The 72,089-nt window shown below is 38.3% G+C and overlaps 2 protein-coding genes across 2 annotated transcripts; one reads left to right on the top strand and one right to left on the bottom strand.

The window, feature by feature from the left end:
* Positions 1-30,170: 30,170 nt before the first annotated feature.
* Positions 30,171-44,732, top strand: CDKN3 (cyclin dependent kinase inhibitor 3). The gene is made up of 8 exons (XM_037832676.1): positions 30,171-30,228; positions 32,508-32,590; positions 33,889-33,944; positions 34,462-34,506; positions 36,181-36,403; positions 39,429-39,460; positions 41,034-41,137; positions 42,918-44,732. The coding sequence occupies exons 1-8, from the start codon at positions 30,220-30,222 to the stop codon at positions 43,002-43,004; spliced, it is 639 nt and encodes a 212-aa protein (XP_037688604.1). The 5' UTR covers positions 30,171-30,219; the 3' UTR covers positions 43,005-44,732.
* On the bottom strand, positions 44,389-61,030 carry CNIH1 (cornichon family AMPA receptor auxiliary protein 1). The gene is made up of 5 exons (XM_037832677.1): positions 60,874-61,030; positions 56,143-56,211; positions 52,046-52,158; positions 50,787-50,930; positions 44,389-48,685 (listed from the first exon to the last, which is right to left on the bottom strand). The coding sequence occupies exons 1-5, from the start codon at positions 60,952-60,954 to the stop codon at positions 48,658-48,660; spliced, it is 435 nt and encodes a 144-aa protein (XP_037688605.1). The 5' UTR covers positions 60,955-61,030; the 3' UTR covers positions 44,389-48,657.
* Positions 61,031-72,089: the final 11,059 nt, after the last annotated feature.

Below are 72,089 nucleotides of genomic sequence, written 5' to 3'. Positions count from 1 at the left end.
TCGTTGTTCCCCAGTTGCCAGGCAAAGCACTGCAGGGAGAGTCACGTTGCTTCCAGCTTACGGACTCTCCGGTCTCCATATGACGTGAGCATTCTGGTTGGTGCTAGAGGCTCCGCCGCTGGATGGCTGAGGCCTAGTCCAGACTCCCCAAAGCACCAAAGAGGTTGTGAACCATTTGGGTTCACGGGAGCACGCTCATCACTGGAGACACTGGGTCAAAAATAAATAAGAAAGGGGGAGATGTGGAAAGCCGCCTCCCGAATCGGGCCTAGCGTATGCGCTGCAGCCTGCTCTAGAGTTACCCCCGCCCATCGAGTGAGCCAAGATGGCGCCTGCATCCTGTTTCCGCATAGTGACGCATGTATCCGCCACCCGCTCCTACCAATCGAAATCCTGTATACGCGATACTAGCCTAGAAGCTTATTGGTTGTTAATTGTGTATAAAAGGTCTTACCCGGACGGGGTAGGGTGAGACAGCCCACAAGGAGCCATGCCTGACGGCCACATCGAGGCTGCTCTCCCACGAGGCGCCGTGCCCCGTGTGGGAACCAGTAACACAGAATGTTCATCTAGCTGTAGTAAAGGGCTTGCTTTCACAACTGCCGTGTGGTTCGAGTCGTGATTCATGACCAGGTTAGTTCGCGCAGTCTGCATCTCTCTCTCTCCTTCCCTGTTTCCCCTCGCCGGCCGGGAACCGGGGACCGAGCGGGGCAGCGCCGGACATTATATGTTGGTTTTTCTTTTCCTCTTTAATAATGAACCACCATGCAATGTTTTTTTTATTTTTTTAACTAGTTGCCAACATTTAAAACCTCAGAAAATTTCATATAAAAATCCAGGTTCTTATGAAAAAAAAAGGGGGAAATTTAGCTGTCTCTGGCCCAAATGTCCACATGGCCCCAATTGACTGCTCCCTTTAGATGGGGTTATAAATTCAGTCCCCACTGTAGACTTTTGAATCTGAGACCCCTAAGAAAAGTTAAAATGCATAGTTTAGGCAAGAGGGTCAATTAACAAACAATCTTTTATATATGATGAAGACTTGAGCTTTATCCTCTGGGCAGTGAAAGCTAGCAAAGGGTTTTCAATAGGAAAGTGACATGATCATATTTGTGTCTTAAAGGATCCTTCTGGATCACCAAAAGATTCACACAGAGAATAAATTGGAGAAGTGTATCACCAGACAAAATCAGGCAGGTGGAAAACTCTTTCAATAATCCAAGGGAGAAGCTGTGAGTTGGGGAAATGGGAGTGGGAGTGGAGAGAAGGGGCCCAAACGATTTATTAAGGAGCTCAAGGGCAATTCTTAGTCATCAATCAAATGTGAATGGTGAAGGGGAGGGAGAAACTAGGATGATTGTCAGGTTTGGAGCTACAGTGATATGGGAAATTTAGGAGGAAAAGCAAATTTGAGGAAGAGATAATAATCCCAGTCTTGAACATGTTGTGCTTTACTGCCTGAGGAACACCAAGGTGGAAGCAATTGTATACAAGGGTCTGGAACTCAGAAGAGAAGCAAGAGCCAGAGGAGAGATTGGGGATTCGTGGCTGATTGGAGATGGGAGAGTATGAAGAGATAGAAAAGAACCAGGAACCACCAACTTTAGGGCACAGTCAGAGGAAGAAAAATCTGATGAGAAAAGGAGCTAGGACAGACTGTTTCTTGTGAACTGAGGGAAGAAGGAATTTCAGGAAGGGATCAGTCATCAGAATCAAATACCACAGAAAGGTCAAGTGAGGTGTCCACTGGATTTGATATCTTCACCAGGGTATGTCAGAGGATGCCAGGGGTAGAGGTGTGGTTGCTGGGGAAGACACCAGCCAAACAAAAGGAATCACAGTTTTTAGGATTCAGGAAAAAAATATATCAGAAATTATTTTATAAAGGATTCTGCCACAGGAGGAAAAGAGGATTTAGAATTGTTCCCTTTAACCAGGAGTTTACATGGCAGTATTCATAGCTTTTTCAACAATGTACCTTAAGAAAGAAGATTAGCAACCTTTCTGCAGATTCATTTACATCAACTGGCTTAATTTAGAAACTATTGTTTATTTTCACCTAGTGGGTCCGTCAACCTTGAAACAAATTTCAGTGCAAAAGGAATATAAAGAGTCTGAAAGTGAATTTCCTCTTGCATTATAAACAAGTTTTACAAAAAAATAAGATTGTTCTTGTGTATTTCTCCTTTGTTGAGGAGAGATTTCCCCAATAGAAACTTCCATGGTAACAGAATGCAATGTGGTTTGAGATTTATATACTTAACTGAAGAACTCTTGCTAGCAAGGAAAAAAATCTGGTTCTGTTCTTAAAGGAGAGACCAACATTTCTGGTTTCCTTGAGAAAGAAGTTTGCTTTTTTCTTCTTGTTGTTTAATTTTACATAAAGGGCAAACAAGAAGTGACAAAGTAGAGTCTTTGACTGCAGACATTTCTGTTGAAAACTTAGGCTGTGAGGAGTGATAATGGGCTAATTTTTTGGTTTGGGGGGATGTTTTGTTGTTGCTGTTTTGCTTTTGTGTTTCTTTGTTTTAACATTGGAAAGTGGTGAGCAATTCTATGAGTTCTGAAGGAGCCAATCATGAGGAAAAGACAGAAGAGGGAGGAAAGAAGGAATAACCGATGCTGAAGAATTCTACAGAAGGGAAGGAGTTCACCTGGTACAGAAGACGGGACACCTCCCTCAGACTAGAAGAAAGGAGGAGAGCGTTGTCATGGCCCCATAATTTTACAGGTGCAGATGAATTATCCTCTGTGAAGAAGGCTAGGTCATGGGCAAAGAAAACGGGAGAGGAGTATTTCTTGAGATGAGCAGTGAAGGTTGGGGGGTGGGTGGAGTGTATCTTAGTTTGCCAGAGCTGCTATGATAAATACTACACAATGGGTTTGTTTAAACAATGGGAATTTATTGGCCCACGATTTTGACCCTAAAAGAAATCTAAAATTCAGGTATCAGCAAGGCCTGCTTTCTCCCCCAAATCTGTAGTGTTCTGGAGCTGGCTGTTAGCAATCCTTGGAGTTCCTTGGCTTGTATCATTGTCTCCTGCAACATGGCAAAGTCTTTTCCTTTTGTCTGCTCTTCTGGTTTCTGCTGACTTCCAGCTTCTCCTGTGTGGCCTTCTCTGACCACTGGATTCCGGTTTCTTCTCTTTATAAGGTATTCTGAACTATGGCTTAAAACCCTTCCTGATTCAGCTGGCCACATATTAACTAAAAATAATATCTTCAAAAGGTCCTATTTACAATGGGTTCACATCCACAGGAACACAGATTAGATTTGCAACATATTCTTTGAGGGGATACATAATTCAGTACAGTGCAGTGCAGGAAGGAGGAGCATCAGGGAGAAGTGAAACGATTAGCAAGCATACCCAAGGACCCAGCCAAGGTGGCCTATTTGCTTTCAATCTGTCCTATTTAGTAGAAAAATGCTTTCAACTACATTCTATCAAAATTGAACAAAAAGAAAGTGAGAAAAATAAAACAGACTAATGACTAGACAGGATGATAATTACTGTGCAATTCAGAAGAAGTCAGGCTTGTAATTATTCATTCACTTATTTATTCATTCAACAAATATTTATTGAGTGGCTATTACGAGCTAAATACTGGTCTAGATGCTGTTAATAGCAGTTAACAAAACATACAAAAATTCCTGCCTTATAGGCGCATATTCTAGTCCTTTCCACATATACTAAGATAACTCTTGTTGCAGTGCCTAAAAAGCATCCTTTTTTTTTACCAGCATTCACAGCTACACAGAATGTATGATCTCTCTTCCTACTAAAGGTCTGAAGCTCAAAGCAAGCAGTGTGAATCAGCTATAATTTAAGACAGGTTGGTTAATGCTTGCTCAAATAAAACTGGAAGGACATTTCATGGGGGGAAAAATGCTATTATTCAGTTTAGGATTGGGCTCAGCCTCCAGACTTAACAGTCTCTGAAAGAATTAGTGTTTTCTAATAGTCCATCTGACAAGTTATGTTCAAAATGTGATTTTTCTGATTAAGGCACTAGGTACAAAAATCCTTCTGGACTAAGTGGCAGACAGATGCAATAAAACCGATGCAAGGTCCTCCCAGGTGCCTGCTGTGAAAGCTAAAGAGGCAAAGGGATGCGGCCATATCCTTTCCAAGTTTCAGGATAAATAGATTTAAGGGACAGAACTGTAACCAGTGTTTGGCCACCTTGGGAAGGAACGTGGTGTTTGAACAACATCCTTCCCAGACAGAGAGCAGCTCAGACCTGGATCATCCCTCCAGGCATTTGGCACGCTGGTTTATACAAGCAGCCAAGGGCATAATTGCCAGGAACCAGTCAAATCCATGGAGACACCAGTCACTTCTGAATGCTGAAAAATGTTTGTAATATACCGTAATAAATGTAAGCCTGACTCATTTAATCAGCTCTGAGTCCCAGACTGGGGATTTCTTCATGGGAGGAAGATGTTTACTGAAATCCTACTTTGCTCGGCTGCCATCTCCCGCTCCAGGAAAAACAGAACTATTAGCTGGAAGGACTTACCAATTTCTGTTTTGTTTTAAGGGTATTAGTATGGATGCTTACAACATACATGTTTTCAACTTGCTCTGAATTCACTTCAGAACAAAGTGACGAAAACAATGCTCTTTCTCCTTATTTTTAGATTATATTTTAAATGAACTGAGTATTAGTGAAAGACAGGTTTAAGAGTATCAGATTCTTCCCCATTCCTGTCAGATTTCTCTACTGCTTTCCCTGAAACCAATGAGATGAGATTGGGGAAAGGCACTTATAACAATATCCTGTGAGAACCTGTCTGGTGCCAGTCCTCTCTGGGCTTGGAGGAAGTGGGGTAGGTGAAAAGGCCAGCCTCAGGAACTGGCAGAACTTTCTCCTAAATCAAAGATGGGAAATCAAGTCAGCTGTTCCAGGCTGGCTATTACAGCTTCTTTTACATACAGCCTCGGTTCCTCAAGTTCAGAAAGCTGATTTTAACAAAGATTGACCAGCCCCAGATAGCTGATTAAGATTTAACAAATTCACTTGGAAATTCTCTGAGCTCAGAAGTCAATAATCTTATGGAATAGTACAGGAATTATTATCCACATTACAGATGAAGGGCTTGTAATTCGGTTAGACTATCCAAGGCCACGTAGCCAATTGCAGAACTAGACTTGAATCCAGGTCTTTTGATTTCAAAGCACTTGCCCTTTCTGCTAGAGCATCCCACCTTCCTGGTAAAAATCCGGCAGGCAAATGCAACAAGAGGTTAAAAAATGGTTTCCAAAGAGCAAAGTGCACTGACCGGATAGGACAGGGCAGGCCGTGTAGAGAAAGCTGGCAGTGGATAGCAGAACCCATGTCACTTAGGGTCAAGAGCCAGAATCCAGGGAAAAGAGAGAGTTGTGGCCCCGTTCAGAATTAGGGCACAAAGTAAATGTTAACTGTCTCAGGAACAGGCAAACTGGGGACACAGGCACGCTGGGTGGGCCCTCCACCTCAAGTCACCTCTGCCTGAGTTTCTGGGGCGCTCTACTCTCCAGCTCTTCCAACCTCCCTGTGAAGGGAAGAAACGGCCTAGGACCAGAGCTCAGCTGAACCTGTAGGTGGAGCCAAGGGGCTGCCAGCTGTGGGGCTGAGAGGAAACGCACGCAGGGGCAGCAAATAAGGCAGGTGACTGCCAAGGCCACCATCCCTCTGAGTTCAAAACTCTCTCCCACAAATTATATTTCTTGAATGTTGTAAAATGTTTTGTTGTTTCTGATTTACCTCTGGAAAACTTTCCTAAAGATGGCTTGAGAGAAGGTAACCATGCCATTTACCATCCAAACAAGAAAGAACACTTCTGAGAATGAAAGGGAGAGCTGCTAATAATTATGCTGGTACAATGGGCATAAACCGATCAGGCCATCCTGGACACGTGGTCATCCTGGCTTCAGAACAACACTGATCACCCCCAGGGCTCAGACATGCCTGGGCAGGCCTTGCAAAGGGTGAGGTAATCTTGCTAGGATTGTTTACAGGAGGGGCCGGGGACTCCTGGGAAGTACCTCACCCTCAGGGAAGAAAAAGTCAAAGTACACACATTGGGTTCAGTGACACCCAGCCAGATGGGGGTGGGGATATGATTCTCTGTACCGCCCAATGTTGGCTTCACCCAGTGTCCTCTGGCCCAGCTGCCATGGCCTTAGGAAGCCAGTAAAACTAAAAAGAACTGTTTCATTAAGATCTCCATGGACTATCGAAGATGCAATAATATTAGCAATAATCCCGTGTCAGCAATTTCAGCAGCAACAGAGAAGGTGCAGTTGGCACCACAGTTTGGTGGGATGTCAGTGGGTAATTGCAGCCCCTTGGGTGGGGGTCTGCATGGCTGGTGCTTCGGGCTTAGGCAGCCGCCCAAGACAGCTCCCCAGCGAGCAAGAACAGGAAGACAATGGATACCTTGCTCTTGTATCTCAGAGCATATGGGAGGCCACTCTTGAGAACCCGCTAAACTGTAATGAGGAATTGGAGAAGGGCTGCAGTTCTCCCATAGTGGTTAAGAGGCAGGCTAGAACAGGGAGAGGGGAGAGAAGACTATGTGAAGGAGCCTTGAGCAAGGATGGTTACTCAAGGTCAGGAGGGCCTGTCCTGGACAGACAACCTGCCTGGGACTACTCACCTAGGCAAAACACCCAGAGGCAGCCAACCCACCCAAATGCACTGTCTACCACCAGGCGCCACCCTGGAGAGAATGGAGGGTAGGAGAAAGAGCCCCAAACAAGGAAGGGTGGTGGGGGGGTGGGGGGGGGTAAGTAAAGCTAAGCAATAAAAGCAGATGGCCCCAATGATGGGGGCCTGTCACCTCTTTCACTGTTTTTGTGAGAGTGCCCACATGTCCTCTCACATGTGTTCTCAATAAATCAATACATTTTCTGCCTGTTTACTCTATGGGCTGTGCCTTTGAATTCTTGTGGCATGGCCAAGAACCTAGGAAGTTGAATCCGGCAACAGTTAGAAGAGGAAACAGAGAAATATTATTTCTCAAAGGACGGTTATTGTGGACTTCATTTTCCACCACACTGGTGACACCTGGAAAACTTAAGTAACATACCTTCCATCACAGTGTGAGGCTGTCAATCTTATGCATAAATTTGAGAACCCTCTTAACCTGGAGCCACTCAGTTCATATCAGCATTCTTATGGTTTAAAGTAAGCATGTGCCCCCAAAATATATACTTTCAGTGATACTTGAACTTAAAAAATAATTTAGAAACATATTTACACATGAGGATTAACACATAATATAGGAACATGTCCCCCAAATTCCTAAAAATTATGCACTTTTACCATGTCTTCAAAAATGGCATCTACCGATTCTCTCTGATATCTAACAGATTAGTTGGTCTTTCAACAATTTGAAATTACATGCTGCTTTGAAATAAAATGATTCACTCTCCGAATGTCTAAAATGAAAAAGACAGACAACACCAAGTTCAGGCAAAGATGTTGAGCTAGAACTCACACACTGCCAATGAGAGTTTGAATTAGAACAAACTCTTGGAAAACTGTTTGGCAGTATCTACTAAAGATGAACATAAGCACTTCTGCTCCTAATATATAGCCAATAGCAATCTATACAAATATTTACTAAAAGAAATGGACGAGAATGTTCAGAGCAGCTCTATGCATAATAGCCAAAAACTGGAACTACCCAATGTCTACCAATAGCAAATTGGATAAATTATGGCATAGTCATACAATGGAATACTACAGTGAGAATGAACAAGTACAACTATGCATAATAACACAGATGGATCTCACAGACATAAAGTTGAGCAAAAGAAGACAAACAGAAAAGAATCCACTTACATACCATTCACAAACAAGCAAAATTAAGCTGTACTGTCAGAAGTCAAAATAGAGGTACCCGGGGTGGGAATGGGGGGGCCACAGTACCAACCGAGAAGGACAGATACAAATAAGGTTTAAGGGTGCTAGTTACATGGGTATGAACATTTTAATCAAGCTTATTAATCATTATTTCTGATGTGTTCTACCAGTCAGGCAAGTCACTAAGGCCTGCCCAGATTTAAAAGAACTAAGACTCCACCTCTTAATTGGGAGTGGCAGAATCACATTGCAGAAGAGCATGGGGGATGAATGATACTGTTGTAAAATATAATCTATTCTGATTGAAAATATAATAGCATTTTAAATTTTAAATAGTATTTTAAATAAATTTTACAATCTACTCTAGTTATCCAGTGCAAATTAGAATTTAGGAACAGGTAAAGCAAAAACCTTAGGAAAATGAAGAAAATGAGAGCAACTGCAAAGCACACAAGGAAAGGAAGGATGCTCCAGTTTGGGTCAAATGCCATCCCTGGACCAATTACTGTGACCAGAGGAATAGGGTATATTGATGGGTATGGTCTCTGCCGTGTGCCCAACAGGACCACATGAAACGGGAGAGGGGCGATTCACCAAAGGAAGAAGCAATGGGAAAGTACATGCCTATTCTGGATGTCATTCACTGTACCTGATGATTATCCCAAGAGCAATTCTTAAACTTGACATGTCAAGAATGAGGAAGTATGTTCTCTACAGTGTTCCAGTGCTCTCTTCTTAATGCACACGTCAAATCCATTAGCATCAATATTAACATATTTTTAAAATATGGATCTAGTCATAAAACACATATCCAAGTGCAACTGCTGACGCCAATCATGTTTAATTCCTCTTTGAGCACTTCCCAAAATACTCATCTGTCTATGAACATGTGTTAACACTTTTCCCTCTGATAGTCTGAAAAATCTTCCACAGTGGTTTGACTATGTAAAGCCATGAGTCAACACAAAAAAATGAACCGAAGGCTACAGGTGTGAACTTAAGCTCCCGCTCCTCTCAGGGGAGAATCTTGGGGATTAGAAGGAAAGCAGGTGGTCCTGATGCCATTTAACCAGATGGCTCAGCCAGAGGCCTTGTCAGTTCACCTGGGACCCTCCATAATGAAGGGGCCAAGCTGGGCAGAGCGGAATGACTTAGCATAATAAGGCCAAATTATTACTTTGCAAGAAGTATACTTAAAATCATGTTATTAGAAAAAATGTATAGTTCTCTCATAAACTAGACCAGGGGTAGCAAACCCTTTCAGTAATGGGCCATATAGTAAATACATTAGGCTTTGTGGGCCATACAATCTCTGCTGCAACTACTGCACTCTACCATTATAGCATGAAAGCAGCCATAGACAATACTTTAAAAATGAGTGTGGCTGTATTTCAACAAAATGTATAAAAACAGGCATCTGGATTTGGTCTGTAGGCCATAGTTTGCCAACCCCTGCAAATAGACCAAAAGACTAGATCACAAAGATGAATTATGCTTGTTGTTGGGAAAAGAGAAAACCTAGACACAGCCTTGCAGGTGGAGGGAAGAAGTGGATGTTGAAACATCCCCAGTTTACCCTAGCCCTCCACTCCCTTCTTATCATGGGACCAGAGCTCATTCTCTCCACTCTCAAGAGTTGGCAGGAGCTAAAATAGATTGAGACTATGTTCACATCCAGCTGAGGCCAGAGGTGGCAGAATTTGCACAACACTCAAAGGGATTGGGACATCCCATGGGTGGGGCTGGTATATTCTGTGGATATGGGTAGGACACTTGATGCTAAAGTTTAAAAAGGAGACCAGTTGAGGCAACCCTGGGAGAAGAGGGGAGAAGGCCAGAGTTAGGGAATGAGGGAGTATGAATCATCCTGAAGCCCACCTATCACACCATCATATGGTGATATCCCCTCCTTTCTCTTCCGGGTTCCCACTGACTTTCGGCTTCCACTTCCTCCCTGTGACTGTCTAATTATGTCTGAATTTCTTCTGCTTACAAAGGATTCCAATAATCCTGTTTAAGATCCAACCTTAAAAATAACATCTTCAAGAGATCCTATTTACAATGGGTTCATACCCATGAACATGAGGATTAAGATTAAGAACAAGTCTAAATTGAGGAACGTAATTCAGTCTACCACAGGACGCTTTCTTGATTTCTTCAGTAAAAGAAGCTCTTGAGCTTCCTATGAAGCCCTACTTCATTTCTCCCACTCTCTGCCTCACCCAACCAGCTCCTCCCACACTGGCCTCCTTGATGGTCTTTGAACACACCCAGCACATTCCCAACTTGGGTTCTTTGTACTTCCTTACCCATCAGACTGTAAATTCTTCCCCTAAATATGCAAATGATTCATTTCCTCTCTTCATTCAGATATTTCTTAAATGACATTTCCTCAAAGATGCTTCCCTGACTTTTCTACCTAGAATAGCTTTCTAATCAGGCTCCATCTTGCTTTAAATTTTTTCTTCACAGCACTTATTACTACCTGACTTACTAAATACTTATTTATTTGTCAGTCTTTTTCAATAGCATGGTATGCCAGTGTGAATGTAGTATGTCCCCCAAAGCACCATTATCTTTGATGCAATGTTGTTTGGGCAGACATATTAGTGTTGAGTAGATTGTAATTCTTTGATTGAGTGTTTCCATGGAGATGTAACTCACCCAACTGAAGGCAATAATTCTGATTGGATAATTTCCATGGAGGTGTGGCCCTGCCCATTCAGCTTGGGCCTTGATTAGTTTACTAGAGCACTATGTAAGCTCAGACAGAAGGAGCAAGCTTGCTACAGCCAAGAGGGACACTTCGAAGAATGCACAGGAGCTGAGAGAGGAGCTGCAGCTTACAGAGCAACATTTTGGAGATGGCCTTTGAAAGCAGACTTTTGCTCCGGAGAAGCTAAGAGGACAAACTTCCCAAGAGCAACTAAGGGTGACATTTTTGAGGAGCTGCAGTCCAGAGAGGAACATCCTGGGAGAAAACCATTTTGAAACCAGAACCCTGGAGCAGATGCCAGCCACGTACCTTCCCAGCTAACAGAGGTTTTCAGGACACCATTGGCCATCCTCCAGTGAAGATACCCGATTGTTGATGACTTACCTTGGACACTTCATGGCCTTAAGACTGTAACTTTGTAACCAAATAAACCCCCTTTATAAAAGGCTATTCATTTCTGGTGTTTTGCAAAAAGGCAGCATTAGCAAACTAGAACACACGGTGAGCTCCCTAAAGGCAGGATTTTATCTGTTTAGTTCTTCCAGCATTCTTGAAGAGTTCCTGGGACAGAGATGGTACTCAATAAATATTTACTGAATGAATGACTGAGGAAGATGTCTAAGGAGGTACTCAGAAAGTGGGGAACTCTCTGCTCTATAGCAATCCCATGGGCACTGGCCTCCCACGATGGTGTATTAAGAGGACCAAACAGTCCATAACCTATAAGACAAATCCCTGCCTCTTTCCCTCTCCACCCTTCCCCCAAGAATAATTAGAAATGTGACTACGGAACATAAAAGGAGGGTGCTGATTGCTAAGCTGTGGCATTACATTAATTTTTTTTCTTTCTTATGTTAGTTGTTTTTTGGAGGATGGTGGATTTTAGAGAGAAGAAATTTGCCTTATTTTTAGTTAAAAAATAAAGTTCATATGATTTTATTTCAAAAATCTCAAACTTCAATGGTTATGGGGTCTTGAAGAGACCATACGAACTACATGACATATGGTGGTATTCATCAACAGGAAGGGAGTGGTAAGCGTTGTAGACAAATACTGGCCCAAAAGAGACCTAATTGCCTTTAAAGGAATAAATAAAAGAAGAGAAGAGGAAAAGCACTGTCAGCTCTAGTTTATGATTTCCATGTGGGAATACAGACCCTTTGTTGCCACATCTGATTTTTTAAGAGATGCCAGAAACACCCTTTTTTTTTTTAAATTCAAATTATCCAATGATTAAAACACTGTACAGACTAAATGCAGTATCTCTGCAGACCAGATTCAGCCTGTTGGCCTTCAATTTGCCACCCCTACTTTGGTCTTTGATTTATTTCAATTCCATATTTGGAACAATTAAGCAGAGGAGGAAAGGTAAAAAGAAAGGGAGAGTGATAGAAAGAGAAAGAGTAAAAGAACAAGAAACTAGAAAAGGGAAAAGAGAGAAAGAGGAAGGGAGACAGAGTGAGACTGGTAAAAAAGCAAATGAGCAAATGTGTGTGTTCTTAAGTTATTAGATTTTGGAGTAATTTGTTACTCAGTAATAGATAACTAATACAGCATCTGTCTCAAGATATTAGTTAAAGAATAAGAAGTTAAAACCAAGCAAAGTAGAAGAAATGAAATAATAAAGATAGTAACGGAAATTAATGAAGTAATAAACACACAATAGAAAAGGTCAACAAATTCAAAAAGTTGGTTCTTTGAGAAGAATAATAAAATCAATTTATAAGTAATAATAAAATGTAGAATACTCTATTATGAATTCCACATAGCCAACTGACTCTCATAAAATGCTTTTGTTGATTTTTGCCAAACTCTTGTATAGTTGCTAGTGAGGAACGAGTCTAATTGCAACATGAATGTTGAATGATATATTCATTTACATTAATGAAGAAGACAAAGTGAAACAAAAAGATGTATGTCACAACTGAGACACACATAAACATATATATGTATATATACATAAATATGTATATTTACCAATGATGTGACATAGTCTTTGTTGAACTGGACAAAACAATGGTTTCCAAATACCAAAAGAATATTTCTTCCACTTTTTGTACTATTTGCAATTAACAGCTATAGATATTACATACTATTAAACTGAATCTGCATTTTGCTCTCTGCCCCCCACCACCACCCCGGGGCAATTTTTTATTGTTGTGACTGAGGGAGTACTACTGGGATCTAGTAGGTAGAGACCAGGGATGCTACTAAACATCCTACTATGCACAGGTCAGCCCCCAATAACAAAGAATTGTCTGGTCCAAGGTTCAGAAAGCCTGGTCTAGACTACCAACAAAAAAAATTAAATCAAGAACCTAGTTGTCATGTTTCTGATTTCCATGCTGTAAATACTCCCACCAGGCCATCACGAAAGCAGACATGAGAAGAGATATGCAAAACACACCATCATAGAGTATTACCATATTTCTACTATTCACATACAACAAATATAAATAACCTCAAGAACATAGATAATAGTAAAATGCAATACGATAATTAGGAAGTGATGGCACTATTACCTTCTTACTATAAAATTTAGTTATGTTTATATAATTTAATTTTTAATAATGGCTGTGTTTAACAACAAACAGGCTAAAAAATTTCCTGCAATCATAACGATTGGTTTTGTGAGCCAGTACAAGCTAGCTCCAGTGCACCATAATCTAAAAGATGATGATGAGGGAAAATTCTCCCAGTGAGCAAAGCTTTCAGTAGTACATCTATTATCCTTGGTGGAGAGAGAAGCAGCCTGAGGAGAGGATATACATGGACTCATGGGAAATGATGAATGAATAGTTGAACTCAATGGTTGGGGTCTAGGAGTAACATTGGAAGATCAGTATCAAGAAGGTCTGAAGGAAAAGCATATAGATGGTCCTATGGGAGTGGATACAAGGTTTGAGGATCTCTGCATCACACATTAATAACCACTAAGAGTATCTGTGACAGAGGAGGCACTAGACAATCAGGTGACAGAATGATTATCCAGTAAATGTCAATCAGACCTCACCTAGTCTCATGAATGGTCTCATTAACGGACTAGCCATGGTAACAGAGATAGAGGCTATGTATGAGCCTAAACTTTGGATTTTCTCTATGCCAAGCTGATCTAACTATGGCCACTGCTGAGCGTCCACCCTATCAATAGCAGAAACCTATAATAGGCCTTAATATGCTTCTGTTCCATAAAGAGATCAACCATCCCCTTGGTGGCAAGTTGATTACGTTGGACCATTCTACCCTGGAAAGGCAGCAATTCATCCAGAATGGAACTGACACATGTTCTAAGTATGGTTTTGCCTTTCCTGCCACACTGCCTCAGCCTGCACCCTCCAAGTACTCATGGGTATCTGACTTACCAACATGGGATCCTGGCTAACACTGACTCAGATAAACAGTCCCACTATCATCAAGGGGTGCAACAATGTACCCATTGGTCATACAACATACTACATGATCCAGAAGTTTCACACACACACCCATTGTGCCCCCTTCACAAGTGCTTAGCAGTGTTTATCACTCAGTAGATGCTCAGTTTATATTAGCTATTATTAGTATTCCATCATCATCATCATTAACATTCTCTGAACATGATTCTGAGGGGTTGTTTTCCATTTTCTCCTGAAATCTCAAAGCTTACCTTCACAACATTACTTCCAAAACAAAGGTAAAAGAGGAATGTTTTTAACATCACTCTCCATGATTGTCCAGCACGCTTCTTTCTCTTCTATCTTGCTGCTTTGCTGTACTTCAAGGTCCAGCTAAAATCCCAGTATAAAGTAATGGTTAAGCATGCATTTTATGGCCAGAATTCCTAATTTCAATTCCTGATTCTTCCACTTAGAATCCACAGGACTTTGGACAAATGGAATCTTAATGCCTCTCTCTGTTTCTCTCAGTTTCCTCATCTCCAAAATGAGGTTAATAATATTTACTTCAGAGTATTATTGTATTAAATTAGTGTGTCACTTAGCTACTGCCACAAAAATGCTATGCTACAAACCACATATTCTAGTTTCCTAGGCTGCTTAAAGCAAATACCATGAAATAGGTCAGGTTAAACTTTGGAACTTATTCACTCACAATTTTGAGGCTGGGAAAATGTTCATATCAAGGTGTCATCAAGGCAATGCTTTCTTCCCAAAGATCAGCTGCCAGCGACCTTTGACTCCTCTTCACACATCAATACACATGGTGCCATCTGCTGGTCTCTCCCTTTTCTTCTGGTTCTGATGATTTCAGCTTCTGGTTTCCATGACTTTCTCTCTCATGTCTTAATTCATTCCATTTGTAAGGGACTCCAGTAATAGGATTAAAACCCATCATGATTGAGGTAGGTCTCACCTTAACTGGTGGACTCCAGATATAGAACAACATCATTCCGTAGAGAAATATAATGTGAGTCACATATGTAATTTTAAATTTTCGGGCAGCCACATTTTTTCATTCAATTTTATTGAGCTATATTCACATACCATACAATCATCCATGGTGTACAATCAGTTGTTCACAGTACCATTATATAGTTGTGCATTCATCACCACAATCAATTTTTGAACATTTTCATTACCACACACACAAAAGAATAAGAATTAAAGTAAAAAAGAACACCCAAAACATCCCATACTCCCCATCCCTTCCTATTATTCATTTACTTTTTGTCCTCATCTTTCTATTCATCTGTCCATACTGTGTATAAAGGGAGTGGGAGCCACAAAATTTTCACAATCACACAGTCACACAGAATAAGCTATATAGTTATACAATTGTCTTCAAGAATAAAGGCTACTGGGTTGCAGTTCAACAGTTTCAAGTATTTCCCTCCAGCTATTCCAATACACTAAAACTAAAAAGGGATAGCTATCTAATGCATAAAAATAAACTCCAGAATGACCTCTTGACTCTCAGCCACTGAAACTTTATTTTGTTTCATTTGTCTTCCCTCTTTTGGTCCAAGAAGGCTTTCTCAATCCCACAGTGCAGGGCCAAGCTTATCCCTGCAAGTCATATCCCATGTTGCCAGGCAGATTTATACACCTGAGAGTCATGTCCCACATAATGGGGAGGTCAGTGAGTCTACCTGCAGAGTTGGCTTATAGAGCAAGGCCATATCTGAGCAACAAAAGAGGTTCTCTGGGGGTGACTCTTTTAAGGTGCTATTTTAAGTAGGCTTAGCCTCTCCTTTGCAGCAACAAACTTCATAAGGGCAAGCCCCAAGATCAAAGCCTCGGCCTTCCAAATTGGCAGTCCCCAATGCTTGTGAGAATATCATCAATTCCCCAGGTGGGGAAATTTATATTTCCACACTTTCCCCCAGTACCTTAAGGAGGCTTTGCAAATACATTTTTATTCTCTGCCCAAATTACTCTGGGATGTATTGGGGCTTCACACTAACCTGTACAGACCAACCAGATTTTACTCCCTATTCAACGGTCCATGTAATTACATTGTTTGAATAAATTGACCACACAAGTTAAATAATATAGTGTGTTACAAACAATGTTGATTTTGCACCTAATAAATGTCTCTTCCTTTGGTCTCACAGAGAAGTTGAAGTTTTAAAAACACTGTCAATATCATCCTTTAACCTTCAGTCTGATTTACCTTTAGTCCTAACCAAGTCCATTTTGCTCATAGCTCTAATTGAAGTCCGATCTCTTTTTTCAGACTCCTTCTCATTTGCTGTACAGGGTAATGCTGACATTCATAGTTGTCAGACTCTGGCTCTGAGTCTTAGGTGTCACACAGATGCCCACTGTTCCAGGGACTGACCAGGTTATACACAAAGAGCTCAGCATCTCTGAATGTAGAAATAACCATTACAACCCTTGGAATAGATGTAACTGCTGTAAGAGCTTACAATCTAGGTACCTTTACAATAAGCCTTCCCCTGATACCTATGCTTTCAGGCTCAGGTCTCAGAGTTTAAACATTATAGTTAGTCCATATTAGTGAGACATTATAATGTTTTTCTTTTCAGTTCTGGTTTATTTCATCCAATATACTGCCCTAAATGTCCTTTCACCTCACAATTTCATTCCTTCTTGTAGCAGCTTAATACTCCATTGTATACATACAGCACAGTTCACCACTCCTTCACCAGTGTACCCTTAGGCCACCTCTATCCACCGCAAATCATGAATACTGACACCATAAACCCCACTGTGCAAATGTCCATTTGTGTCCCTCTTTTCAATTCTTCCAAGTAAATACCCAATAATCAGTTTGTTGGACCATATGGCAACCCCATGCTTAGCTTCTTGTGGAACCACAACACTGCCCTCCAGATGGGCTGCACCATTCTATTTCCCCAACAACAGTGGTTAGGTACATCCATTTCTCCACATTTTTTCCAGCACTTGTATCCTTCTGTTTATTTTTTAGATGGTTTTATTCATGCACCATACATTCCATCCTAAGTAAACAATCAATTGTTCCCTACATAAGCACGTAGTCATGCATTCACTACCACTATCTATATAAGGACATTTCCATTTCTTCCACAAAGAAAGAGGAAGAGGCAAAAAAAAAAAAAAAAAAAAAGTAGAAAGACAAAAGAAAAAGAAAAAGAAAGAAAAAATGACAACTACAAAGCAACCAAAAAAAAAGGTAAAATTAAAATAAAATACAATAAGAGGGTGGGGCAAGATGGCAGAGTGGTGAGGTGTGGAATTTAGTCTCTCCTCTAGGGCATCTGGTAATTAGCCAGGAACTGTATGAAACAGTGTTTTGGGGGTCTCAAATGACCAGTCACACATCACACACAAGTCTGAAATGGGTGGAAAAGCTGAGATCACAGTGAAATTTGTAAGTTCCCCGATCATGGGTCTGGCACCACTCCCCACCCAGATCCCATGGGCAGTCTTGCAGCTGGTTCCATGAAAGGGGAAAAAAACACACACACAATCTGCTGAGAGCAAGAAGGTGGGCTGAACCCAGCCTCAACTGCAGAATTAATTAGCAAATTAATTAATTAACTTTTGGAGCTTAGGGTGCTAGAGAAAGGCTGTGTTCTGGGAAGGGGGGGCACATAAAAGTGGGCACCCATTCCCTAGCTCCAAATAGGCTAGGTTTTTTTGTTGTTTTTTTTTTTTTCTACATTTTATCCCTTCTCCTTTCTGGCTTTCTGACTCCTTATCTTTTTACACTTCAATAGCCCCCTGGCAAGGGAGGAATTAAAGCTGCTGGAGAGTAATTATCCAGATAATAGCCCAAAGCCCATTTTTAAATACTCTATTCTGACACTGACAAAACTTCCAGGCTGGAGAAAGGATATAAAAAGGGACTTTTTTTCTTTTTTTCTTTTCTTTTCTTCCCTTTTTTTTTTTTTAAAGGTAACATGTGTGGCTCAAAATTTAAAGTAACATATGTGGTTATTTTCTATCAGACAGCCCAAGTTCAAGGTCTAGATTAGTCCTAGGGGGAGACAGAGTACCCAGAAAATGTTTGAATTCCAGACTCACTACTGAAGAAAATCTCCACCCCAGTATTTAATTGGCAAGTCAGCATGACCAAGGAATTAAGCTGGAGTTGCCCCAAAGAGAAGAAAGGAGAAAGGAATAGTGTCCCTGGGAGACAACTGGAGTTCCTAGGATTAGAAGAGTGGAGAGAGGTCCAGCTCAAGTGGCAGCCCTCCTCAAAAGAACTCAGACCCCAGGGGCTGGAAACCAGAAACTAGCTTCAGTCAGCCATGTCCCCAACAGGGTCAGAGTCAGCAGGAGAACTAAACACACTGCACCTCCTTACACTGGTGAGGGAGCTGTGGGCTGGCAAGCACCACCTGCTGGAGAGGATAGGAAAAGCACAGAGGCTCTAAAGACCTCACAGGAGTGTCTCATTCTCAAAGAAACTCCATATCCTCCTCCTGAGACCTGGGCCTCTGTAGACTGAGAAAACCTGACTGGTATTGACCATATGTGAGGAAATGCTCTCAAAAAAAGGCTACATAGAGACAGACAATAAACAGAAAAACAAGAGGTGGAAAATTCTGATCAACTAAATAGAACCGAAGTTAGAGGTCTAGAATAAGTTGAACTGAACACCAAATGATAGGGAACAAAGCCAAACAACAAGAAAACCCTCAGTAAAAAGAGTGAAAATGAGCTCCAGAATAAACTAATCAAGACAATCAGAGGCCTAGACAGCTTAAGATAATGAGACATACAAGGAAATAGGAAAATATAGATCAGCCAAAGGAACAAACTAACACTTCAGTTGAGACATAGGAATTGAAACAAATAATTAAACATTAAACAGATCTCCAAAATCAATGAAAAAATCAAATCAGTGAGCTGAGGGAAGATATGACAAAAGAGATGAAGGATATAAAGAAGATACTGGATGACCATAAAGAAGAATTTGTCAACTTGAAAAAGAAAATGGCAGAATTATGGGAATGAAAGGCATGGAGGAGATGAAAAACACAATGGAGGGATACAACAGATTTGAACAGGCAGAAGAAAGGATCAGTGAACTGGAAGACCAGACATCTGAATTCATAAAAACAAAAGAACAGATGGTGAAAAGAATGGAAAAATACAGCAGGGTCTTAGGAAGCTGAGTGACAACATGAAGCACACAAATATACATGTTATGGGTATCCCAGAAGGAGAAGAGAGGGGAAAAGGGACAGAAAGAATAATAGAAGAAATATTCACTGAAAATTTCCCAACACTTATGAAAGACAGAAAATTACAGATTCAAGAAATACAGCATATCCCAAATAGAATAGATCCCAATAGACCTACTCCAAGACACTTACTGATCAGATTGTTCAATGTCAAAGAGAATTCTGAAAGCAGCAAGAGAAAGGCAATCCATCACATACAAGGGAAGCTTGATAAGACTATGTACAGCTTTCTCCACAAAAATCATGGAGGCAAGAAGACAGTGGTATGATATATTTAAGTTACTGAAAGAGGAAAACAGCCAACCAAGAATTTTATATCCAGCAGAACTGTCCTTCAAAAATGAGGGAGAGACTAAAATATTTTCAGACAAACAGACACTGAGAGAGTTTGTGAATAAGAGACCAGCACTACAAGAAATAATAAAGCGAGTGCTACAGGCTGATAGGAAAAGACAGGACAGAGAGGTTTGGAGAAGAGTGTATAAATTAAGATTATCAGGAAGGGTAAAAGGAGAGAGAGGGAAAAATAAGATATGACATATAAAATCCAAAAGACAAAATGGTAGAAGAAAGTACTAAATGTTAATGGATGAAACTCCCCAATAAAAAGCCAAAGACTGGCAGAATGGATTAAAAAACAGGACCCATAAATATGCTGTCTACAAGGATCTTTAGACACAAGGACAAAAATAGGCTGAAAGTGAAAGGTTGGAAAAAGGTATTTCACATAAACAGCAACCAGAAAAAAGCAGGCATAGCTATATTAATATCAGAAAAATTAGACTTTAAAAGTAAAACAGTTAAAAGAGACAAAGAAGGACACTGTATATTAATAAAAGGGTCAACTCATCAAGAAAACATAACAACCATGAATGTTTATGCACCAAGCCAGAATGCCCCAAAATTCATGAGGCAAACACTGAGAACACTGAACAGAGAAGTAGATAACTCCACAATAATAGTTGGAGATTTCAGTACATGACTCACATCAATGGATAGAACATCTAGACAGAGGATCAGTAGAGAAACAGAGATGTTGAATTGTATGATAAATGAACTAGACTTGACAGACATTTATAGAACACTAAACCCCACAACAGCAGGATATACTTTTTTCTCAAGTGCTCATGGAATATTCTCTAGAATAGACCACATGTTGGGTCACAAAGCAAGTCTCAACAAATTTAAAAATATTGATATTATATAAAACACTTTCTCAGATCATGATAAATGAAGTTGGAAATAAATAACATGCAGAAGGTCATAAAATTTAAAAATATTTGCAGGCTAAACAATACTCTCCTAGAAAACCAGGGGGTAAAGGAAGAAATTACAAGAGAAATTAGTAAATACCTCAAGGCAAATGACAATGAATACACAACATACAGGATGCAGCAAAGGCAGTGCTGAGAGGGAAATTTATTGCCCTACACACCTACATTAAAAGAGAAAGAGAAAGCAAAAATTCAGGAATTAACTGTTCACTTGGAGGAACTAGAGAAAGAACAGCAAACTATCTCCAAAGCAAACAGAAGGAAAGAAAACAAAGATTAGAGCAGAAATAAATGAAATTGAGAACAGGAAAACAATAGAGAGAATCAACAAAACCAGAAGCTGGTTCTTTGAGAAAAACAATAAAATTGATGGACACCTAGCTAGGCTAACAAAAAAAAAAAAGAGAGAGAGAGAGAGAGTGGAGACAAATAAATAAAATCAGAAATGGGAAAGGAGACATAACTACTGACCCTGCAGAAATAAAGGAGATAATCAGAAGACACTGTGAGCAACTATATGCTAATAAACTAGACAACTTACACAAAATGGACAACTTCCTAGAAAAGCATAAGCAACCGACATTCACTCAAGAAGAAATAGATGACCTCAACAAATCAATCCCAAGTAAAGAGATTAAGTCACCAAAAAGCTCCCAGAAAAGAAAAGCCCAGGACCAGATGACTCCATATGTGAATTGTACCTAGCATTCAAGAAAGAATTAGAATGAACCCTGCTCAAACTCTTCAAAAAAATTGACGTGGAGAGAAAGCTACCTAACTCATTCTATGAAGCCAACATCACCCTAATACCAAAATCAGACAAAGAAGGACAAAGAAATAAAAGTATAGGCCAATCTCTTTAATGAATATAGATGCAAAAATCCTCAAAAATAGACTCACAAATCGAATCCAGCAGCACATTAAAAGATTTATACACCATGTCCAGATGTGATTTATTCCAGGTATGCAAGGCTGGTTCAACACAACAAATCAATTAATGTAATACACCACATTAATAAGTCAAAGCAGAAGAATCTCATGATCATCATTGATACAGAAAAAGCATTTGACAAAATTCAACATCCTTTCTTCATGAAAACACTTCAAAGGATAGGAATAGAAGGGAACTTTCTCAATATGATAAAGGCAATATATGAAAAACCCACAGCTAACATTGTACTCAATGGGGAGAGACTGAAAGCTTTCCTTCTAAAATCTGGAACAAGACAGGGATGCCCACTGTCACCATTATTATTCAACATTGTGCTGGAAGTTCTAGCTAGAGCAATTAGTCAGGAAAAAGAAAAAAAAGGCATCCAAATTGGAGAGGAGGAAGTAAAACTTTCACTCTTTGCAAATGACATGATTCTATTTGTAGAAAATCCAGAAAAATCTACAGCAAAGCTACTAGAACTAGTCAATAAATACAGCAAAGTGGCATGCTACAGTATCAACATGCAAAAATCTGTAGTGTTCCTATACAAGTAATGTGCAAGAAGAGTTGAAAATCAAGAAAAAAATTTCACTTACAATAGCCACAAAAATAATCAAGTGTTTAGGAATAAACTTTACCAAGGCCACAAAAGAACTATACAGAGAAAACTACAAGAACCTGCTAAAAGACATTGAATAGTACCTACAAAAATGGAAGAACATACCATGTTCATGGGTTGGAAGACTAAATATAGTTAAGATGGCAATTTTACCTAAGCTGATTTATAGATTCAATACAATATCAATTAAAATCCAAACAACTTACTTTGCAGAAATAGAAAAATGAATAACCAAATTTATTTGGAAGGGCAAGGTACCCCAAATAATCAAAAATATCTTGAAAAGAGTAATGAAGTGGGAAGTCTCACACTACCTGACTTTGAAACATATTACAAAGCTACGGTGGTCAAAACAGCATGGAACTGGCATAAGGATAGATATACTGACCAATGGAATTGAACTGAGTGTTCAGAAATAGACCCTCATATCTACAGACAATTGATCTTTGATAAGGCAGTCAAGCCAAAGCAACTGGGACAGAGCAGCCTCTTCAATAAATGGTGTTTGGAGAACTGGATATCTATTTCCAAAAGAATGAAAGAGGACTTCTATCTCACACCTTATACAAAAATTAACTTGAAATGGATCAAAGACCTAAATATTAGTGCTAAGACCATTAGACTCTTAGAAGAAAATGTAGGGCAATATCTTAAAGATTTTGTGATAGGAGGTGGTTTCCTAGACCTCACACCCAAAACATGAGCAACCAAAAGACAAATAGACAAATGGGATCTCCTCAAAATTAAACACTTCTGTATGTCAAAGGACTTTGTCAGAAAAGTAAAAGGAAGCCTATGCAATGGGAGATGATATTTGGAAACCACGTATCAGATAAGGGTTTAATGTCCTGAATATGTAAAGGGATCCTACAACCCAACAACAGAAAGACAACTCAATTTTTTAAATGGGCAAAAGAAATGAACAGACATTTTTTCTGAAGAGGAAACACAAATGGCTCAAAAACATTTGAAAAAATGCTCAACTTCACTGGCTATTAGGAAAATGCAAATCAAAACCACAATGAGATATCCCACACCTACCAGAATGTCTATTATCAAAAAAAAAAAAAAAAAAAACAGAAAATTACAAGTGCTGGAGAGGATATGGAGAAAGAGGCACACTTATTCACTGTTGGTGGGAGTGGAGAATAGTGCAACCTCTCTGGAAGACAGTGTGGCAGTTCCTCAGGAAGCTAAGTACAGATTTGCCATATGACCCAGCTATTCCTTTGCTAGATACATACTCAGAGGAACTGAAAGTTAAGACATGAATGGACATTTGTAAACCGAGAATTATTGTGGCATAATTCACAATTGCCAAGAGAGGGAAACAGCCCAAATGTCCACAACAGATGAGCGGAAAAACAAACTGTGGTATAAACACATGATGGAATATTACACAGCTATAAGACAGAACAAAGACATGGAACACATAATAACGTGGATGAACCTTGAGGACATTATGTTTAGTGAAGTTAGCCAGAAACAAAAGGACAAATACTGTATGGTCTCACTAATATAAACTAATATTAATGAGCAAACTTTGAGAGTTAAAAGCTGATAACATAGGCTACCAGGAAATAGAAAGAGGGTAGAGATTGGGCATTTCATGCTGAAGAACTACAGAATGTTCAGCAGGTTTGACTGTATAGATCCAGAAATAGATAGCATAATACTGTGTGATGGTAGCACAATATTGTAAGTACACTGAACAAACATGTCTATGAGTAAAGCTGATAGGAGTGGGATAGGGGCATGTATGACACCAGAGGTAAAGATAGATGATGAAGACTGGGACTGTATAACTTGGCAAAAACTGGAGTGGCCAATGACTGTTACTAAATGTACAAATATAAAAATGTTTTTACAAGTGGGAGAACAAATGAATGTCAACCATGCAGAGTGTTTAAAAAGGGATGGTATTTGGGAAAAAACATAAAGCAAATGGGAGTTGTGGTCAACAATAGCATTGTAATATGCTTCCATTAAATGTAACAAAGGCAATATACCAAAGCTGAATGTATATGACAGGGATTTATAAGGGAGGGATACGGGATTCTTCGCAGTGGTGTTGTTGTCTGACCTTACCATTATATTGTATGATATTTTATTTTTCTTTTAATTATCTTTTTTATTATTTGCTAAAAAAAAAAAAAAAAACTTTTTTCTTAATAAACAATATGTCCAAGTATTGACTATGGTGATAAATGCACAACCATATGATGATACCATGAACAACTGATTGTATACTTTTGGTAATTGTATGGTATGTGAATATATCTCTATAAAATTATAGGAAAAAATATAAATAGGGATAAAAGTGCTGCAGAAAACATGGAGAGAGGAATGTACCTAGTTACTGTTGTTGAGGAGGCAGAATGGTGTAGCCTCTCTGGAGGTCAGTGTGGTGGTTCCACAAGAAGCTAAGTATGTGGGTGCCATAAGGTCCTGCAACTTCATTATGGGGTATGTACTTGGAAGATCTGAGAGCAGACACATGAATGGACATTTGCACACTGGTGTTTATGGAGGCAGTATTCATGATTTGCACTGGATGGAGGGAGCCAAAGGGTACATCAACTGAGAAACAGAATGGTGAATTATGGTGTATTAATCAATGGATTATTGAGCAACCACAAGAAAGAGTAAAGCTGTCAGACACGCAACAAGGTGAATGGATCCTTTAGACCCCATTTTGAGGAAAGTACACCAGAAACAAATGCAAATACTATAATGTCTCACCAATATGGACTAACTACAATGTGCAAACTCAGAACTGAATCTTAGAACACAGCCTACCAGGGGAATGATTATTGTAATGGCCCCCAGATTGTAAATTCTTACAGCAGTCAAATCTATTCCTGAATTGTAATGGCTATCTCCAAACTCTGAGATGCTGATCCCTTTGTGTATAACCTGAACAGTCTCTGGGACATTGGTTATCTGTGTGACACCTGAAACTCAGAGATAGAACTCAGCAGATATGAATGTCAGTATTGTCTCATATAGCAACTGTCAAAAAAAAAAAAAAAAGCTGAAAAAGAGCCCAGACTTCAGAGATATGAATGAAGCAGATTTGGTTAAGACTAGGGCAAATCAGTTCAAAGGGTAAAGGTCAAAACTGACTGTGTTTTAAAACTTCAACTTCCATGTGAGACCAAGGGAAGAGATGTTTATTATGCAGGATCTATATTTTCTAAACAATGTAACTTCTACAGTCAGTTTGTTCAAACACCATAATTACATGGAACTTTGAATAGGAAGTGAGATCTGGTAGGTTTGTATAGGTTAGTGTGAAGTAGTGATACATCCTGAAGTAATTTGGGCAGAGAATAAAAATACATATGCAGGGCCCCCCTGAGGAGGAGCTGAGGGAAAATGCAGACGTGTTGGACTTCCTCACCTGGATTGTTGCTGATGTTCTCACAAACATTGAGGACTGACATCTTGGTATGCTGAGCCCTCTATCTTGGGGATTGACAAATGAGAGACTAAACCTGCCTATAATTGTGCCTAGGAGTCTCCCCCTGAGTACCTCTTTGTTGCTCAGATGTGGCCCTCTCTCTCTAGTTAAGCCACCTTGGCAGGTGAACTCACTGTCCTCCACCGTACATGGGACCTGACTCTGAGTGGTGTAAATCTCCCTGACAAGGCAGGATATGACTCCTGGGGATGAATCTGGACCCAGTGTCATGGGATTGAGAACATCTTCTTGACCAAAAGGGGAATGCAAAATAAATGAAATAAAGTTTCACTGGCAGAGAGTTCAAATGGAGCTGAGAGGTCACTCTGGTGGGCATTCTCATGCATTATATAGATAACACTTTTTAGGTTTTAATGTATTGGGATAGCTCACAGTAAATACCTGAAACTCAAACTCCAACGCAGTAGCCTTGACTCTTGAAGATGTTTGTATAACAATGTAGCTTACGAGGGTTGACAGTGTAATTATGAAAACCTTGTAGATCACACTCCCTTTATCCAGTGTATGGATGAATGAGTAGAAAAATGGGGACAAAAACTAAATTAAAAATAGGGTGGAATTGGGGGTGATTTGGGTGTGGTTTTTTTTTTTTTTTTACTTCCAATTTTTATTCTTATTCTTATTCCTTCTGGTGAAAGGAAAATGTCCAAAAATAGATTGGATGATGAATGCATAACTATATGACAGTACTACGAACAGTTGATTGTACAGATGATTGCATGGTATATGAATATATCTCAATAAAACTGAATTTAATTAAAAAGCAAAATACAATACAGTAAAAATTCATACACCACCACCTATGCCAAGGATCCCATACCCCTCCCTATATTCCCCTCTTATAGGCATTTACTTTGGTGTATTGCCTTAAATACACCAAATATTACAATATGCTTGCAATATAGACTAGAGTTAACTATAGACTCTAGTTTGCATTGATTAGACTCTAGTCAGTAGAGTCCAGTTTGCATAGTTTATATTATAATATGCTTGTAATATAAACTAGAGTTAACTATAGACTAGTTTGCATTGATTGTATTTTTCCCCAATACCACTTCCTTTTTAACACCACACAAAGGTGACATTCATTTGTTCTCTCTCATATGTAAACATATTTGTACACTTAATCACAATCATTGACCACTCTAGGTTTCACTAAGTTATACAGTCCCAGTCTTTATCTTCTATATTTCTTTCTGGTGTCCTACATGCCCCTAACCTTCCTCTTTCAACCATACTCACAGTCATCTTTGTTCAGTGTACTTACATTATTGTGCTATCACCCAAAATTGTGCTCCAAACCTCTCTCTCCTGTCTTGTCCTATCTGTCTGTAGTGCTCCCTTTAGTATTTCCCACAGAGCAGGTATCTTGTTCACAAACTCTCTCCATGTCTGTTTGTCAGAGAATACTTTAAACTCTCCCTCATATTTGAAGGACAGTTTTGCTGGATATAAAATTCTTGGTAGTTTTTCTCTTTCAGTATCTTAAATATATCATACCAATGCCATCTCACCTCCATGGTTTCTACTGAGAAATCTGCACATAGTCTTAACGAGCTTCCCTTTTATGTGATGGATCGCTTTTCTCTTGCTGCTTCCAGAATTTCCTCTTTGTCTTTGACATTTGATGATCTGCTTATTAAGTGTCTTGGCATAGGTCTATTCAGATCTATTCTGTTTGGGGTACACTGTGCTTCTGGGATCTGTAATTTTATGTCTTTCATAAGAGATGGGAATTTTTCATTATTTCCTCCATTATTGCTTCTGCCCCTTTTCCCTTCTCTTCTCCTTCTGGGAAACCCATGACACATACATTCATGTGCTTCATGTTGTCATTCAACTCCCTGAGACGTTGCTCATATTTTTCCTTTCTTTTCTCTATCTGTTCTCTTGTGTTTAGGATTTCAGATGCTCTGTTCTCCAGTTCATGGATCTTTTCTTCTGCCTCTTCAAATCTACTGTTGTATGTCTCCATTGTGTTTTTCATCTATCGTATTGTGCCTTTCATTCCCATAAGTTCTGCCAATTGTTTTTTCAAACTTCCAAATTCTTCCTTGTGTTCACCCCATGTCTTTTTTGTATCCTTCATCTCTTTTGCCATATCTTCCCTCAACTTGTTGATTTGATTTTTGAATTGATTTAGCATATTTGTTTGAAGATCTTTAAGTAATTGTTTCAATTCCTGTATCTCAGTTGAATGTAAGGTCGTTCCTTTAGCTGTGCCATATCTTCATTTTTTCTACTGTGATTTGTAATTTTCTGTTGTCTAGGCATCTGGTTTCCTTGATTACTCCAATCAGATTTTCCCAGACCAGACGGGCTCACTTTTAAGGAGGAGGCTATATTCAGTTTCATGTTTCCCTAAGGGTGAGACCCAGCAGATTGTGAGACTTTACTGTGAGGCCTCTGAACTCTGTGCTTTTCCTATCCTGTTCAGCAGGTGGTGCTTGTCAGCCCACAGCTCCCCACTGGTGTAGAGAGGTATCGCCCCTTTAATTCTCAGGGGACCCTGTCCCAAGGGTGTCAGAAGCCAAGCTTACTTGGTTTCTGGTTTTTCTTTTTGTTCCCCCTCCCCCAACACACCACACACACACACACACACACACACACACACACACACACACACACACACACACACAGGCCCTGAATTCTCTGAAGGAGGGCAGCCACTTGAGCTGGGCCCCATTCACCTTTTCTTAGGGAAGATACACCCTTTAGAGAGTTATCTTCTACACTTGAATTCCTCCTTTGTCTCTTTGCCTATGTTAACTCCACTGTTGTCTGGGTCAACACTGACAATTGAAAATGCCTGAGGCTTTCTCTAACGAGCTGCTTAGAGTGAAAGGAAAAAAACAGTAAAAGAACAAAAGCCCCTTTTCAGAGCCAGTTCCCAGCTCCTCAGTTTCGCTGGTCAGCTGGTGTTGGTACCCAGTTCTCTGTGCCCCCTTTTCTTGGGATACAGTAATTTTCCAGTATTCTGAGCCCAGCCATCTCCAAAAGCCTCTGTTGTTACTTATTTATGTATATTTTTTCCATCAGCCCTGCCTCCTCTTTGCTGAAAGGAACCTCAATTTCCTTTCCTGCTTTGTTGAGGATTATCTGTCCTTGTAGCTTTTATTCAGTAGTCCAAATTTGTTAATTAAAACCACATTTGGAGCTTGGTTGAGTTACTTTCCCTGTAACCTGTTTCTTTTTTCCACATGACATTGTGGGAGAGAGGCACCATCTCCAGGTTTGGGTAGTTTACTTAAGATTCTGTGCTGTGATCTCAGCTATTCCACCCATTTCAGGCTGGTGTACAATAAGTGTCCATTCTCAGATGTCTCCCAACAGTTGTTCCAGATTATTTACTAGTTGTTCCTGGTTATTTACTAGTCGCTCTAGTAAATAATTAACTAAATTCCACACTTCTCTATGCTGCCATCTTGCCCCACCTCCTTTTGACAGCCCACATTTTTAAAAAGTAAAAACAAACAAATGAAATTAATTTTAATACAATATTTTAATGGTATCCAAATTATTTCAGCATGTAATCAGCATAAAATTAACAAGATATTATATGGTTTTCTTTTTTTTCTTTTTTTTGTTTTGGTACTAAGACTTCAAAATCTGGTGTGTATTTTACAGTTACAGAACATTTCTATTTGGACTAACTACATTTCAGATCCTCAATAGCCACATGAAGTTAGTGGCCACCATTATCAGACAATACAGATCTAAGAACTTCCTGACAACAAAAGATCCTACTGGGTTTCTAAGTCAAATTGTGCTGTCTTCTTTTCTAACAAATTTTTGTAAATAGCTCTCTACCCACTGGCTTTCACAGTATCAGTCTGGGAGCTGAAACTTGTGGGTATTTTTCTCAGATCTGCAGGTAATTTTGCTCCAGGAGACTACCTTCCCCAAGACCAGCTAATGGGGACAGGAGGCGGAGGAGAGAATAATCAAACACATTGTAAAAAGATTAGAGCCAGTTATGTAGAAACCCTGGCAACATAGAGCCATTTGGCATTTTTCTGTTTATCTTGCCTTCATACACTATTACTTCATTCATATTTAGTGAACAGCAAGGTTGGTCTATACCCTAACTTGTCTAGATCCTGGAATGGTAAGAATATAAAATCCCAAGCATATAGGTTATGTTTACACTTCAGATTTTTAGCCATTTCCCTAATATTTGTATAACCAGATATGACCATAATTGTAAAACCTGTGTGAAATATTTTCATAAGGCGCACTAGGAAAGTGCCCTTCCCACGCCCTAAAAGGTAAAAAAGAAATTAAAACCTTAAGAAAACAGAAACTCTCTACCTCGGTACCAGTCAAGTTCTGCCACTAGAAAGCATAGCTTCCCAGCATCCCCAAAGCGCTTCGGCTGGTCACCACTCCCCGCCCCCTCCACACTCTCAACTGGCAGGAGGATGGCGCTCTCGTAGCCAATCAACGTTCAACTGGGCTCTGCTCCCGCGCGTGTTTCAAAGGCCTGCTAGAAACCAATGAGCGGTTAGAGGCCGAGCCAGGCACAAGGAGGCGGAGTAAAAGACAGAAGAAGGATCTGATTGGTTCTTAGAAGACGCCGCACCCCACCTCCCGGTCGGACTTACCAATGAGCTGAGGGGTGGGGCGGGTTCGGCGCGTGGAGGCGGCTGAGACGCCCGAGCTGCCAGAGGGAGACGGCGGCGGGTCACGACGTGGGGTGACAAGCGATGAAGCCGGTGAGTCTGGGGACAGGAGGGGAAACTCGGGCATTGGAAGAGCGAAGCCACAGGGATGGGAGAGGGTCCCTAAGGCCAGTTCTTGGGCTGGAGAGTAGCCCGAGCCTGGTGGCGGCGCGCCTCGCGCAGTAACCGTCCTGAGGATCGGGGAGGTGGCACTTCCCGGGACGCGCCGAGAGCGATGGCTGCGAAGGAACCAGACTCCGCGGAGCTGAGAAGGCGACCGAAGAGGGAAAGACGGACATTCACTGCGCACCTACTGTGGACTGTGAACTGTCGCCTGCAGGGTCTCATAAACCTCACACGACAGCCCTGTAGGAGACAGATGGGCCCTGTTTTACGGAGAAAACTGAGGCATGCAGTTTAAGTGTCCCGGATTTGTCTGATACCCCAGCCCCGAAGAGTGTCCGGGAGCTGCCCTGAGCCCACTGAGGACCAGGCGTCCCCGCGAATGCGGAAAACGTCTTGAAATACGGTCGCCACACCCCGGCCTGTGGGTGACATCACCATGCCCCGGCCACCTGTCCTGCGCCCTTCTCCCTGGGGTTCAGAATCACTGGACCTGGGGAAGCAAGAACGCCTAACTTCTGTTAAGATTTGTAAACTTGGCTGGGAGAGCCTGAGTGAATATAACACACAAATGGAAACTCCTGAATCATTAAAACTGCTTTAAAGGAGAGGGGTGGGATTGGGGACAGAAGCAGGCCAGGAGCTGAAACCCCACCACATCCCTGACCACTATCACCTATCACAGGGATGACAACCTATAAAAAGGTCTTCCTTTAGATTGAATTGATTTTAACACTAGGGATAGAGTCAAAACAACTCAAATTCATAGCCTAAATTGTCTCTGTAATGTGATCTAGTAGCATACAAGACCATTATAGAATATAGCTTGTATCTAGATAGGACATGGGGTGGTTACACTTGTTTAATCCCCTTGTTTCCATATGGAGGGATGTCATCTTCTCCTTCACTCCTGGCCTTTCTCTCTAGCCGTCATCCTCTTGTCCTCAGGAGGGGAAGCATGACTTATCAGACCCCTGACTACGTGTAGCTCAACCCTTTCTTCCCTTCTCTCTAGGGATCTATCCACCTGCCAGCTTGGCTGCAGAGGGTGCTTTCTGGTCTGGTCTCTCTACCACACAGAAGCCCTGGGGTTGTCCATTTGTGCCCATGACTGGGTGGATAAGTCTGTCTAGTCTGGGGTGAAGAATTGGCAAGCCTAGTTAGCCACATTTTAAAGCCACATCCTCCATTTGGCACTCAGCAACAAAACTAACATTTTGATCTCCATTGGTTTCCCAGTGTCTTATCTCTCAACTGGTTCCAACTAGGAAATGGAAGAAAGGTGTGCTATTTATTGATACTTTAAAAATCCGGGAGGGAGTATAAAAAATCTTCCAGTGATGCTGATTTAGGATTGAGTTCCAGCTCCTTAGAAAGGTATAAAGATACCGCAGTCTCTAGTCCAGTGATTCATAAAGTTGGTTGCAGGTTATTCACCTGTAACTCCTCCCATAAGTTACTATGCCATGTGGGTTTTGTTTTGTTTTGTTTTGAGAAATGGGGTGAGTAAAACTACTTCTCTAGTTTCATCTCCTCTGCCCCACTTTGGTTCTGGTATCACAGTTCCTGAATACACAAGCCCTTTCATATTTCTCCTTTTACTTTAGTTGCCTTAATATCTTCTTCCATTTCTGCCTAAAAACCTGGTCATCCTTCAAAATCCAGCTGAAACATCTTCCCTGTGAAGCTTTCTCCAGCTCCCAAGGCAGTCACTTGTCAGTTCTCTGCTCTACAGCATGTAGTTTATGCTTCCATTTTAGCACTTATACCTTTCTTCTGTGATCTATGTACTCAACTGTCTCTCCAGCTATATGGAAGTTGACTATCTTATGGATCCAGAGGTTGGAAAATGGAAAATGTCCAACAAATATTTGTGAATAAATGAATAAATCTTCTCACTTTATAGCTGAGGAAAACTGAGATCCAGAATAAACAGAATTGGCTTATCCAAGATTATATAGTAAATAGCAGAACTAGGAGCAGAAGCCAGGTTTCTTGGTTCCCAATCCAACTCTCCACCATGAAATTATTAATAGGATGGTAAATAGCAATCATTTATTAGTGTTATTGCTGATCTCTCTGATAGTCCAGATTGATGACTGAATAAATTGCAAATGTATTCAGTATGTGTGTAAGCAAGGACCAGGTATACTAAGACTACGTAAATATTCTTCTTTATAGTTATTTAACATAACTGATTTCTTCTGAAGCCTAGTTCATTGCAAACAAGTGAGTTTGACTCATCAGATGAAGAGCCTGTTGAAGATGATCATACTCCAATTCAGATATCATGGTAAGTTAGTGATCCTGATCATTAATGAGCTAAAATACTTGATGTGTACATCAAAATCATTGTAGAATATAGTCCACATATTGAAATATTTAGTGATTCTCTTCTGCTCATTATATAATCCTGATCTTAAAGGAATCTTCTAACTCCGTGATTCATTTACTATCCGTGATATTGAATAAGGTAGGGTTTTGTTTTGTTTTGTTTTGTTTTGTCTTTATACATTGGGAAAACCATAGCAGAGGTAAGTAAGTAAGAAGTAGTCGATGTAGGATCAGAATTCTCTCCCATTTAGGAACAAAATCTACTTATTCTTTTACCACAAAAGAATAGTATAGCAAATATAAGGATGAAATATTTAATCATTTATCATTAAGTCACATCCTAGATAATACTTAGAACTACTTGTCATAAGTAATATATCTGTCAGCAAACTGTTTAAGATAAAAATCACATTACCATAGATAAAATAACCAAAGAAGTTTCTACATAAATTCTTCCAAATCTTGGCAAAATACCATGGTTATGCCTACAACCAGCAATCAACTATAAATGTGGTATAGCAATTATCCTTCATTTCCCTTCTAAACTCCTCTTTCAAATACTAAAACCGTCTCAAAAAAAAAACTCATCTACCAAGACAAAACAGCCAAAAAGAACTAGCAAGAGGAAAAGTCAAGTGGTATCCATATGAAGACTCCCATTTTCCTCTAAGTTTATTTTCTGTCTTGCAGACAATGTAAATACCCTCCATCCCTGGGTACTGCAAATTGGGAATATGATTGCTTGAAATATTTCTTGTTTTAATATCCATCACAACAAAAACCTGTGGTTTTCATCATATGAAATTATATGTTTAGGAAGTCCTACAAATAATTCCTAAAATAGTAACATAGACTGAATGCTGGGGATTAAATTACCAGATTGTCATTTCCTCCTTATTCATCTAAGGTTACTAGTACAAAATATCTCTGTTAACATACTATGAGGTGATTTAAATACACTTTATACTAGCTGTCAGTGAGCTAGACATTGTCTTTAAAGTTACTTTAATTACATTAACTTTCCATTTTTAAGAGAAATTGTAACTAAGGAATTAAGTCCATGTTTTAAAACTTTCAGTTGTTCTAGGCCTTGTTACGACCAACATATTGATAATCAACTGTGAATTTTTGTTTTGTAACTACTATAAAACTTTAATTTAAAATACCCTATATCAGTGGCAAACACACATTAATTACATTTCCATTTATAACTTTTCTGGAACTGAACCAAATCTGATCAATTCTTCTTCATTTCAGGCTACCCCTGTCAAGAGTGAATTGTTCTCAGTTTCTTGGTTTATGTGCTCTCCCAGGTAAGTATCTCTACAGTTGGCTTCTTATTGGTATATTTAAAACTATGTTTTGGTCAGCTAACACATCTTTCTCTGTATTGGGCAATAAGAGGAATTCACAGATTCTCAACACTGGGGAACTCACTTTTGGAAATCCTCAGGGTGGCCTAGAGATAAAGGAGCATAGCTTCACTGTTAAAACCCTTCCAGATCTGCATTCACTGTTCTATATTTCCGGTATACCTATCTTAATAAAACTTAAACGATGGGATACAATATGAGACTAAAGGCTAGAGCCAGGTACTTGTTACAGAAGAAAATCATAGAATAAAGAATCCTTGCTTGGATCAAGAGTTCTTCCAGCTGGGATCTATGAACTGCTGTAATTACATTCCCAAGAAAGTGAGATTCACATGCATAATGGAATTGAAACATATGATTATGTGGAATGACTTTCCAAAGTAGCTATTTATTGTTTAAATATTCTTGTTATATATGACCAAAAATTGACTTTAATTTGCTTTATTATTACTTATAGGTTGTAAATTTAAAGATGTTAGAAGAAATATCCAAAAAGATACAGGTAGGTGTTGTATGAGACAACCATACTAATAGGTTTTTTATTTAATAACACTGAAAATCTCCTTGTCAAAAGGAACAAACTGCACAGTCTCTTCTATTTATTTATATCAAATAAATATAAATATTTTGTGAAGTTTCATACTGTAGATTTATTCTAATATTTGAAGAGGTATTTGTGAAGAGCCCAGAGAACCCATTATTTACCTAAACATGGTATTGCTTTTCACTGATTGTTGTTGTTATATTATATGTATAAACTGCATAGAAGTGTTTAATGGGGGAGACCTAGACTCTTGCCACAGCAGTTCCTTTAGTTCCTCTTCAAAGTCCTTTCCAGGACAGACTGCATGGAAACCACTGAAGATGTACAAGAGGCAAATAGAAAACGACCTACTCTCTTAAAATGGTTAAGTATGTTAAACACAGGTTAAATCTCATTGTAAGTAAAAAATATAATAGCATTATCTAGAGCAACACTGTCCAATAGAAATATAATGGGAGATACAAATGGAAGCCATACATTTACTAGTTGCCACAGTAAAAAAAAAAAGGAACAGGTAAAATTAATTTTAATAATATTTAACCTAATATACCCCAATATTATCATTTCAATATGTTAGTGTTTCAGTGTAAAACAACTAATTGATGAGATACTTTACATTTTTTTTAAGACTTTGAAATCAGGTGTATTTATACCTGCACTGTTTTGTATCTTGGTCCATTGGCAGAAGAACTAAAGAGTTTGGACTAGCCATATTTCAAGTGCTCAATAGCCATGTCTGTCTAATGGCTACCCTATTTGACAGTGCAGATCTAGAGGTCCTTGATAAAAGAAGGCACTTTGTACCTAAACAGTTAAATGTCCTTGAACTTGGTGATGGCAGGGGATGGGGGCATTTGGGATAAGGGAGGAGTTCATATCAGCAAGAGTTAGTCTTTTTGAACCAAATGCTCGATAGTGAATTCTGTCACAGGAAGTTCCAGAGGATAGAACGGTCTATAGTAATACTTGAAATTAGCTAAGTCAAATAATTTTAATATACTTAATGCTTTATTAGTTAGAAACCTAACCCATAAAATTAAATATGTGATTGTGTGGTATAATACAAATATAAGGAAGAATACAAGAGCTCTGGCACCATCACAGTGAAGATTTTAGGCATACAATGCTTAGAGTGAAACAAACAGTAAAGTGATGAAAGTAGCAAACATGGTTGATTTCATGAGAAAAAGGAAAAAAAAGTGGAATCATTCCTTCTCAAGAGTTTATTTTGAAATATTAGGTGTTTTTAAATTTGTTTGAAAGTAGTTTTTAGTGAAAATTTTTTTCAATTGTAATCGACTCACCTTGAAGTTCAGTATAAAGCTTTCTGCCTATTTGTCAGAGTTAATTTTAATCATCTGTTAGTGCATACACATGTACACACTCAGGTATAGAAATAAAACTTTTAAGAACTTTTGGTTCGTATTTTGTGCTTAGTGACTTGATTTTTACCCTAGTTTGAAGACAGTTCCATAGCATTTTAAATTATCAATAGGTACTTCAAATTTGTAGAGAATTCTTTCTTATTTACATAGTTTGGCTTAAGAAACTTAACTTCATATTCTTTCTCTTGACCGAATTTAAATCTGCAATGTTTTATGTGTGTTCGTGTGTATCTTGGTCTATTGGCAGAAGAACTAAAGAGCTATGGTATACAAGACATATTTGTTTTCTGCACCAGAGGAGAACTGTCAAAATATAGGGTTCCCAATCTTTTGGGCTTCTACCAGCAGTATGGAATTACCACTCATCACCATCCAATCCGAGATGGCGGGACTCCTGACATAGCCAGCTGCTGTGAAATAATGGAGGAGCTTGCAATCTGCCTTAAAAATAACCGGAAAACCTTAATACAGTATGTTCTTTTTCTTGGTAAACTACATGAGAAATGTCCCAATGATTTCTCAAATTTTCACATCTTTGTTCCTATCTCATAGTCTATTCCAAGGATTAAAATGAGATAATGCATAAAGAGTACTTGCACAATGCCTGGTACAAAGTAAGCACTCAAACATTTGCTATTATTACTTTTGAAGAATAAGGACAATAAATAAGCAGATTTCGAAGTTTTAGAATAGGATTATAAGCTTTTTTTCCCCTTTCATTTTTTCTTGGACTTTTATTTACAATTTTGGGGAACTCAACCCTGCAAGAGATAGGTGGAACATGGTTCTGTTATATTCACACCCCACTTATCTCAGCCTTTCAGTTGCTTAGTTTCCTTCTAATAGCAAGAAAGTCAGTTTTAAAAAAATTAGCAGCAGTGAAGATATCTCTAAGCAGTGAGGAAATCTTAAAAATATGACTATGAACCTTCTACTAGAATGAGAGACTCTCATTCTCAGCAGCTATAAAAACACAAGCTGCAATATGAAAGTTTAAAACAAAATAGGTTAAGGAAAGGGGCAAAAATGAGGAGAGAGGAACAAAATACATGGTGAAAGGAAGAAGAGAATGGGAACTGACAGTAGCAATGCAAAGATTAGAAGAGGTGCTGTAGATAATAAATAGCAGCTGCCCTGCCAGGAGAAGTGAGACGCAGCACAGAAGAGAGCCAGCCACAGGGAGAAAACTAGTCCTTCTTTTCTCACTGTGCTTATTGTACTTTTTGTATCCTAATAAGCTGTTTTATCCTTTCCAAAACAAGGTTGGGTTATAAATAACTCAAAAGCCCTTAGGTCACCCAGACTATTGGTTTGAACTAGAGGTATGCAGACTATACCAAATAACCATAGAAACCAGAAGCACTAGTGTAAGGGCCAGCCCAGCCAACTTCTCTCCTTACACCTGTGGCCCAGATGCATCATGTCACTAGTGCCAGTTCTGATGGCAGACTACCAAGTACAAGGGTCTTGAGGGACACACGTTTACTAATTGTAAAAGCAAAATTTCAGAATAAATACATTAGCACTAGATGAGGATTACACTTTTCCCTGGAGTTTAGAAACTGTAACGTAGGTTGCTTCTAGTTCTTCACTCTCTACAGACTACAGTTCTCTGTACCAGAGTTTAGGTGTGGTTAAATTTCTGATAAGCATAGGTAAAATAGCATTAGATAGATGTAGTTAGTCAAAAATATTATCTCCCCATTTTCCAAACTAATTTTGAGATTTTTTTCAAATAAATTGTTGAAAGCAGCCTCCACGAAAGTTTATAGAAATCAAACTAGCTCAGTTCAGTGAAGCTTAACGAATTCTACTCACGGAGGTTCTGGCAAACCAAATGCTCTGATATTTGAACAGAATAGAAATAGGATGGATAGATGGATAGGAGACCTTGCATATGTTGAATATTTTCAGGCTCCCATAAATAAAGTGTCTGATGACTAGAAATTTTTACTGTCCTAGAGCTTTCAAAAGTATTCTACAGCAGTTGCTTACAGAGCTTACAACCTAATGTTTTTTGGACAAAGACAATTTTCTATCTGTTCTGCCATCCTTGATAGATTGACAGATACAGCTGTAAATTTATACCTTAGAATCCACTATCCTTTTGTCTACCAGTGCTGTCTTACTGGTTCTGTCTGGACATTTTCATTCCTTTATAAAATCAGGAAACGCTGTTTGCCTACTGTGAGCCAACCACTGAGAATACAAAACAAGGCACAATCTCTCCCCTCAAGGAGCCCCCAGGCTAACAATGCTACCATGTAAGTGCAGTAACCTGCAGAAGATGTGTGCAAGGTAACACATAGGACAGCGATCATTTCCATGGGGACACAAAGAAATTTCAGGAAATGAAATTTGAGCTGGAGTATAAGTAGAAATTCATAGGAAATACAAAGGAAAACAAAAGAAAAAAGATAAAAGATAGCAAGAGTAGTAAAACAGTATTTACCTTGCAGAAAGCCGTTCAAGTGCTCTACCTCTCCCCACCTTTATTAGATCTAGATCTCTCTGAAACAGGCCTACATCTAGGATGCTTTGTAGAAAGCAAGGTCATGACTAACTCTAGGGGTCAGTACCTATTTGTTCCTATACGTCACATCCTGAACCAAGACATGTCTCTATAGCTGTATCTAAAATAACGACAGTACTTGATGTTTGTGATAAGTCATCACTAAATGAGGTTAAGTATACCCTCTAAGAAAGTTAGGAAGTATGTAATACACTTTTTAGAATCTTGAAAAATGATTTAAAGGAATGGTTTTGTTGCTTTAGAGGTTAATCTCCATTTTTCTGAAAAATCAATTATGCAGAACTCATTCCTTCACAATGATAGATAATAGCAGCAAACATTCATTTACTTCTTACTCTGTACCAAGCATTGTTCTAAGCCCGTTATAAATATTCATCAATCCTCACTATAATGTAGATACTATTGCTATCACCATTTTATGGATGAAACAGCTGAGGCCTGGAGAGGTTAAGTAACTTACTGAGTTTCACACGTTTAGTAAATGACAGTTGGGATTCAAATGCAGGCAGCTGGGCTCCAGGGTCCTTGCTCTTAATCTCTATACTACCTCTATTCTATCTTTTAGGTAAATGAAGAGTTATCATGTGTTTAGCACTTGCCCCACAACCACTTAAGGTTTTGTTTAGACAGGGAAAAATAATCAAAGTGGCAATTGGGAAAAATAGTCTGATTTCTATCGATTTAGTAACTAATCTCCACTTCACTGATGTGAGTCCTGGGGTATGAATAGGTCAATAAAAAGGCCATGCCTCCCTTGGCTATAAGAAGTGTTCAGAATACCTCCCAACAAGAAATTAAGCACACTTTCTTCTTGATTAGGTAAAACATAAGTACTCTCTATGTGCAGGGCACTGTGCTAGACATTGGAGTTATAAACAGAAGGTAAAAAGAACAAGTCATTAGTTGTACCTGTTGGGATGAAATGAAAGTGTACATACTTGAAAACCTTATTTCCCTTTCAGCTGTTATGGAGGACTTGGAAGATCTTGTCTTGGTAAGAAATATATTTTTATTCAAATTTTTTAACCTCAAATTAGGCAAACTCTGGTCTTGGGGAGGCTCTGGTTTTTGGGTCAAATGCACACCTTGATTTAAAATAAAACGAAACACAATATAAATGTGCAAAGGCCTAAAGGATCTTTTAAGGTCCTAAACTTCGTACTCCCTAGAAAACTTGGGTGAGAGTGGGGGGTATTTTCAGCATTGTTTTGGAGGCTTCTGAAAAACATAATTTACCACAAGTCTTGGCACCTGCATTCTTGTTTGTCTAATAGTCCCCCTTGCAGCTGTTAAAAGTTAACTGAAAATAACTTCTAAATGATATTCATTGGTAACATAAGCATGAAAATCAAAGTTAATTACTGTATTAGATTTTTAAAAATTTTTTAATGTGTTAGAAAAAGTTAATGACACTGTAATAACAGTGGCTTATTTTAGTGTTGGACGTCATCAAAATTAAAAACATTTGTGCTTCAAAAAACACTATCAGGAAAATGAAAAGACAACCCACAGGAGAATATATTTGCAAATTTTATATGTGAAAAGGGACTCAAATCTTAGAATATACAGAACTTTTACAATTCAATAACAAAAGACAAATAACCCAATTTAAAAATGGGAAAAGGATCTGAATAGCCATTTCTCCAAACAAGATATGCAAATTGCCAATTACACATGAAAAGATGCTCAACATCATTAGTCATCAGGAAAATGCAAATCAAAACCATAATGAGATAACATTTCACACCCTCTAGGAGGCTGGAATCCTCCTAGAAGAACATTGCCAAAGAAAAACACTGGCAAGGAGGCAGAGAAATTGGAACTATCATACACTGTTGATGACAATGTAAACTGGTACAGCCACTTTGGAAAACAGTCTAGCAGTTCCTCATATGGCTAAACATAGTTATCATATGACCCAGCGATTCCATTTCTGGGTATATATACCCAAGAGAAATGAAAACCTATGCCCAAACAAAAATGTGTACATGGATTTTATAGCAGCATTATTCACAACAGCCAAAAAGTGGAATCAACCCAAATGTCCATCAACCGATAAACAGATAAAACATGATACATCCTGCTATGACATGAATAAACCCTGCAAACAAGAAAAGGAAAAGTGAAAGAAGCCAGTCGCAAAATTCTATGTTATTCTGTTCACATGGAAGTCCAGAATAGACAAAACTATACAGAAAGAAAGTAAACTAGTGATTGCTTAGGGATGGGGTGGGGATGGGGGGTGGTATATAGAGAAGTGATAGCAAACGAGTATGGAATTTGTTTTTGAGGTGATGAAAATGTGATGGATGCACATATCTGTGAATATCCTAAAAACTGATGTAAAACTTTTTTTTTTAATGAAGTTAGTGTTAAGCTATAAATCAACTGCAGTCATTTAAGATCATGATTTTAATTGTCAAAAGCAACACATTAAATGGCCTCAGCCTTTTAACTCATTTTGAATACACCAAACTGAATCTTTGGCACCAACAGAAGTCTAAGCATAAAATGTTCTAACCTATCACTGATATAATCTAATAATATTTTTCCATGTGTTCTATTAGTAGCTGCTTGTCTGCTGCTATACCTATCTGACACAGTATCACCACAGCAAGCCATAGACAGCCTAAGGAACGTAAGAGGATCTGGGGCAATACAGACCATAAAGGTAAGGAGATGACTTGTTTGGTTGTGATTAGGTGCAGACTATTACAAATACAGTGTAATATATGTAACAAAAAAGAGCAGTAAAATGAAACCCAAAGCATTCTATTATTCAATTATATTTTGATTTTTAATTTAAGCTTAACTATGTTAATGTAAGCTTAAAAACTTTATCTCCAAAAGCCCACAATATTTCAAACAAAATTATGAAAATATTTGAAACTTCCAGTTCATTTCTTCCTGGATCTACTACTAGACAATTTTTGCCCCATTCAGTTCTGGGAATGGATCCTCTTACTTCTAAAAATGAGACAGTTACTATAAACTTGGTAATTTCCTGGGTAAATTTTTTTACCGAAAAAGGCCTAATGAATATATCCTATTGTATCACCAAAACATAGATGTATGGCTATAATACAAAAAAATAACTCAATGCTCATTATCCTTTGCTTTAGATAACCAAAGGGACATCTTCCATGTTTACTTTCCCCGAAACACTTGCTGCAGTAGAAATGCCCTAAGATATTATTATACATCAATCATGTTACTGAAAATATTCTGCTTTCACTTTGTAGATCAGTGAAACTAATTTTCCTTCCTTTTCCAAGTATCTTTTCTCAGCCTTAGGGCTACATCATCAGGGAGTACTAAAGAGTCCCAGCCTCTAGGCTTGAAAGTCCATCTCCCTAGGGTTAGAGCACTAAAGCAAGTGCCCTGTACAGTGAATATAATGACTGATAAATTCACCAAGCAACCTCATTCTCAGGGCTTAAATAAGGTCATTCACAAAACAATCTATGTAGGATCCATTTCCTAAAATGCTAGCACTCTCTGTTCAGCTTCTGAAAACAGAACAGTTAAATCTTACATCTGTTCAACTCAAATGATGCTTCAAAATCCAAGAAATTCAAGCCTCTTTTCTCTTTGAAACAGAACACATGGTATATATATTTGTAATTTGTAATCCATTCATATATACATATAAATGTAATTTGGTATATATATTTTTAAACTATTCATATATACATATATATGTAATTTGTTTTACATCTTTAATCTTGGAATTAAGCCCACATTAGTATAGTTGTCAATGTATCACCTCACTGTTCCCATGGCAAGCAGGCTTTAGCCTTTCCTGCGCATCATAAGTCTCTGCAAAAGGCAATTGCAGCTTCTCAATAATGATTATTATTGGCATAATAAACATATCTATTTAAAAGCTATTTAAACTCCAAATAAATTATTTAAACTTTGTTTTGCTTGTCTCTGAAGATGAGTGATAGGGTTTTTGTTCTTTTTTTAATATTGTCTATGAAAATTGTTCCAAATGGACTGTCATCATAAAAAGCAGAAAACTATGGGGCTTTTTTAATTGAGAAATAAATTTTCTTGACTATACCACTGTTAACTGCTAAAAAAGTGCCATCCCCCCCCCCCACACACACACACTTATACCAAAGGGGGGGGGGGTAGGGAACATTAACAAAAATAAAAATGCCTTCATGTACTGTTATTTTATTTGGCCCTACCAGTAGAAAGATTTTACAAACTTGTAACACATTAAATTTATGCTATTAGATATTTTTGTTTTAAAATAATGAAACTTCACACTATATATGCAACTTTATTAAAAGATAAAACATCCCCAAAATGCAAGAGCTTCCTTACCCAAAAGGATGTAGAAGTCAATCTTAGCAAATATTTTTTGATTCCTGATTCCTACTAGTATAACTTTGGCAACTAGTTTTCTACAATATATTTCAATGTTTCTGCACTTTTTTCAGCAATATAATTATCTCCATGAGTTCCGTGACAAACTAACTGCACATCTATCATCAAGAGATTCACTATCAAGATCTGTATCTAGATAAAGAAGCATTTCAAATACCATATAAATGACCATGTCTGAAATTTAAGAGCTTTCTAACATAATATGTATTGTAATGAAACTACAGTATTATCAACTTGAATGTAAATGTGTATGTGCAGATATTCCTAAAGCTTTTATTGGCAAATTTCATTGTGTGTTTCATGTCTTATAGGGGAGGGGACAGAAAAACTGCTAAAAATTTTCTTTTAAATGTACTGGCTGCTGTGATATATTTTACTTGGGATTATGCCGAAAGAAGCATATGGAAAAATATTTGACTGCATATTTTTATTTACCACACTTTTACCTCATTTTACTATTTGTAACTATTGGGTGGTATATGACAAAGTAATAAGCATGAAAATTGGTATGGGTACCCAATTAGTCATCTGGACTGTACACAAGGATCACTCAGCGAGTCAAAGCCACTTCCGTCTAGCAGCCTCATATAGTGTCAATGACGCACACAGAGGTCCCATGGTTCTCTTGGCTATCACTAATCACAAATGCGAACCAATGGTCATTTGACAACTACCACCATTTTATAGCTTCATAGGCACTGCCATACAAGAAAAAATAAACTTCACCAAAATCAAAACTTAGTTTTTAAATAATCATAGAAAAACTAAAATTCTTATTTTGTTTCACACTCCTGTTGCTTCCAAAGAACTACTTTAATTTCATTAGGGAGTTCTCTAACGTCAAAACCAGAGAGCAGGTACTATACTGTAACATAAAATCAATTATTTTAGCACTTATGTACATACACTGCTCCTAGAACTTATGACTTTATGAGAATACTATGGAAAATGGGAGAATCACATGTCCCACCAGCATCTAAATGTTTAACCTTAAGTTTTCTTATCTCAGATAAATGCCAAGTAATGGCAAGAAAGTTATTTTATTAAAATTACAGGCTGCAATAATACATTTACCTTATGATTTTGGTGTTACAACTAAATACAGTTTAAAATCACATTTTATTAAACTTTAGGCAGTCCATTGAACTTGACATTAGCAAATCTTACATTAGCTTTTACCTCATATAAGTATATATCCTATCCACTAATATTCAGGAAAATGGAGAGAAAATAATGGCATGGATTAATCAAATCCTTTAATATTAAGTATAAGATAAACATCAGTTATTCTGTAACAGAGGAACATGGGATGCTCACTACTCAAATATAATTGCCCAGTCAAGCTTAATAACATGTAATTCCAACATTCTAGAAAAAATATTTTCACTGCTGAAACTGTGTGACATCCCCCAGAACAAAGGGAGCAGAGACGATCCAGAGTCCTCATCATACACAAGCCAGAGTTAGCTGCGTTTGAAATTGAATTAACATAGACTCAACCATTATCCATAAACTACACAAGGAAACATTTGAGACAGTTTTTATTAAATATACAAAAGCAAAATAAATCAAGCAAGCTCTTAGGAGTATGGTAAGACTATTTAAGGGCATTTTCTTTGGATGGTGATACAGCACCACTAAAAGTTAACTTAGATTTTAACAAACCATGAGCACAGATAGCTAACTACATCCTGTGTTTCTCTGGGTAGTTTTAAGATCTACCTTGTCCTCAATCTATTTAAGAAGTTTTTCTTCTCCAGAATATATGAATATGGTAGCCAAGGAAATTTAAATATTTAGAAAAAGCATTGTACAATAAAAACTAACTTCAATATGAAAGGTGCAATTCGTTCTTTTTTCCTGTCATGGTGTTTTCTACCTCTTCACTTCCACTATATGCGTTAATAGATTTAATTTGGGATGAAACTTACAATCACTTTATATGGTTAATACTATTTTCAAAAACCAAAACAAGCAGCAGTTATTTACTCATTTTAGACATTTAGCTTTAGAACTCTTAATTTTAGCCAAATAAAACTATTCTAAGAAAGCTGGTCAACATATCCAGAAATGGAATCACATTTTTTTCTCTTGGCATCAACCTGGAGTATTAGTTCAGAACCATGCTCTCAGCTATATCACTAGTACCAGACACATATTACCTGCTGCTGAGTTGCAGACCAAGAATTGGTTCTGAGCAAAAGAGCTGCAAATTACTTGTGAATAACTTTATTAGTCATTTCCTAAAAGGATGAACATGAGTATCTTTCATGAACCATGCTAGGCATGAGGTATCTTTTTTTTTTTCTTTTCCCCTCTAGAAAGATTTTTAAAATATTTTTGCCATCAGTGTTTCTGATTTACAATTATACTATACAACTGATGACTGAAAGATGGACACTGTGGATGTTAAATGATATAAGTAAGTAAACTTGATATATACTTTTTTTAATAAAGATTATTTGAATAAACTTGATATATCACACTGCTATGATGTAGGCACAACTAAGATGAAAGTTCACCCCTGCAGGGAACAGGAGATACACAGAAGCCATTATCTGTACCCTGGCAATAATATTCAGTGAACACTATTCATAAACATAATTGGGGGGAAAGAGAAATGTTGTAGAAAGGAAACCATTTTGCCAATTTCAAAGCATTTGACATATTTTCAAAATAAGTTGATTTGGGGATCAGAGAAGCGCTCTATGAAAGCTATTAGCATGAACAGTCCGAGAAATGAAACACACTAAACAGGCTTTGAAAGAGACACATGCTGCAGATAAACTGCTACATACTTTGTTACCTTGTGAAAGACCAATATCTGAGTATCTGAACTTGACTGGTAGGTCTAGCAGTTCATGGTATAACCTATGGTATTATAGTAACACCATGCCAAGAGTGGGTTGTCTGATTATTTCCTATCACTCCCCCTTCCCATGAAAAAAATTCAAACTTCAAATTAAGAATTTGTCTATGGCCTGGCACCAAACTCTCCTATACCCCAGGATAGGGGATCCAAGTTATGAGATACTGTGAAAATCATCAAACATTACTGATAAAACTGAGATATGGGTATTCAAACAGTTTCTACCCCTATACATGTTTAGCACTAACGGGACATAATAGCATGATATAGTATTATTATTCAATAGAATAACTGCTAAATATATATGTTATATGAGATTTTGAATTCAGAATCTGTTGATAAAGAGATATAACCATCACGTGTTACACCAGATGCAGTAAAACAGGCACAGAAGGGGAGGATGGTTTCTGAGCTCTTAAGGATAGGTCAAAACATTTAATATCAAAAGTAACTGAAACAAGGAAAGAAGTACCTAAATAAACAGCTGTGGTAGCACAGGGAAGGGAAGGATTACAAACCCCCGCTAACTATGCCTCAGCTGGACCTGCAGGAATAATCAAAGGTTAGGAATATCCAGAACAGATTAATGGGGGAAAGAAAGTAAATTCAGAGCAAGGAAAAAAGCCAGTGGGACAATGTCAAATAAAAGCAATTTATTTCTGTTTTCTCTTGGTAAGTGATCTAATATCATAAAACGATAGAAAAAGCAAAAGTGGGTAGATATTATGAGAGTACCCAGATATTCAATCTTTAGTCAATTACATGACTAGGAATTAACAACCTACGACTGCAACTGAGATAGGTGAACTCACTAGGAATCATCAATCATCTTTGAGGAATCAACTGAGCACTACATTATCTAATTTTTGAAGCCTGAGAAGGTGGCTTCCGCAAATTACAATGAGCAAACTTTCCATTAATCCTAGAGAACATTCTGAAATAGATTATTAAAAGGATGTTTGTTAAAGCTTATAAAGGGAAGCAGTGTTTGCTAAGATACAGCAAGGGTTTGTGACAACACCGAACAGGAGCCCTAAAGTAGCTGCCCCAGGAAAACTCATTTGGATTATAGACGACTTGGCCAAGTCTCTCGTGATCAGAAGTACCTGTGAACAAGAAGGAAAGGAGTGGGTGCTAGTCAGTTTCTTAACTGATTGCTCAAACTCAGAGCATGAATCCTCAGTGCCTAGGACAATGCTAGCATGAAACAAGTGCTCAGTAATTTACTGCATGAACCAAAGGGTCGGATCCCTCCAGGCATTCTCCAGAATAAAAAACACAAGGTTTTGAAAGCATTCCTCATTATGAAATGGTTTTACTCTCCTCACTCTGCTATTTCTACAACCTCTTCTACATAGCTCACCCACATACCCAATCCCTAAAAAGCTGACAAGTTATTTTTTCAAAAGTGGGGAAGGGTTATTTCAAAGCACTGTTTCACTAGTAGAGAATAAAACAGCATCTAATTCAAGGAGTTCTGAGAGTAAAACTCCCACAAACACATTCATAAACTCCCTGGATCATTATGGGAAATTTGTACGTATTGGTTTTCTTTCTTTGATCCTTTGTTCAGAAACACTTCTGAACCACTTAAACTACTTTCAATTGCCTTAACTTCCTCATGCCACATAAAGCACAAGAATACTTATGAAAACATGCAAGCCATAATTTACCAGACTTAGAAGCAGCAGCAAAAACCCAAAGAAGTTTACAAGTGATTTTACCTTAAAACCTGCTGTTTCAAACAGGAAAAAAGAATTTAAAACATGTTATGCGTCACAATTTTTTAAATTGGTAAGAAAAATGATGCTGTGGCATCAGCATTTATAAATCTTGCCAATAAAATATATATCTCAAATGGCAAGAGAGAGTAATGCATTTGTTCATTTAAAAATCTTCCTTTTTAGATTCTGGCATGGTATTTTTTAAGAAAAAAACTACAATGTAATACTTTACTATTAAAAAAATGACAGCAATGTCTTTATTAAAAATTAAATTTAAGAAATAGCTATTTGTAATCGTTAACACAATGCACTGAAAATAAGTCTTAATTTCAGAGTTTTATTGTACTGCACTAAAGGAACAGCAGGATGGTTATACAATGTTCTCTCTCATTCAGTTTTGAAAATCTAAGGTACTTGCAAATTCTTAAGAATACTTTTACCACCAGATTAGAACAGTAAGTATAATAACCAATTTCTTAGTAATCTTACAAATAAAAACACATTTAAAATAGTTTTAAATGCATTCTTCACAAGTAATTCAATATATATTTTTATATCATATTCACTTATGCTTAAGAATTAAAGCAAGTATATTACTCTGATGGAAATATGGGAAATCTCTCATTCATGCAATATACAGGGATAATTTTCAAGTCAAAGGGGAAAAAATCCCACTCTTATGTTTGTAAATGTATCCATATATAATCATCTACATGATAGATGAGGAAACCATGGCGTTTCCCACAGGTCAGATATACATTTTCAGTTCATCAAAAGCACCTGATACCTACAGCTAATTTATAAGTACGTGGCATCTCAATAAAACCAAAATGAGCCCTACAAGGTCCTATAAACAAAAGCTTCCAATGGACTAAGGACAATCAGTAATTAACACAATCATTCAGAGGATTATGGCTGTTCCTTAAGGAGTGCAAGTTCAAACCTGTCAACACCAGAGGTAATCATTTTATATTAATTTATACGTAATTCCATTTAAATTCTTTATCCTAGTATAACATATGAAAACAGTCTTTCCACAAGCAAAAAATGTGGAAACATTTAAAAAATAAGGAGTCATTTTTTAAAGTAACTGATCAGATTCCATAGGCTACTCCTGGAAACAAGATCTTGCTGGATAGAATCCCTTCATGTGGTGGCTTTTGCATGCACTTAACTGGATCAATTCTTCTGTGTGTTGTTCTAAGAGCTCACCAAAACATAGATCATGCTGTAAAGAAGAAAAAGGCTGTTAATTCAAACAATCTTAATTATAAAAGCCAAGAGCAACAAAACGTTGGGTCTGCTTTACACAGCAAACAACTTTGTTATTTCATACCATTACAGAAAATGGAAAAAACAAATGACTTGTTCACAGTATGATCTTAATTTGCATTTATGGACTTCTGCCTAAGGTACAAGTAGGCTCAGTGCATGTGCTATAGTGGTCCCTTATTTCCTCCCCAATTTTATCAAATAGACTTTCCTTTCCAATTTTAGCAAGTAAAATGGCACAGCTGAAGGCTTAATGGGGAATCAGAGCTTAGAGAAGCAATCCAAAACATCACACTGTTCTTGGAGCTGTGTCTAATATTAGGAGCCAGCATTTCTGGAGGGCTCGCTTGGTGCCAGGCCTTCTGCTACCTCTTTCATATACTCTATCTCACTTCATCCTCAGAGCAATCCTAGGAGGCAGGTACTATATTATCCTCATTTTTTACAGATGGGAATGGTCAAGTAAGGAACTTTCCCATTAAAGAAAGCTCTAGGCAACAGCAGCAGGGTTAAAGAAGAAAAGAGGACAAACAAGCAAAATAAAAAGCAATAACCATTCAACTTAGGCTAAAGAACTACCAGGAGCAATTCTACATAAACAGTGGTGTGGGAAAGGCATAGGGTTATGGTTCAAAAGCTTGTATCTCTAAATGGAAATACAAAGCAAGGAGCTGCGCAAACTTGACAATTTTATAACATAAATGAATGTCCTAGTGCCACTCTCTTCTGTTAAACATTTACCTACAACTGTCCATCTACAACTTTATCATTTATTCATGCATTCATTTTTTCTTTCTTCCTTTCAACAAATATATTTTAAGTACCTACTATGTACCAACACTATTCTGGCAATTGTTAAAGAAATTTTAAAAACTGAAAATTGACAGAAAATTATGACATGGAATTTCACTTTTCATAATCTATTCAGTATCTTTGTTTCACATGAGTAACAATAGTAGATGCACTAACATACTCATTTTTCCAGTCATAACCTCTGAAAGCATAAAAATAACTTTTTTCCTAAATTTCAGTCTAATATTTCATTCCTCCTTTTCTATAATGGAAACTCGTATGATGTAAAGAGAAATATGAATATAAGCCTATCATATAATACTCCGCAAGTTTTCAAATAACAAAAAGAAGAGGAAATGGAAGCTTTACTACCACACAATTTCATTTTCTACAGTTAATATTTCTTCTGTTTTCAGAATCAGGCAGAAAGCCTTCTTTAGTTGAATACACATCAATAAAAGATGAGAAGTGCATTTACATAATTAAAGAATACCATTCTTAACAGTGTGCTTTTCTAGTTTTAATTAGCAGTCATTTTACTCCCTTACAGTAAACTTAGAGCAGTGGTTCTCAACCATGGGCCATTTTACTTCCCAGGGAGCATTTGGTAATGTCCAGAGACATTTTTGGTTGTCACGGACTGGTGGAAGGAGGTGCTACTGGTATCTAGGGAAGAGAGGCCAGGGATGTTACTAAACATCCTACAATACACAGCTCCCATAACTAAGAATTATCCAACCCAAAAGTCAACAGTATCAAGGTTAAGAAATCCTGACCTACAAGAAAGTTGGTGTGAGTCCATCACAGTATAAAAGGAGAAAAATCAATAATGACATTGCTTGTTTCATTCATTCTACTGGAATCAAGCAAGACAGAAAATAAATGTCAGAGCACACCATTTATGAAGAATGATAAGGTAAATAATTAAACACAATCTCAGAAGAGACACTGAAGTCAAGCAGAAACTTTCTGGCAAACTCACTGCCATCACTTTGCCATGGAGAATAAGAATTGTCCTTCACTGACTAAATATGTCTGTCTGAAAACTTAGGAAGCAGCATCCCAGGCCAAAGTTTCTGCTTCTGTACCAGCATATGTCATCTTGAATGAGTGTACATTTGCTGATGTGCACTGTGCCATTATCAGCTACCACCACTCAGGACACTGAGTTATTTAGTAGACTTTAAGGTATTAAGACCAGAATGCTTATACACTTTTTAGGCAGCAACATAAAATCATATTTTCATTTTGTTTTTTAAACTTACCCGTACAGGTAGTAAAAAAATGCTAGGAGATAAAAAGCTAATTTGCACCATCCTTCTTTCTGACAATATGCTAGAATATCTGCATTCATGATGGTTGTAGGGTCATAGAGTCCTGGTCCACTCATCACTGGTCGACTCATATACCTGGAATAAACACACTTTATTAGCCACTCAGAAAGGGGAACAACCATTCAGGATGGGAAGGAGGAGTCTTCTTCTCAAATGGTATTTGGTACAACAAGAGCCGGTCCATATAGGAAAGCAAACTCTTAGCTATAAGTGGAATTCTTTCCTTTTATCATTTTAATTTTAAAACTGGAGCCTGTTAAATGACCAGAACTGGACAGCTAAACAAGTCACATATGGTCTCCTCTACACTTTCAGGAATACAACAAAAATATGAATAAGAAACAATAAAAAGAAATAGGAATTTTTTTCTTTTAATGTTCTCTTTTGATATAATTTTAGAGTAACAGGAAAGTTGCAAGAAACCTTCACACCCAGATGCTCCCAATGTTAACATCTACCACACTTGCTTTATCCTTCTCTTTCTCTCTAAAAATGTATACATTTTTTTCTGAACCATTTCAGTCAGCTATAGACACGATGCCACTTTACCCCTAAATACGTCTTCAGAATAGATTTTCTAAAATCAAGAGCAGTGAGATTTTCACATGCCTGTTAAAGCAACAAAAACTAAATGTACTATCAGGTATAACTGTTAGAAGAGTGATAAGATATGAAAATCTTTTATACATAAACAAATTTATTCCAAGTCATAAAATAAACATGGAGAAAGAAGTTAGACAAGCACTGTACATTTTAATTTATATCAAGTTCAAAGACAGGCAAAACTAATCTAAGTTGACAAAGGTCAGTGGTTTCCCTCAGGAGACGTGGACAGACACTGACTGGGAGGGGGTATAAAGGAGTCTTCTGAGGGGCTGCAACTGTTGTAGATACTAAGCTGAGTGGTGGTTTCACAAGCACGTATATGTAAATATTCACTGAGCTGTATACATCAAACTTGTGCGTGTTGTTTGTAAGTTATACCTCATTTTTTAAAAATCCTTTTAAAAAGAAAGTACACTCCATAAAAAGTTTTAATACAGCTATTTGTTCACACACTTGAATTTTAGAATAAATGCCAACTAATTTTCAGATTTTCATTTAGGCAACTAGCAGGTAAGATAAGCAATCAACCACAGTATAATTAAAATTTAATTAAGAAAATTATTAGAAGTATATCTAAATATTACCTCCAAATATGATATGCCAAGAGGGGCATATTGAGACCCAGTGTGAGCCATTCTGCTGCACAAAGAAACATGACACAGAAGAAAGCATGGATGAGGTACTCTGGAAGTACAAGCTGGAAGAAAAATACAAGTGAGTTATCAAAATGCCTTGGCGTTAAGTCTACTGTAAACTGCTAATCTAGAAAGGAGGTGGCAACCAAGTTTCCATAATAAAAAATTAGTTTTCTTACAGTCAGAGATGAAAGATGATGGTGAATTTTATTTCTATATTTAACTTTTTACCAAAAGTAGAATTACAAGCAAACTGACCAAAGAATACAGCTTGTACTAAAAGAATAAGATATGACTTAAAGTTTGAAACCCAAAATTTCAGAACAGCAGGTTTATACAAAGTTACCACCCAGACTGTTCACACAGTTATTTACTAATCAACTGGAATTCTTTTCTTTCCACCATTCAACACGTGATAAAAATACAAAATGAGGCATTTGATCACATGCAACAAGATATAAAATAATCCACAAAAAACATAATACCCCTTTAGAGGTTTACACATTAGTGTAGCTTAAAAAAGCTTTTAACAAAAACCAGAAATGCTACATAGACAGTATTTAGCAAACCACATCACATTACCACAAAAGTAATTTCTTCAATGGAAAGCCAATCAGCCAATAATCTCAGCACAGTCAGGGGGAAAAGAATACTAATATGCACAAATGCAAATGATGTGCTTTCTGCAACGTAGGAGGGAAAAGACTGAGTTCTTTACTGTGAAATTAAAGAGTTTCGAGGTTTCTGAGTTCCCACTCTTACATGGCCTTTCCATTTCTTTAAGCCTGCTTTCCAATGAAACGCTACAGACAGCATTATTTTCAGACAAGTAAAAACTCAGAACTCAAATCTTTTGATAGTAGATGGAAGTATTAAGTAAGGAAAAATTAACTCAAGCAAAAAGCTTTTTTATAAAATGACCAAGAGTTAAATAATTCTATTCCAAAATAAGCAAAATAATGCTTTATTTTTCTCATCCTAAAGATGTCAGCCTAATCGTTTTTGAAAATAAAAATACCAAAAGCTTTCACTGCAGGTTTCAGCCAAACAACCTCCTATAGGTCACAACTGAAAGTCAGTTTCTCAACATCTACTTAACACCAAATTAAAATTATAAGAATTCTCAACGCCATCAGATCTTTCCTAAGGGGAAACCATGACTATAGAAATAATATAATTATACCACACAATCAAGCCCATTTTCTAAAACTTCCAAATTATTTTTTCCAATTTAAAGCTGTAGAGCAAACTTTTAAAAATAAATATTATTTTAAATTGAAATTCCAGTGAAACCAACTAGCCTACACCACTAACCAAATATTTTTTCTACAAACTTAAGCAATATAATAAGTAACAAAAGATAAACTCTGTTTACATACATAAACCTTTAAATTACATGAACCTCTAAACCATCATCTGTTGAAAATCAAACATTTGCAGTCTCTAAACAAGAAAATATCCACAGGAAATATTTGAAATTCAATGGCAAAAACCAGGGCAAGCCAAGAAAAATATGCATTATATTAGGAATTATACTAGAATCACTATTTATTATACTAGTTTAAATACATGATCTTTCTTTAAAATATAAGAAGCCTATTTCAGCCCTCTAAAGTCAACTGAAATCTAACAATACAAATTAGCATTCAAGGTTTCATCCTAAATTTACAGACAGAGGTATGGGGAGAGAATGACCCCCACTGTTCTTGAACAATATACTTTAATAATAGTGATATTAAATATAATCTGCAACTCTACCAGTTCTAGTATGAAACAAACACCACACACCCTGCCTCCCCTAAAAAAAGTCCAGAAATGTTTATTATGCACCTCTCATGAAAAAGGTCCTCTCTAAACTTTCTTTTAATGATGGGATTTCCCCTAAGTGGCACAAAAATTATTCCAATTAGGAACCAAGATTCACACAAAAGCTAGTATCCAGAAAAAATAACTCATGCAAATATGTCTGAAATGACAGTACTTAAACATGCAAATCATAATATTATTTTGTTAAAGTTCACATTTATAAAAATGATATTTGTTTTCCCCCATACTTTAGCAGAATTGTCAAAACAAATTTAAAATAGGGAAAACTGTCAGATGCACTTTTATTAAGCCAATTATCGGCACCCTACCTTAAAATGCAACTTGTGCTAGTATGACAACTTCTTGCCAAACCTACTGCACACATCTTTCTAAGTAAGAATTTCTTTCCACTAAGAAAAGCCAGAAATCACACATTACATTTAAAGTGAAATTAGTCCCTCTTTAATTTACAGTTAATGAAAAAGATACAAGAGCTTGAGCTTCAAAAATTAGGCTGTATGGGTTCAAATTCCGGCTCCTAGCTGTGTGTCCTTGAGTGAAATTTTTAAAGCTCTCTAAACATCATTTTCCTCTCCTACACATGAAAATAAAAACATATCAACTTCATAGGATTTCCATGAAAACTGAATGAAAACACCTTGGTAAAATGCTTAGCACAGAACCTGGCACCCAAGAAAGCCCTAAACTGATTGATTTCAGCTATTCTTATCCCAATCATCATATGGTTATTTGAAGCAATGAAAAGCCAAAGAGGATAGAATACTATTAATAAACAGTTGCCAAAGGAGAAATTCCAGTTTATTAATTTCTTGGTAACAATCAGTTTCAAGTACTAAGCTTAAGATGTTTTTACAATGAGCATGCTACTTTCCAATGAGAAAGCAGATCCATCTCATAATTTGTTTCATAAAGAACAGCTATTACATTAATACTTTTAATTGTAATTTTATCAAAAGACTTACTGTACTAATTTTCTAAAGACAAACTAGAAATCTATACCATCATTCATATTTATCTAGGAAACAATGATAAAGTACCAAACTGTATAGAGGTTCTTCCTTAAAATCCCTCTAGCATGCAAGTACATTATAGTTTTATGCAACTAAGTATGCACAAAACAAGTTCTCATCTTCACCATGATTTTTTTAAAGTGCATTACTGTATTCTATATCTTAAACATTTACCCGCTGCTTTTTTACACATGTCCTTTCATTTTTTGACCAATCAGGCAAAATCAAACCTGAGGGCTAAATGAATAAACTAAATAAAGCCAAAAAATATGTACAACTAAGCACAATGAAGATACATTCTAACTAAATCCTTCATAGCAGAGAACTTAGCATAAGACAGGTCTGTTTTAGAAATTTAAAGTGGATTTATACTAAAAATAACTTTGTAAACATTTGAATACAAATTGTTATCTACAAAATCTAGGCAGCAAGTCCAAAGGACACCATTTAGTGTAAGACTCCAGAGCCTAAAAACAGAACTAGCTAAGAAACATAAGCCGAATGACTAGATTAATTCCAGGACATACATAATGCTAATGAGAGATAAAACTACATATGGTAGGTAAGTCCATACTAAAAATTCCACCTGCATACTACCTCAAAAGAAGTCCCAATCCTAGAATAATCTCACCATCTATAAAAGCCATTTTAACAACTTTTAAACATTGCACAAAATAATATAATATAGAAGTGCCTATGGCTATAACATTAAGAAAAATGAATAAGCATATAACAGCTTTCCCTACTTGGCTGGGCCAGCAAGCAAACATTTGGATAAAATAAGAAAATTCATGAAATCATAAACCTCAACAGGCATATGAACGAGCACACTGAACAAAACGTTACAAATACAAATACCCTAACCCTCCCCATGAAAATGAACGTAGCATTAAAACATTAAACCAAAAAGCAGTACACACCTTTAATGCAATTTTGACTCTTTTAATCTTTTTGACCTTTTCAACTGTCTTTGGCCGACAATGTAAAAAGCAGATTGGAAGAATGTTAGTATGACAGCTGATAAGATCACCAGCAGATTAATAACAGTCAGAATAGTTAAGCATGTCAGGAAAAAACTATTTTTTTAATTCTGCCTACTTCAAAAAGTACAAATATATGATGCTACTGAGAATATTGGCCATTTTCAAATTATATGAAAGTTAAAAGCAAAAATTGTTTAAAAATCTAAAGATAAATCTTATAACTTACAGGGTTCAGGGTATTACACTGGTCTATAGGATTCTTGTAATCAGTCTTCAGTTCATCAAATGCTATAATCTAAAATAAAATTTAATAGAGTTAGGATCTCTCACTTTAATAAAACACATCAACAAACCTGCCCGTATTGGATAATTACTGAATGAAGTTAATAAAACAAAAGCAAAGTACACCAACATCACATGTACCAATTTATAATAAACTCAATTTATGCTAAAAAAAAAAAATGGAATCAGATTTAAAGGAGCTGAAAACACTTTTATGTTATTGCTAAAATGAGCTGACATAATTTTGATAAATATTTTCGATGTCTTCAATGCCATGGTTCAAGTTATTTTCTGTACTTGAAATGTTCTCTCCCCCACTTACAACTATTTGGTAAACTCTTCTTCACCCTAAAAAACCCTCTTCCCATGTCAACTCCTTTCAGCTTTTCCTGACCCCCTTGGGGGAATAAATAATTGCAACCTTGTCTACATCTCTTCACAGCACAAGGCTTTAAAATGCTGCCAATATAGAGCAGAGTATTTATGCACATGAATGCTAAGGGATTCTTAAATTTCACGGGTAGAACCACCACATACAGTCGTGTACTTTCCACACAGGATACATACACCCAGCCGAGAGGCTAAATGGGGTCTCAAATCCAGCCCATGCTCCCGCTGCCAAGCCACGCACCCAGACATGGCACTGCCTCAGCCCCTGGTCATCAGGTCCTTCCTTCAGGGGCTGTGTCCATTCAGGAGGGAGAGTTTTATCAATTCTTTCGCTCTGAGAGGTGTCTTTTCCTAATTCACACATAGGCAAGAGCCACCCTGTTTGAAGCCACTATAAAAGTGATCAACTTGACGACTCCTTTTGGAATCCTATGCCTATCACATGTTGATCTTTTCATTCGATCATCAAACTAACAACTGAAGCAGGGTAAGCCTGCGTGAGGCCAGCTTCTCATGGTGACATAGTTATAGATGTGGCCAGAGGAAAAAGATTATCCTTTTAAAATAAATGGCAAGAATGTTTTTGCCCACACTCTGAAGATATATGGCTTTAATCTTTAAAAATGTGGCTTTATGCATATTAATTGTGCCTAAGAGTCTCCCCCTGAGTACCTCTTTGTTGCTCAGATGTGACCCTCTCTCTCTAGTTAAGCCAACTTGGCAGTTGAACTCACTGCCCTCCCACCTACGTGGGACCTGATTCCCAGGGGTGCAAATCTCCCTGGCAACGCAGGATATGACTCCCAGTGATGAATGTGGACCCAGCATCGTGGGATTGAGAATATCTTCTTGACAAAAAGGAGGATGCAAAATGAAACGAAATAAAGTTTCAGTGGCTGAGAGATTTCAAATGGAGTCGAGGGGTCACTCTGGTGGACATTCTTATGCACTATGTAGATAACACCTTTAAAAGTGTGGCTTTAACTAAATACAGAACTTCAAAGTCAAAATGAACTAAAAATCAAAATATGGCCCACATATCACTTTGGGGTGTTAACTAAGGTGTCCTAGTAAGAAGCCAATGGCACCAAGTGTATGTGAAAACTATTTAAGTTTCTGCCCCTGGTCAGAGAACCTAACCTATACTTCCCCTGGTGGGTTAGTAGTATCTTTATATGTGAGGCACTATCACTCAATATTATCAATAATCAATTAATGGAGTTATGCATTTCTAGCATTTAATATACTGGCTTATTTCCCTATTAAAGTCCTTAATTTCATAAAAAGGAAAGAGCAAAGAAAAATAGTCCTAGGGAAAAAAAGCTCAGAACTCACCAAATGGAATTTTCCTTTGCTAAACACTGTTAACACATATAAATGTTAAAAATATAAATGTGAAATTTGAATATACTTATTTCTTTTTATTTATGGACATTAGTTAGATACCTGACATTAGCTGTAATATATTTCTAATGCATTTTAGTAACGAAGTGAAAAACAAGAACAATAATTACAAATAGAATTTCTACCTCTAAGAAGATCCAAGTTAATAGCAGAATACAAAGCCTACCTTAAATCTAACCTTTCTTTGATTGAACATTTTCCGCAGGTGGCTTCAAGGAATTGTTTAATAACTATGTTGCTGAATGGGTTTCTGTTTTGTGAGTGCTCTAAGCTGGAGTTTTCAAAACTCTTCTGAGAAGATTCTAAAACTAGTGGTTTTCAAACCTTTTGCAGCTAGACAAGGCTTTCACAAAATTTTCCACATAAGTGTAAAAACAATAAAAGAGAAAAGCAAGACTGCTGTGGCCCCCAAAAGGGGAGCCTCCTTTCATCCTAAATCTCTAAAGATGACAAACTACACAATTTGAAGGATACCTTCAAATTTGATGCATGCCTTTGGGAAAGACTTCCACTTTTTTGGCTTTCAATCTACAACCCAGAACCCTTGAATCTTGAAGATGACTGTATAAAAATGTAGCTTATAAGGGGTGACAATGTGACTGGGAAAGCCATATGGACCACACTCCTCTTTGTCCAGTGTATGGATGGATGAGTAGAAAAACGGGGGCAAAAAAAAAAAAAAAAGCACCCAGGGTTCTTTTTTACGTTAATTGTTCTTTTTCACTTTAATTTTTATTCTTACTATTTTTGTGTATATGGTAATGAAAGTGTTCAAAAATTAATTTTGGTGATGAACACACAACTATATAATGGAACTGTGAACAACTGAATGTACGCTTTGTATGACTGCATGGTATGTGAATATATCTCAATAAAATTGAATTAAAAAAAAAAAATCTGTACTCCCAACTCTATTCTCCATGGAGCATCAAGCACATACATGAATTAAGACTACACTAACAGATGTTGACCATCAGCATAAAACATCCTCCAAATGATTAATGTAAAGGGGACTTTGAGAATTTATACTTAAATTTCCAAATGAGTCTTCTGAAAGACACTTAAACTACCTAAGAAATAAATTTAAGGTTCTTTGGATAATAAAAAAATTAAAACAATGTATTTATTTAGAACTGTTTCCCAAAGAATGCAATAATCTTCTGAATGACTAAGAAATCTCTAAGTCTTCACTGATCCGTGGTGTACAAAAAAATTATTTTTAATTCTATAATAGGCCTCAAAATCATCTACTTTGAACAGACATAACATTTATATTAGAGCAGAAATTAAATTATCCATTTTTAAAAGTACAGCTTCAGGTTTTCCTTAAGCCAAACATGTGTTCAAAAATATGAAGAAAAAAAAGGCCATTATACAACTCTCCTACAAATTCCCATAATCCCAGAAAACTGAAAAGCACCCATCAAGCAGAGTGACTAGAGCCACATCTACAGATTTTTAAAGTTGGAAGGAAGCCACATATTTCAGTTTCATCAGAAGCTTCGTAAGGCAGGGCTAGTTTGCATTACAAATTATCCTCATTTATTGTCCTTCCACCAAAAAAAAAGAGCTTAAGAAGCTGGGCAGTCTTCCTACTGGTTCTACCGACAAGCATTTAGTTATCTGTGACAGTTAGTCTACATAAGCGTTCCCCTATACACAATCAAGTTCAAAATAATTATAATCACATTCTTTAGCAAAAGGAAATGGATTTGTGATACCGCTCTACTTATGAGACTTGTTTTGCACAAGAGGCCGCTGCCACTTAATTTATTCTGCCCTCGGTGTGTTCCATAAACAAATCCTTGTTATAGGCATGATAAATCTGATTTAAAATTTACATCAGCGTAAATATGCCCAACAATTCAAATTAAGACCAATATACCAGAATGTACTGGAATATGGATAGTACGAAAGCAAATGAGGTAAATTTTTAATGAATGTTGATTTCCAGAGGGCTCTCTCAATGCTTCTAATTTTGTGCTAAAGAAACACGAATCCTTAAAAAAAAAAATCTCTCGTAGGTCTTTGTCACAGTGACTTAGTACTTGTTCTTTACGAGAACCAGTAAGGATTTGCTTCTATCCTGAAGTATGATGTGAATAATATAAATAAAACTGCCCTAGAGAAGCTTAAGGTTTCTGAGCATTTTCAAAAGCAAATTAAAACCCTCTGCTAAATCATGTTACCCAGAATACAGAGACGGCTTGGAGGACTCTCTCTAGAGAAACTCTCACGGTCAAAGTATGATTTGGGAAGGCTAGGAGATGCAGTAAACAAAGCAATCAATCCAACCTGCATCAAAGTTCATCGGGAAACAGGAATCCGAAAAATAGTGATTCTACTCTAAAAACACACAAGTGCTGAAAAGTAGAGTCGAAAATTCATCAAAAGTAGGTTATAACTATTTCAGTTTAGCCATACTCCTGAGGAAACCCGAAAAAGAAAAGCAATCTGTATTAAATAATAAAAAATTCGGAAAACTTCATTCACGCTAAGTACGTCTCAGGTCTCTGCGCCCTGACATCCTCGCCGGGGATGCCTGGCCGTGGGCCGGCCGAAGGTCCCAGCGAAGCGCTGCCTGGCCCGGCCCTGGACCGCGGCCGCCCCACCCAGCAGGGAAGGAGTAGCGGTGCGCGTGGCCTGCGCCAGAACACAGCGGGCGCATCCATCTGGCGACCGCACGTCCGGGGTCCTCCCGGACCTGCAGCCCCGCGGGCCCTACACTGAGGGCGCAAAGACCCCTCGCCGCGCTGCCGGCGCCGCCCCGGCCCGGCCCCATCCCCAGGCGCACCGACCTCAGGGGGCCGTCACACGAGCCCTGGGCGAGAAGAGGTTGTTCCGCCGCCTCGCCCTGCTTCCCCCGGCCCCGGCTACTCACGTGCCAGATGGCGAAAAAGATAAGCGCAGCGGTGAGCAGCAATGCCAGCATATAGCAGAAGGCCGCGAAAGTGAACGCCATGGCCGGGGAGGAGCAGCGAGCAGCGCAGATGGGAGCGGAGAAAGGCGGCGCACGGCCCTCTGGGTAAAACCATTCACTTCCCCCCGGCCACAACCACGATCTTCGCCGCCGCCGCGGCACCAGCCTTCCCAGCACGCCTGCGCACCAGACCGGGTCGGCCGGCGCCCTCTGATGGCCGGAGTCTGCGTTGCACTTATATCGTCCCCGCAGTTCATTTATTGTTCCTGTCTTCCCTAGTTTATTCTTGGAACAAATATTTATTGACTGTGTGCCTGGTTTGTTCCAGGTGCAGTTCTTCTCCCGTGCCGTTCTTCTCCCTTGAAATATAAAGATGAATAAGAAAGTATATGTTCTCAATGAGCTAGTACAGTGCCAGCAACAAACTGGCACATTATATAGGTATCAATCAGTACAGTATTATTACACCGTAAGTGGATGCTTACGGGAGATTATGAAAGGTCAGAGAATGTACTTCAGCCCCAGTCACTTCCTTTGGCCAGACACCTTTTCTGCAGTACACAAACTAGCCAACTGTGCACGATGACCCTGATTAAGAGAAGCGTGAGACTGGAGGCAGAAAGACCGCCGCAATGGTCCTGGCAAAAGTTGCTGTGGATCCCAACTAAAGCAGTGGAAGCTGGAATAGAAAGGAAAGAATATATTTGATATTACTGTATTTAGGTGATAAGCTTGGTAGGATTGAACTGATTGGATGCAGTGGCGAGAGAAAGGAAGGAGTCAAAGATGACATTCAGTACTGTCGGACACAGAAGCATAGCAAATGCAGTATTCGGCAATCTTTGTCCAAGAAAACTCAGTATCTAATGAGAGTCAGATGCAGGTTCCTGGGTTCGGGGGAAACAGAATTTTCAAGGAATTGTTCAAGCCAAACCAGGAGATCCAGCCCCCTTCTTCTAAATGAATTCCATCTACACTTGGGAAGTGATGTTTCACTACCAGAAACCTCCAAATCCTACCTTTTGGTAACAAGCTTTCCTCCAGCTTCATCTGAAATGTATCTTTTCCCTGCTTGGAAGCTATGCTCACTCAGCACCTTGTTTCACAGAACAAAATTGTCTCCTAGGGACCCAACCTGGAAGAGACAACCCACATGTCACCTGAGAAGGTAGAGGGAATTGGTAAGAGGAATGTTGTCTGTCCCAACCTCCAATACCGCTGTTACATTAAAACCAAGTCACTCCACTTCATTCAAAGGTAGCATTTTAGATGCATTATCAAATGTTTATTGGGCATCCATTTTATGTTAGGTAGAATGCTGGTGGATTCCTTCAGAAGCTGTGGCCACAGAAAGCCCCCTTCACATTTTGTCAGAATACATGGGTAAGCTTTAGATCTGCTCTAGTATGGCAGCCACAAGTCAGATGTAGCTACTTTAATTTAAATTAATTAAAATTAAATAAAAATTCAGTTCCTCAGTCACTGTATAGAACAGCATAGACAGAATATTTCCATCATCACAGAGTTCTGTTGGACAGCATTGCTTTAGACAATATTATGCACTGTAATTTGTTAGAGAATATACCCATTTTAATGAGGGCAAAAGGATAATTAGATAAATCAATCATACACAAGGAAGTTGGTGGGGAAAATAATAGGTTTGCTGATAGTTTTGGAGGTCTATTACAGGTAGTGAGTAATCTATACATTCCATTTTCAAACTATTCCAGGTCAATTTTTGGAAGTTGCAATAACCATTTCAGACCATGGGACTACTTTTGCAACACATATGAATTAAAATCCTTTTTCAGCTTGTGTATTTGGATGGCGCCAGATGATACGTCAAAGAAGTACTAATCTGCTTTACACACACACACACACAAACACACACACACACACACACATTCTCCATCAAATGTCCTTTGTTCAAATTGCTTCCATTATTAAATTGCCTCCTCTCCTCCTACTGGCCATGCTCCCAAACAAGACAGCTAGACACAAGTCATCCACTGGAGAACTGGAGAACTGGAAACAATGGCCATATGGCCATAATACTTAACTTGAGTTCAAAAAGTCTAGTCTAAAAATTAGACAAAAAAAAAAAAAAAAATTACACATCTGAGAGAATTATCCAGCCCCTCAGACTAACTAAAAAGCTAGGGCTGAGGAAGGGAGGTACTGAGCAGTTAGAAGAGTGTGAGCTTAAGGAAGTTGCAACCCTCCACAGGAACCATGAAATTGCTTGGCAATTGAGTTCGGTTTTCCTTTTCACGAGTGTGCATTGAGGACTGTCAAACAACAGCAGGCAATACTTCACCCATCAATTGTCTAGGTGGGAATGAAGCTTATCACTCTGCTCAGCACCTCATCCAGTCCATGCTTAGAAGATAAGTCTTGTTCTTTGGCCCAGGAGGCTCATAAGCACCTCCAGAATGGGGGTGGGGCCGGGGGGGGTGGAGTAGGATACTTAAAGACATGATGGTACTATAAAGGGAAAGCCCCTGCCCTACTGTGAATCTGGTCTCAACCAACTCAAAGTCTCTTACAAAGGTGGAACAATATATGTCACGCTAGGTACATATGCCATATGGAACTCATGACACTTTGGGAAGATCTGGGCCCTTGCCTTGGATAATGATGCACCTCCAACAAGAAAGAACCTTGAGCACAAATAAATTGTGGGCTAGCAGTTCCCAATATCCCAGAAGATGTTTGCATATTTGAGGTGAAAGCAATCATACTGGAAATTCGTGGTGGTTAAAGATGGTATATGGATCTGCTCATATGACTGAGACATAAGCCTTGGAAGGAATGGGGTACCCTCAAATGCACCCCACTCTTTTCTTGTTGGCAAAGCTGAGAGCTTGTTCAAAGGTTCAGAGCTCCCATGCCATGTGCTCAGAGGAGCCCTTCCCCAACTTGAGGTTTCAGAAAGAGGTGGCTCTAGCCTCTCCAGAGTGATTTATGACTCTCGGTTGCTCTGTGTATGTGGCAGAGCTGATGATTGTTCCTGTTATTTTCTGTTCATTATATATATTTCTAAAGCATTGAGTATGACTGCTTGCCAAGTAGTCTGACAGGATGTGGTTTCTCAGTATCGGCTGACTGTGTCATCCACCTTGACCTTTGTGCCGGGAGTGCCTGTTACACAATTTGTGATAGGAGTTAATGGACAGAAATGACTCTGTCCACAATCTTACATGTGTAAAGAATGTCACATCTCTTTATTGTTCTGGTCCTTTTTTAAATGTGTGACTAAAATACCACATCTTTTTCTTCTTCTTTATATGTGTGTGTGTGTGTGTGTGTGTGTGTGTGTGTGTTATTCTTTGTTTTTGCTTGTTTTTTTTTTTTTCCATTTCTTGAGGTAGAATTTAAAGATGGTAAAATGCACAGATCTTAAGTGTACAATTCAAGGAGTTTTGATAATGTTTGCATCCATATACCCACCACCCCAATCAAGAAAGAGAACAATGCCATCAACCCCAAAAAAATTTCCCCACAATGTGGTAGTTTGAAGCTGTTATGTACCCCAGAAAAGGCCATGTTCTTTTAACCCATTTCTGTGTGTACAGACCTATTGTGGGTGGGATGTTTTGATTAGGTTGTTTCAATTGAGATGTGGTCCCACTCATTCAGGGTGGATTTTAAACCTCCTGCTGGAATCCTTTATAAGAGAATAAGACACACAGAAGAAAACAGGTGAAATAGAGAGAAGCTCACAGAAAAAGCCCCAGAGAGGAAACCACTGAAGCCAGAAGCTGGAAGCAATGAAACCCAGGAGAGAAGGACCAGCAGATGTTGCCATGTGCCTTGCTGTCTCGCAGAGGAACCCAAGCTTGTGGAGCTGGTCTTCAGAGAAGGCATTATCATGTTGTTGCCTTAATCAGGACATTTTTCATGGCCTATGAATTGTAAATTGTAAGTTAATAAATCCCAATTGTTAAAGGCCAGTCCATTTCTAATATATTGCATTTTGTCAACATTAGCAAACTAAAACACCACTCCTCATAGGCAATCACTGGCCAAGAAGAAAACAGTCTCAGTATGCTTGAGAGAAAAAAAGATTACATGTGAGAGAAAGGATAAAAAGGGAAGGGGAGAAATTCAGAGGCTTGTGGAGAAATATATATTTAGAAGAAAGGTAACTCTCCACCCTCAGGAAGAAAACTGAGTGGAAAAAGTGCTCTGTGACAATTGCTCACTGGGAAGTAAATTACAGTCTGAAACCCTGCCACTCTTGTAGCCCCTTCTGAGGAAAACTGACCATGCAAACTGTGCCAGTTTGTATATTTATGTTCCCCAGAAAAAGCCATATTCTTTAATGCATTCTTGTGAGGGCAGACCTATTAGCGTGGTTTGGGTTGGAACCTATTGGCTCAGTGTCCATGAAGTTGTGACCCACCCAACTATAGGTGATAACTCTGATTGGATAATTTCCATGGAGGCATTGCCCCGCCCATTCAGCGTGGGCCTTGGTGAGTTCACTGGAGCTCTATAAAAGCTCGGACAAGAAGGAGCTCATAGCTAGCTGGAGCTGAGACAGACATTTTGAAGACGGCCGTTGGAAGCTGATGCAGACATTTTGGAGAATGCCATTTTGAAAAGCAACCTAGGAGCAAGCAGACACCAGCCACATGCCTTCCCAGCTAACAGAGGTTTTCCGGATGCCTATGGTCTTTCTCCAGTGAATATACCCTTTGTTGATGGACACTTTATGGCCTTAAGAGTGTAACTGTGCAACCAAATAAACCCCCTTTTATAAAAGCCAATCCATTTCTGGTGTTTTGCATTCTGGCAACATTAGCAAACTAGAACACAACCCTAAGATCCTGTCACAGCAGATTGGATCCAGGTTAGTGACTGGACACATCAGTTGAGCGACCAGCTGGCCAGGAGTTGAGGAAGTGGCGGTGACCTGGGCAATGCTCTGCCTAAGCAGGACAATAACCCAAAGTGGACCACACAGATTCTCTGTCTCTTGAGGAGTTTGAATGTGAGACATAAACAGAGACTCAGCAGACAACATGAAGCACTCATACATATACATCATCGATGCCCCAGAAGGAAAAGAGAAGGAAAAAGGAGCAGAAAGAATATTTGAGGAAATAATGACTGAAAACTTCCCCTAATTATTATGAAAGACACAAATATACATGTCCAAGAAGCTCAACATACTCCAAACAGAATAAATCCTAATAGACTTTCTCCAAGATATGTGTTAATCAGGATGTCAAGTGCCCATTAGAAAGAGAGAATTCTGAAAGCAGCAAGAGAAAAGCAATACATAACATACAAGGGATGCCCAATAAGGCTAAATTCTGATTTATCATGAGAAACTGTGGAGGTGAGAAGGCAGTGGTATGATATATTTAAGGTTCTGAAAGAGAAAAACTACCAGCCAAAAATTTTTATCCAGAAAAACTCTCCTTCAGAATGAGGGAGAGTTAAACATACCTACAGATAAACAGAAACTTAAAGAGTTCATCAATGAGACCCACCCAAGTTCTGCAGGTTGAAAAGAAAAGACAGGAGAGAGTGGCTTGGCGTGCTGTGAAGAAATGAAGATCTTTAGTAAGGGCAATGTGCTGGTTCGGATATATTATGTCCCCCCAAATGCCATATTCTTTGATGCAATCTTGTGTGGACAAATGTATTTACCTTGATTAGGTTGCAATCTTTGGATTAAATTGTTCCATGGAGTTCTGACCCACCCAACTGTTGGTGATAACTCTGATTGGATTATTTCAGTGGAGATGTGGCCCTGCCCATTCAGAGTGGGTCTGGATTTAATCACTGGAGTCCTTTAAAAATGCTGGCACAGACCCAGATGCTAGTTGGAGTAGCTCAGAGATGCTTGGAGTTGTGGACCCCTGACAATAGCTACAGCCAAGAGAGTCATTTTGAAGATGGCCATTGAAAGCTGACACCGACATTTTGGAGAACACTATTTTGAAACACAACCTGGGAGCAAGCAGATATGCACCACATGCCTTCCCCCCTAACAGAGGTTTTCCAGATGCCAATGGCTTTTCTCCAGTGAAGTTATACTATTGTTGATGCCTTACCTTGGACACTTTATGGCCTTAAGACTATAACTTTGTAAACAAATAAACACCTTTTATAAAAGCCAATCCATTTCTGGTGTTTTGCAAAACAGCAGCATTAACAAACTGGAACAGGAAGCTAAAATGTAATTGCAAAACCCAATAGTACTGTATCTTCAAAATACCACCCTACTCTTTAATTCCTATAAGAATCAGAATACAACTGAACAAGAAAAAGGCATATTTCCTGATAACTGATGTGCAAAATATAAAGTAATAAAGTGGGACAAAAACAACATAAAGAGGGGAAACAGATGGATATAGGAGCAGAGTATGTGCATGCTATGGAAGCTAAGTTGGAATCTTTTCAGATTAGTAGGTTAGAGATGTATGCTGTATAATTTAAACCCCAGGGTAACCACAAGAAAAGTATTTTAAAACTACACAGAAACAGAAAAGAAAGAGATCAATCAGATACATCACAAAAGATCAACTATACAGAAAATGAGATTGTAATAAAGGAAAAGAGAGTTCAAAAAAAAGATATGATACGTAAAAACCAAAGGACAAAATGGCTGAACTAAGTATTGCCTTTACAATAATAACACTGAATGTTAATGGATTAAACACTCTAATCAAAAGACACAAGTTGGCAGAATGGATTGAAAAAAAAAAAAAATCATGACCCAACTATATGTTAGACCCGAAGACACAAATAGGTTGAAAATGAAAGGATGGAAAAAGATTTTCCATGCAAATAGTAAACAAAAAAGAGCTGAGGAAGCCGTACTAATATTGAACAAAGCAAATTTAAGTCAAAAGCTGTTATAAGAGACAAGAATGGGCACAATGTATTAATAAAAGGGTCAATCTACCAAGAAGAAATAACAATCATAAATATTTATGCACCTAACCACAGTACCCCCAAATACATGAGGCAAACACTGGCAAAACTGAAGGGAGAAATAGACACCTGTTCAATAACAGTAGGAGACTTTAATACACAACTCTCACCAATAGATAGAACATCTATATAGAGGATAAGTAAGGAAACAGAGACTTGAATAATATAGTAAATGAATTAAATCTAACAGACAAATACAGAACATTGTACCCCAAAGCCACAGGAAATATGTTCTTTTCAAGTGCACATGGATCACTCTCCAGGATACGCCACAAGATGGATCACAAAACAAGTCTCAAATTTGGAGAGATTGAAATCATATAGAGCATCTTCTCTGACTATAATGCAATGAAGCTGGAAATCAATAACATACAGAGAATTGGAAAATCCATAGATCAGATATATGGAAGTTAAATAACACTCTATTAAACAATCAGTGGGTCACAGAAGAGTTTACAAGGGATATCATTATATATTTTGAGATGAACAAAAACTAGAACACAGCAAATCAAAATTTATGTGAAGTCTGCTAGTTAGACCATGCAGTAGCCCTTAGGCCCCTCAACACAGGTGGCCTGGCCCTCTGTCGCTGCAATCACAGTGGGGCCTGGGAGCCTTGACCCTAGGACAGGGTCCTTGTATGTCACCCAGACCTGGCTTAAGGAGAGTTCCCATTGCTGATGACAAGACTGATGCACCAGTGCGACTCTGGGTCCAAAACACCACCCCAAGAGAATACTGGAACCCTCCTTCCTGTCCCAGGCATCTCCTTTGTTGCAGACGTTTGCTTGGTAATGTGTTGATGCTGTCAGGCCCAAGGATGGCTCCTTGCTCCAGGATGACCTCCAGGGATAGAAGGCAGGAAAGCCAACTGGGTTTTGCTGACTGTACCTGGCTCGGTTACCACAGGAGATGAGGTTACCATCACACAAAGCTTTGGCCTTATTGAGGCTATAAATTTGGGTGCATAGATTTCCTCCCTCACTGCTATTTTTTTTTTAAATAACTATAGTCTGGTGGTTTTTTTGTTTGTTTGTTTGTTTTGTTTTTTGTTTTTTAAGTCTGGAAAAATCATTAAGGCAAAAAAAAAAAATCAACGTACTATGGAGATATCAAAAAGTACAAGTTGGAAGAATTCCAAAATATATTGCTGACTGAAAAAAGAAAGGGGTGACATACATAAACATGCTTGGGAATGCCCAGCTTATCTCTGGAAAGATAAACATGAAATCAGAGACAGTGGCTGCCTCTGGGGAAGTTTTATACACATGCCAGTTAGTTTTCAAAACTGGCATATTATACAGACTATTTTGTAATCTGCTTTAAAAAAGTGTAACATGTCAGGAAAATTTCCATGTGTTATTAAATATTCTCCCTGACCTTGAAAAAAAAATTATGTAAAGCAGTGAAGGCAGGGCTGAGATGGAAATTTATAGCCCTAAATGCTTACAATAAAAATGAAGAGCTAAAATCAAATGTGGACAGGGGCAGGGCAAGATGGCAGAATGGTGATGTGCAGAATTTAGTCTCTCCTCTAGAGCAGCTGGTAATTACCCAAGAACTATATGAAACAGTGTTTTAGGGTCTCCAGTAACCAGTCACACATCAGACACAAGTTTGGAATCAGAGGAAAAGCTGAGATTGCAGCAAACATTGTAAGTTCCCATGACCAGGGGTCTGGCACTCCTCCCCACCCAGACCCCATGGACTGTCTTGCAACTGGCTCCCTGAAAGGAAAAAAAAAGGATAAAAAACAACAATCTGTTGAGGGCAAGAAGGGAGGCTCAACCCAGCCTCAACAGCAGAATTAATTAACAAATTAATTAACTAATTTTTGGAGCTGAGGGTGCTAAAGAAGGGTTAGGCTCCAAGAAAGGGGGGGTCACATAAAAGCAGTCACCCATTCCCAGTCTCCAAAAAAGCCTTTTTTTCCCCCCTACATTTTGTCCCTTCCCCTTCTCACTGACTCCTTATCTTTTTACACTTCAGTACCACGTGGCAGGGGCAGAATTGAAGCTGTTGGAGAGTAATTATCAGACAATAGCCCAAAGTACATCTTTAATTGCTCTATTCTGAAACTGACAAAACTTCTAGGCTGGGGAAAGGCTTTGAAAAGGGACTCCTTTTTCTTTTTCTTTTTTCTTGTTGTTCTTTCTTTTTTTTTTTTAATCTAAAAGTAACATATGTGGTTATTTTCTAACAGAAAGCCATAGTTGAAGGAATAGGCTAGTCTTGGGGGGACACAGAGTACCCAGAACTTCTTTGAATCCCAGATTCACTCCTGGGGTTTCTAGGATTGGGAGAGTGGAGGTAGGTCCAGCTAAACTGGTAGCCCTCCTTCTGGGAACTCAGACCCCAGGGGCTGCAATTCAGATTCTAGCTTCAGTCAGCCACGTTCCCAACAGGATCAGAGTCACCAGGAGAACTAAGGGCTCAATACCTCCTTACACTGGTGGGGGAGCTGAGGGCTAGCAAGCACCACTTGCCAGACAGGAGAGGAAAAGCACTAATTCTAGAGGCCTCTTAGGAAGGTCTCATTCTCAGGGAAACCCCATACCCTCCTCATGAGACCTAGGCTATGCTAGACTGGGAAAATCTGACTGGGGTCGACCATATCTGAGGAGACCCTCTCACAAAAAGACTACATAGAGGCAGGTCAAGAAACAGAAAAACAAGAGGTGAAAATTTCTGATCAACTAAATAGAACCTAAGTTAGAGGTCTAGAATAAGTTGAACTGAACAACAGAGGTCAGAGAACAAAGCCAACCAACAAGAAACCCGTAGGTAAAGGAGTGAAAGTGAGCTCTAGAATAAACTAATCAAGAATATCACATGCCTAGAAAACTCAAGAAAACAAGCCATACAAGGAAACATGAAAATATGGATCAGCCAAAGGAACAAACTAATAGTTCAACCAAGATACAGGAGTTGAGGCAACTAATGCTAAATCAATTCACTGAACTGAAGGAAGATATGGCAAAAGAGATGAAGGATATAAAGAAGACACTGGATGACCATAAAGAAGAATTCATAAACTTGAAAAAACAAATGGCAGAACTTATGGGAATGAAGACCACAATGGAGAAGATGAAAAACACAACAGAGGGACACAAAGTAGATTTGAACGAGCAAAAGAAAGGATCAGTGAACTGGAAGACAAGACATTTGAATTCGTATACACAGAACAGATGGTGTGCCGGTTTGAATGTATTATGTTCCCCAGAAAAAGCCATATTCTTTGATGCAATCTTGTGGGGCAGATATAATAGTGGGGATTAAGTTGTAACGTTTGGATTAGGTTGTTTGCATGGAGATGCGCCCCACCCAACTGTAGATGATAACTGATGGGATATTTCCATGGAGGCGTGGCCCCACCCATTCAGGGTGGGCCTTGATCAGTGGAGCCATATAAACGTGCTGACTCAGGGAGATGGAATTCAGTGCAGCTATGAGTGACGTTTTGAAGAGGAGCAAGCTTGCTAGAGAGGAACATCCTGGGAGAAAGCCATTTTGAAACCAGAACTTTGGAGCAGATGCCAGCCACGTGCCTTCCCAGCTAACAGAGGTTTTCCAGATGCCATTGGCCATCCTCTAGTGAAGGTACCCGATTACTGATGTGCTACCTTGGACACTTTACGGCCTTAAGACTGTAACTGTGTAGCCAAATATACCCCCTTTTTATAAAAGCCAATCCATCTCTGGTGTTTTGCATTCCGCAGCATTAGCAAACTAAAACAGATGGCAAAAAAAAAAAAGGAAAAATACGAGCAGGGTCTTAAGGCGCTGAGTGACAACATGAAATGCACGAATATACGTGTTATGGATATCCAGAAGGAGAAGAGAGGGAAAAAGGGGTGGAAAGAATAATAGAAGAAATATTCACTGAAAATTTCCCAACTCTTATGAAAGACAGAAAATTAGAGATTCAAGAAGTATGGTGTAACCCAAACAGAATAGATCCAATAGACCTACTCCAAGACACTTGCTGATCAGATTGCCTAATGTCAAAGACAAAGAGAGAATTCTGAAAACAACAAGAGAAAAGCAATCCATCACATACAAGGGAAGCTTCATAAGACTATGTGCAGATTACTCTGCAGAAACAATGGAGACAAGAAGACAGTGGCATGATATATTTAAGATGCTGAAAGAGAAAAACTGCCAACCAAGAATTCTATATCCAACAAAACTGTCCTTCAAAAGTAAGGGATAGATTAAAATATTTT

The sequence above is a fragment of the Choloepus didactylus genome, chromosome 4, assembly GCF_015220235.1.
Source record: "Choloepus didactylus isolate mChoDid1 chromosome 4, mChoDid1.pri, whole genome shotgun sequence".
Taxonomy (NCBI): domain Eukaryota; kingdom Metazoa; phylum Chordata; class Mammalia; order Pilosa; family Megalonychidae; genus Choloepus; species Choloepus didactylus.
This window is presented reverse-complemented; position numbering and strand designations above follow the sequence as displayed.

Bases quoted from the DNA above. Each gene is read 5' to 3' on its own strand.
- CDKN3 (XM_037832676.1), top strand. The intron at 32,591-33,888 runs GTAAGTTAGTGA...TCTTCATTTCAG, and splicing joins ACTCCAATTCAGATATCATG to GCTACCCCTGTCAAGAGTGA. The intron at 34,507-36,180 runs GTAGGTGTTGTA...GTCTATTGGCAG, and splicing joins AAATATCCAAAAAGATACAG to AAGAACTAAAGAGCTATGGT.
- CNIH1 (XM_037832677.1), bottom strand. From the start codon at position 60,954: ATGGCGTTCACTTTCGCGGCCTTCTGCTATATGCTGGCATTGCTGCTC. The intron at 56,212-60,873 runs GTGAGTAGCCGG...ATTTTATTTTAG, and splicing joins TCTTTTTCGCCATCTGGCAC to ATTATAGCATTTGATGAACT. The intron at 50,931-52,045 runs GTAATATTTAGA...TGTTTATTCCAG, and splicing joins TTGGCATATCATATTTGGAG to GTATATGAGTCGACCAGTGA.